General features: G+C 42.1%; 2 protein-coding genes across 3 annotated transcripts; one reads left to right on the top strand and one right to left on the bottom strand.

Moving 5' to 3' along the window:
• The first annotated feature begins 5,536 nt into the window (after positions 1–5,536).
• Positions 5,537–9,570, top strand: LOC306786125 (uncharacterized protein). 2 transcript variants are annotated; one of them, XM_079280782.1, is made up of 4 exons: positions 5,537–5,654; positions 5,757–5,865; positions 7,124–7,274; positions 9,397–9,570. In XM_079280782.1, exons 1-4 carry the CDS (start codon positions 5,538–5,540, stop codon positions 9,443–9,445), a joined length of 426 nt encoding a protein of 141 aa, XP_079136908.1. In that variant the 5' UTR covers position 5,537; the 3' UTR covers positions 9,446–9,570. The 2 variants fall into 2 exon arrangements, with proteins under 2 accessions (XP_079136908.1, XP_079136907.1); XM_079280781.1 differs by having other exon boundaries at positions 8,697–9,570.
• An 8,368-nt stretch (positions 9,571–17,938) lies between these two features.
• rin2a (Ras and Rab interactor 2a) lies at positions 17,939–68,238 on the bottom strand. The gene is made up of 12 exons (XM_079279658.1): positions 68,071–68,238; positions 55,123–55,208; positions 49,890–49,987; positions 46,685–46,880; positions 45,984–46,095; positions 43,929–44,001; positions 41,553–41,644; positions 30,100–31,704; positions 23,981–24,289; positions 23,750–23,881; positions 23,504–23,667; positions 17,939–21,107 (listed from the first exon to the last, which is right to left on the bottom strand). The coding sequence occupies exons 2-12, from the start codon at positions 55,180–55,182 to the stop codon at positions 20,685–20,687; spliced, it is 3,264 nt and encodes a 1,087-aa protein (XP_079135784.1). The 5' UTR covers positions 55,183–55,208; positions 68,071–68,238; the 3' UTR covers positions 17,939–20,684.
• Between the last annotated feature and the right edge of the window lie 3,851 nt (positions 68,239–72,089).

Raw genomic sequence — 72,089 nt, 5'->3', positions numbered from 1 at the left:
AGGAAACTTCAGTTTGTGGATTCCTGGAAGAGGCCTCTTTCCCCCGGTCAGTCCCTCTGGAGCTCTGATAGACAGTCAGCGAATCCTGCCGACAACGCCAAATTGTTGTGGAATATTTCTGTGAATAGTCGGGAGAAGAGTGTTAAAGTGTTAACAAATCAATGTCAAATGAAACAGAGTCTGGATGAACGATCAAAGTTGTAATAGTCAATTTATTTGCTTGCAAGCAAAGAGAACACAGTCTCACAGACACATCACCGTCATCTGTGTGAGATGCTCTGATGACACAGTCAAATGCATAGACATTTATACCCAAACAGCATGCTGGTATAATAAAAGATGTCAAGGCAGATGTTTTTCTTTGAAGCATAGTGTCCTGTCTTTACGATACCCTGAAGGCGCTTTATGGCCGGTTTACGAATCCCTTTGTTATCAGTTTGTCCCACAATATTTATGGAGACATCAGATGCTTCCTTTGATGTCCCCGTGAACGGGTTAAAGAGTTAAGTCACAGTATTGCAGAGACGGAATAAACCGGTGAACCGTCACACATCATAAATACCTGAAGAGGGTCATGCTCTCCCTGATGCTCATCAGGAAGTACCGTAATCTAAACATCTGTGTTGCCGTCTTTGAAGACAAATAATGCACAGGAAAACAGATACCAAGATAACATAACAACAAGACCCCTGGATCCGAAATTTACGAGAATCATTTAGAAAACACAAGTTTTAGTGCCTGCTCTTCTAAACTCACATTCCTTAACCCTAAAACAGTAGACTGACATATTTTCCCATCACAGTACTCTTCCAGAAAAAGGGGGGTGAAAGACAGGTACTGATGTATCATTCATCAAAACTGGACGCTGTGGAAAATGGTCAATCCACGTGCGCACGATATGTTGCAGCAGTGGCAAAAGCAATTGAAAAAACTTCTCATATTGTCATGGGCCATCCACTGGAAGTACACACGCACCATGGCGTGGCAGCGTTTCTGATGAGTAAAGAATTCACGTTCAGTGCCGCAAGGAAAACAAAGATTCAACACACTTGCACCATGCCACACATCACCTTTGTGCCAGCCACAAGAAATATGTCGGCTAACTTTACGGATGGACAACCACATGTGTGCGAGGAAGTTGCAGTACAAGAAAACAAATTGAGACCGGATCTCCAAAACACTCCCCACCTCACAGCTGAGGCCTGGCTCTACACGGATGGTTGCTGCTACAAAGGAGAAGAAGGGAACATTGCATCCTATGCAGTGGTCGAACAGAAGAGTGATGGCTATCACCAAACAGTGGAGTCAGGGATTCTGCCACAACCCGCTTCAGCACAACTAGCGGAAGTGGAAGCACTGATTCAGGCTCTGAAGTGGAGCACGGACAAAATTGTAAATATCTTCACAGATTCGGCTTACGCCCATGGAGCGGCCCACATCGATGGCCCTGTATGGCGAAGACGCAACTTCACCACTTCAAATGACCACCCCATAAAACACGAAGCAGCTATGAGAAGGCTGGTATAAGCAATCCAACTACCAAAGGGGGTGGCCATCATGAAATGCAAAGGACATGACACAATCAGATCACGAATCAGCGCCGGTAATGACGCGGCAGACAGAGCAGCCAAGAAAACTGGAGGCTACACACCTCGCCAAATGGTTATGAAGCCAACATCCGGCCCACCTGAGCTTACCATCGAACACATCAAAGATCATCAAAAGAAAGCAGGACCTTATGAATGGTCCGAATGGACACGGAAAGGAGCCTCAAAAGACAAAGAAGGTCTGTGGAGAGCCCACGACGGCAGAGTGGTTGCCTCAGCAGAACTGTGTGCAGCACTCCTACCAGGGGCCCACGGACCTACACACGAGGGAAAGAAACGGACATTGGACAATTTAAAACAACTATGGTGGCATCCGCAGATGGAAGCGATATCTTTCCTCTTCTGCGATGAATGTCAAATTTGTGGAAAATACAACCCAAGAAAACCATTCAAGACACCGATGGGATCTTATCCCGTGCCCTCTGCCTGTTTCCAAGACATCAGCATAGATTATACAGATATGGGACCAGAGAACAGAGTGCAGGGAAAGAGGTACATCTTGGTAATGGTAGACAGATTTTGAAGATGGGTGGAAGCAATTCCCACCAAGAGAGAAGACGCGCAGACAGTTGTAAAGTGGCTGCAGACAGAACTGATTCCCCGTTACGGAGTGCCGAGATGCATCCGCTCTGATAACGGATCACACTTTAGCAACACCATGCTCGCACAGGTAGAGCAATTTCTGGGAATCACACACCGATTCGGGTCAGTCTATCACCCGCAATCTCAGGGCCTGGTGGAACGAGCGAATCAGACCCTTAAGGCCAAAATTGCCAAAGTTTGCGCGGGCTCCAAATTAACATGGGTTGAGGCCCTGCCCCTGGCCCTTATGGCCATGAGGTCCGGAAAAGGGGGAGAAACACATCTCTCCCCACACGAGATCATGACTGGCCGGCCGATGCCAGGTCCACCCAGAGATGGAGGTCATATGCCACCTCTGGATGTACAGCAGATTGAAATGTCTGACTATATGAGTGCCCTAACTTGTCTTACTGAAGCTCTCTTCAAACAGATCGAGAGGACTCGAGCAGTACCTGAAGCAGCGGCAGCTGGAAAGCAGATACAAGTAGGTGATTGGGTCAGGGTCAAGGTTCACAAGCGCAAGTGGACTGACCCCAGGTGGACTGGGCCGTACGAGGTGAAGGAGGTTACTTCACACTCGGTCCAGGTCAAGGGCAAATCAGGCGCCCCTTGGCACCACCTGACACATTGTGTCCCAGCACCGGTACCAACCAGAACACTAGGAGAAATTCGCACTAATTTGGAAAATGCATCGGGAACTTAGACGCTGTCTAGGGGACCCTCATGCAAACCCCGCCGACCGAGGTCGGCAGCGCTTCACCTGGAAAGGGGTGGGATGTGGGAAGAAAACTATAATGGGGGTGGGTATGGGCATACTAGTTGCCTTACTGATCTGGGGATTAGAAACCAAGTATCAGACACACCAGCACCCATCTAATTCAACTAACTCTTCCCTCTCCATCCCCGAATCAGACACACACCCGAACTAGACATAGCACCCCACCAACTTCTGATCCAGACGATTCAGATGATAGGGACCTAAACCTCGAGTTACAGCCATTGAATGAGTAGTTCCAAAACATAGAAGTTCACACCTAGCAGGTGTGAAAAGGGGGATTTGTAAATAAAATATATTCATTCACTGTTAAATAATATGCACTATACTTGTAAAGCTTATATTGCGGAGTTGTGAGGTCACTGTAAGTAGGTCAAAACGCCGAATGTGGCATTCCGTCACCCGTTCGTACGATAGGAACAGATACAGTGGCCCTGAAAGTAACGCTTGCTTAAACCACCAGATTAGGGCAGAAACTGCCATCTTAGAGTAGGAGAAGAGCTCTTTTTATCTATTCACACAGAGACTTCGAAATAGTTTAGAACTGTACTCCTTTCATTTTCTTCACCTTAAGTGTTAACAATATGCTGTAGATCAACATTTCACACACACTGACGTTCCAGAGAAGGCAGGTTTCGGACGTGAGCCAGTGTGGATGAAGCTGTCCAGAGCTCCATCAGGCCATTTGAATGCTAGAAACAAATCCGCCTCTGCTTTGATTTTGACCAATGGCTCCACAAGGAGAACCAGATGGACACGCCTGCGCACTCTGCTATAAGCGCTCTTTGGTTTCACTTTTGGCACTCTTTGCTTTTGCTAGAGTCTGTACACGTTTAACTGCTGGACATAATACTTCTGTCACAAATAAATCTTATTGCTTGAATTGAGCTAAACGCCTCGATCTCAGTCTGTTAACTCGATCTTCATTCTTAACACAACAAAAGCAGTAATGGTGTCAGTAATAGCAAGCAATGTGACAACTAATAAAGATAGTAGCAGGGTCCAGGGACCAGGGTCCAGATAAAACCACGATCCATGGAAACCTGCAGATGGAGAAAGCACAAAGACTCTGAGGAAGAAGCAAAGTTAGTAACATGGATTAATGGGACATGAATACGCATACATGGAATTTGTCTCCGGTTTCCACTCCGCTCTCAATGTACAAACACACATTTACAATAAACAACAAAATACATGTATAAAGAATAAAAAAGGGCAGTAAAAAAGTAGAACGGATGTAGGTATAGACATTTAACAGCTATATACAATATAAGTATAAATATATATCCGAGAGAAAGTGTATATATATATATATATATATATATATATATATATATATATATATATATATATATATATACATACATGTAAACATAAACCTAGAGACAATGGCATGAGTTGTAATTGGTGGTAGTAGTGTAGTTTAACTTGTTTATTGTTCATCAGAGTGACGGCCAGTGGAAAGAAGCTGTTGAAAGAAAGTGTGTTGCGCGTGTGTTGAGTGATGCTCTTCACAAGCCTGTGCTCGCTTGAGGTGAGAGAGGAGGAGGCTGGTGGGGGAGGGAGAAACCACTGAGCCAGTACTGAGACTGACTTAACGTCAGTAAAAGTACGAATACGTAGATTTAAAAAACACTGTTACAAGTTAAAGTCCCGCTTTCAAAATCTTACCGAAGTAAAACTATGTGAGAAAATGTTCTTGACGTGCATTGGGGTAAAAGTACTCACTATGGGTTTTTCAGTTGTTACATTAATTTATACTACATGATATTATTATGCTTATTTATACAGTAACATGTAAGACACATTTTAAAGTTGTAGCTGGCTGCACTAACATGTTTTTACTGTGTTGGGTGGTTTAAATGACTGTTGAGCAATGCCTTGTTTTACACATACTCATTATATATAATGCAGTGAAGTAAAAAGTATAATATTTGTGGAGTAGAAAGTAGCATCCAAAGCAAAAAACGTACGTTTTTAAAAAAGTGAATGAGTGTAAGAGTTGGACGTCAGTGTCGCTGTGTGCACGTGATGTACAGTTAATATCAGCTGTGTTATAATGAGTTGACTTTTGTTTATTTGTGCCATGTTCACTGTTTATTTCTTTCTTTTCTTTGAAAATAAAACCTCTTTTGTTACATCTACACCAAGTTTCTCGCGTTGTCTCCTTCCAGACATTCTGAGCAGGCGGATTAAATGTCAGTGACATTCTGTGAACAGATAAAACTCACCAAAGAGACGAAACACGCGGCATCTTATGCTGAGGACATCTGCTTCTTACTGCAGGACAGGAGGCTTCAGTTGGTACATGTATCTGCTCTTGTCGCTTGGTATCGGCCTTGATCTTATCATGACCGAGACGAGTCCCCGCTGAAAAAGCTTTGACTCATCTCTGAAGTAATAACCTGAAGTTCCAGTCCTCCGTAGAAGTGTGTGTGCCGTGTCGCAGTAACAAGAGAGGAACAATGTGGGAGTGGCCCGTGCGACCTGATGAACCGGTCGCTCGAGACTCAGTATAAATCAGCGGGAGCCGTGTCTCAAGCTGTAGAGTTACTTTCAGAGAGTCCTGGAGGATGGAGCTGCCACTGTTGGTGCTCGTCCTGGTGTCGACGTGCGGAGGACAGGATTGGACCACTCCGACCTTTTGCAGAGGCCAGTGCCCTCAGTTCACAGTAGTTGAGACGCACCAGGTAGGTTTCAGAGCAGTTCTCACACACACACACACACACACACACACACACTCCGCATTGATATGCACTTTTTCCAGAATTTGATGTTTCTGTTGTCTGTAGGATTTTGAGGAGCGTTTGTACGTTCCTGCTGAATGGATTACCACCAAGATGGGAGGATCTGGGGTTGCTGATTTATTAGCTGCAAGATCAAGACTGGCGAAGGCCGCAAGTATGTCAGGGTGAAAACAAGTCTCACTGACACACAGCTTATTTGATATGCCAGTGTAATTCATGCGCTGCAGTTTAATGGGGTATCCCCGTATTTAAATGTTTCAGAGAACAGCAGCTTTATAAGTTTCATCAAAATATTTCATCTTTTTATTGAACTTCAAAGCAGCAGGTGAGACATTTCACTGCATAGTGATTCCCAAGCTAATGGATGACCATCTGACATCTGACACAGCCTATGCAAACAACAGTGAGAACAAAAGTGCTAGTTTTACTTCCATTCGTCCCTGCAAGGCAAGCGTTGCAAATCAAGAGTGTGATTAAATGGGCCAGGTTATTTATTGAAATGAAAACAAAATGGAGTAAAATGGAATGACTAGACAGTGAAAGTTTTGTTCTGGTGTACATATCGGTGTTTGTTCTCCAGGTGTCACATTTGTTTTAGCTTCTACCTCAGAAATGTAGAAATGTCATACTGGATTTGCCTCCAAGAAGTATTAGAATTTGTGGCTCATTGAATGTTTTTTTTTATGTTTATTGCATTTGGTCAGAGCAAGTGACGTAGTATAAGGCGCAGTGGCGGCTGGTCAATAGAGGGCCATGGGGCATGGCCCCACCATGAGCCACACAAAAAAGGAAAAAACAAAAATTATAATAATCATAAATTATACAAATTGTCAATATTTGTGTTTTTGAACTATGGAATGTACCCAGTAATGTGTGTAAAATATGATATCTGCGCAAAATATATGCTTTTCCTGCTCGTGCTCTCAGCCTGTGTGCTCTCTGCTCGTGCTCTCTGTCTGTGTGCACGACACTCTGAGAACGCGCAGCTTGGGGGGCCTGATCGTTTTGGCCCAAAAGAGGCGGGTCTATGAAGCAGTTTAGCCAATTGCTGATTCAAGATATAAATGACAGACAATTTAGCCAATCAGCGCCCTCAAATAGATTCAGCTATGGGCCAGAACTGGAATAAAAGATGTTTTTTTGACCGATTTTTACAGGTTTACAGTGAAAACGTATTTTTGGTTCAGAAATTATGAAATTCAACATTTTTATGACCAATACCAATTTGCTGAAATGTGGTTGGACATTTTCATTTTTTGGCAGCTGGGTTTTTGTAGTTCGTCCAAGTTTAGGAATAAAGGAGTTTTTGAATTTACCCACGTTTTGCTATAAAGAAATGTTACAAGTGTTTTGAGTGATGACAGTCTGACGAATGATGGGTGCCTGCATCTCACCTTGTTTGTCTCCTCCAGCTGATGCTGACTCCTGGCCGGTGCTGATCACCATCACAAATGGCAGCGATTTGTCGCTTTCGTGGTTTGTTCCACCTGGCACGATGGAGTCTCAAATCACTGATCCATCAGTCACACTGCAGAGCAGACCTGAAGTCACTGTCTATGTCAGGTGAACAGTGCCTACTTTTATCTTTCAACTGACTGTTATATTGTTGTTTCTTTTAACAGTCATTAAACACTTTAATTATGAGCATTTTTCAAGTTCACAAGCTACCAAACAGACGTGAAACAAACCAGATTTGACATTTATTGGGGTTGGAGTCTGGTTGATGCGGCCATGCATTTCTGTGACCATCATACACTTCATACACGAGTTAAACAATATTTCCTGTGTCAACCAATGGTGTAGCCAAGTCATTTTGCCAGGTCTTAAGCCTTGAATGTTTTGAGTGTACCTCCGAATACAATCATAACTGTAAGCCTGTAAAAATCGGCAAACAACTGAATGCATGTGAATACTTTTTTTAAGTCTACATGTGATACACCTGCTTACCAAATTTTATACATCTCGGTGAAACATACTGCGATGGCTGCATCGTCTAAATATAGTAGGGGGCGCTAACGAGCCGACTTGCCACTCTGAAGTATTAAAATCACATCAGACAACTACATTCAGGATTTTAAATGTGTGCCATGTTTGGTTGTGTTTTGAGAATGTTTAGCTCCTCAAAAACACCTTCGTTTTTCATTGCGAAGAATGCATCGCCACGGCAACGGCCTTTCACAAAAACTTTGAGTAACTTTTCATCACAAAAGCACCTTTGTTTTTCACGCCGAAGACTGCGTCGCAACGGCATTCGACAAAACATCAAAAGCTTCATGAACTGGCATTATGAACTTCTTACATTTGTGTGGAACTAATTTGATGTTGATCTGATTTACCTACTAAGAGAAAAAAGCCAAAGTATAGAGACTTTAACTTCCTGTTACCAGTAGGTGGCGCAATGACTGTTATACATAATTGGCCTGTAGATGTCTTCAGGACTGGAGTCTAATCAAACATGTGGAATCTGGTAAAGATCTGATGATGTGGAGTTGAGTTACTTTGTTCACGGCAAAGGATCGGAATTCGCCGAGTTACAACAACTTCCTGTTTCATGGCAAATGGTGTTTTTTTTGCTGCCACGCCACGGAAAAATAGTTCGATAACTTTTTGATCTTTGAATAACTTTTCACTGCCAAGGTCTCACGAGCATACTGACCAAATATGAAGTCGATCGGGTTAAATCTCTAGGAGTTCGTTCAAATACGGCGCCTTGAATGTTTATTAATAATAATAAGCATTAGAATAACAATAGGTCCTCCGCTCCGACTACATCGGTGCTCGGGCCCTAATAAAAATAGGTCCTATGTTCCGACTACGATGGTGCTCGGGCCCTAATGAGTGCAAAACAAAACGGAGATAGAAGAGAGAAGGTAGATGTAGAACAAAAAAGTTTGAAGATGACCACTCACAGTGAATGACGGCTTGGACAAAGTATTTGTTGTACTCTGAAACCCTTTTTCTGTCTTTGTTTCCACTGATATAAAGGATCTATGGTGGCAATCCGAGCATCAAGAGTGGTGAAAAAAACGCAAAGATTCTCTACGACGACTTGAAAAAAGCAGAGAAAACCGGCGCTGATGCCGACACTTACACATGGGCTGGCTACGACAACTATATTTCCTTTACTCACCACAATGAGATCTGGATCGAGGAAACCCAGTAAAATGTTTGCCAGGTTACAGCCCTGAACATATTTACAGTAGAAAGCCAAGTGACTGTAGCAGAATCACATGCATTGTCCACTAACACATTCTGTATACCTCACTGCAGTCCTGCTGAAATGCTCCGACAGTGTAGAGCAGACATGTCAAACTCAAGGCCCGCGGCCCGCCACCTCGTTTTATGTGGCCCGCAAATCCGCCACCAAACAAATTAAAAAATAATTCTTTTTTTTTTATTTTTGAAAAAAAATGAAGTTGGACTTGAAAATAAAAATATCCCCATGGTCAAAATTATGAGATAGAAGGTCGAAATTATGAGATAGCATGTTGTCTGTTTGCCGACATTAAAACTATCACAACAGGTGGACAGGAGAGGCAACAGCCCGAAAAGCGGTTTTCCAACAAGTGATTGAGTTGAAAATGATCGACAAATAATCCCAAAATGTCCACGAAGAGAAAAATTGATGCAGAGGGAAGAAAATGTAATGAAAGATGGGAAAGTGAATACATGTTTGTGCTTCAAGGATGCTGATGTGGCCCAGGGTGAAGATGAGTTTGACACCCCTGGTGTAGAGTATCCGGCAGACCGGCCTGCCCCGAGGCTTCTGTCGCAGGCCGGAAACCGGTTTCAGGAATGTTGCCCAGCAGTCCTTTCCACTTTTTAAATGACATTTTAGTTGTCTGATGATGCATCTTGTTCCACACATATCTGCTGTAAACTAACAATAAACAGTTGAGAGCTTTATCTTTGTTTGTACTTGTGGTCAATGTCACGAGCCGCCCTCTCTGATGGGTTCACTACAGGAAGTCCCTCTTTAAAGAACGAGCTATCTATTTAAACAAAGGCACTTCTCCCATCACACAACTATGTCATGGAGATCTACTTCCTTCCTCCTTCCTAGTTTCACCATTTGTGCCAAAGCTTTATTGTTTGTGGAAGGATGTTATTAATATGATCTCAAATATCATATTAGTAAATATGCCTTTAAACCTGAGGTATTTTTATTGCACTTACCCACTAGATCTTATTTTGAAAGAAAAGGCATTTTTTCCATACTGTTGTTTTTGTCATGAGCACTTAAACACATCATTTTTACATACACAATAAAACCATCCACCAATCACGTTGTGAGAAACGGACAAATGAAACACGTATACTATAGTGTAGAACAACACGGAGGCTGTGTAGTCTGAACCAAGACAGGAAACTCCATTACTCCTTTCAAAGGCAGCACAAACCAGATCCACAGATTTAAAATATGACCAGTAAAAGCATTAAGTATAAAGTATAAAGTAAGTATTAGAAGCAATACACTTGGAAGTATATGGTTCAGGTTTAGGTGATTTAAATGTATTTTGGGTTTAGTAGTGTTCTGAATTAAAGGAGTATCCTGCAGATTTAACGCATGAACACATTTTAAATGTTTTACTGTACAGAAAATAATACTTGAATTATTCATAATGCACATTTGAAGCAATGGGCCTTCTTTTCTTTTTTTTTGAAATACAAAAATTCTGCATTTCCCCCTAACCCCACCTGTAATACCACCGCGCCTAGTGGGGCGCGCCCCACAGTTTGAGAACCACTGCCTTAACTAATCTCACTCCTCATGCCTAAATCTAACCAACTCAACCGAGAAAGGCAACGAGTACTGAGACTGGTGAGTGGTGGATCATGCCGTCACCGGTAGTAAAACAAATCAGGAAGGTCTGATGTTTTTCTGCATAATAATTAGCTATGTTCGCATGTTTGGTCCGATTTCTGCAAAGTGGAACCATTGGGGAGTGTTTTTAGGTTGCTGAAGTAATTTTACTGAAACATACAGCTGTGTGTCGTCCGCGTAACAATGATGTGAAAAGACAACGCGACTAATTGTCTGACCCGAGGGAAGCTTGTACAAAAAGTGAATAGAACAGTGCTGAGGACCAACCCCTGTGGCACCCCATACGACAATGGAACACATGAAGACACAACGTTACCCATTGGGAGTATATTTGACAAATATGATACACAAATCACTGTCGGGCTTTTCTTGCAATATTGAGGCATCGATTTAAAAATATTTATGAGGATAGTATGATCAATGGTGTCAAAGGAAGCACTTATATCAAGTAAGACTAAGACGGAGTGCACTGTACTTTAAATCAACTTCAATTAGTACTTTTCTGAAATAAGGGATTTAGCCAGGCGCCAACCCTTGACCACCAGGGGGCGACTCCTCTATAGAAGTCGATGAGAAAATGACTCTACTTCTCTCTTGATTTATTACCTCAGTAAACATTGTAAACATGAGTTTATGGTCTCAATCTCTAGTTTCAAGTCTTCTTCAATACAGCATGATGTTCATTTAGTACATTATGGTCCATTTAGAGTCAAACAGACCATAAAGCAGGGGATGCTTTAGGGCGGGGCTACTGTGATTGACAGGTTGCTGATTCTACCAGAGATGTATACGTCAGTCCTCCTCATTCCAAATATGGTAACATCTGTTCCTTGGTTGCGAAAAAAACTAGATGGTGATGCCGAACTCCATGCTTCAAAACGTCAGTCCACAAACCAATTGGTGACTTCACGATGACGAACTCACGGGTTTCGCTCGTACTGCTGGTTGGAGTTTACATCCTTGTCAACCTGCTTATCTACCCCAGAGACACAATGTAATTATGTATCTATAGCCACTCGCTTTGTATATCTGGTTAAGCTCTATGGCATCAGTATATCATTTTCAAATATATTGGTGATGTTGTCTAAATTGCCAAGAGGATTAGAAGCCTCCACGCTGCATCTCACATCGTGTGCCAATCAGGCTGGGTTTGGCAGGAAATCCGGGGAATTGTTTCATGTTACACACCTGGAAGAGGGCTGCGGTTCTTGCAGCAAATAAAATGATATATATATCATCTCGGGGGACAATGGAAGTGACTAGGTTCATAGAGAATGTGGTCTGTCTCTTATATCCAGTGTGGTTTTGGCTGGGAAGCACCAAAATTGAACGTGATGTGCTCATATTACAGCATCCAACTGTTGGAAGTCCTTAACGTTGATTTCAACGTATGAAACATGTATGAGATATAATCTGTACTGTAACTTGCTAAAAAGTCTCCTTTGCCTATTTTCTGAATAAGTCCCTTTTCCTCCATCTCTCGCTGTCTCTGACGTACACACACAGGCCTGCTCGAACTAGAGCTGTGTCCCAATCCAGCGGCTGCATCTTTACGTCGGCCGCGTCCTTTGAGGACTGCGAAGGCTGGACCGTGCGGTCTCCAAAATGAGACGGCCTGCGCTACAGAGGACTTCCTGTTTGCGTCACCAGCTTTTCCTTTGCCGCACCCGTCACCTAACAACCAGCTTCATGCTAAAAACCTGGACAAATGGAGCCAGAGATGGTTGTATTGTTCCTCCTCTTCCAAATCATTTTGGAAGACATGATTCACCGCCGCCGACACCGGCACATGATATATTTCAGGCTCAGAGAGTACCATTTTCAGGTCATTTTAAATTTAAATTTAGATAGTTAATCCATGTACTTTTAGCTAAAAGTAATGCTGACTTCAGCTGTATGGCTAATGTCATTTCAACTTCTATCATTTCATATTTAAAATGGCTCTTTACTTTACTGAAATCTAAATGTGACGAAGTGGGCGAGAACACACCATTTGTCCCATATTATCATTATCTGTTACTTACCATACCCACCATGTGTTCCAGAGTCACCCAACCATTTCCTCTATTTATCCCCTGGATGACGTCAGCTGTGATGTATATGTTTATATATATTTGCCATTTTACCATTTCCAGAGGATTGGCCTGTGGAGGACGTGGCAGAGGATGAGGGGGAGAACGGTTTGGAGGCAGTAACTGGTGCTCCTTGATGGGACCAGCTGTCTGCAGAGGTCTCTGCCATGGAGGAGGTGCCCGGTGGCCACGATTATTTTTAGTAAGTAAAACAATTGTAAAGCTATGATGTGATCTACTAAAATGTTTTGTGGAACAGGATTGCATGTTGAAACACTGTGTTAGGACTGATTCTTTCAAAATAAGCGTGTGCATGACATTTTGTATGGAGTCTTTTATACTAAATGAATAAAACAAATCTTAGTGACGGCAGCCGTCTTGAGTCAGCCTGCAAACCCAGTTGGGAGACAATGCGGTGGACAGTGGAGACCAAACACTCTGGAGGCCACCCAGATGTTACACCGGGGTCTTTGTTGTGGCCCCCCATTCAGGCCCATTAGAAACTGAGTGTTCAGTTCAATAATCAATATTGTTTTTTCGAAATGAATCAGTTGATAATTAAATCAGTTAATATGTATATCATAAATAAAATAAACAATGTATTGAACAAAAAACTTGATTTGATTTCATTTACATGTACATTTATTTATCAATGATTTTCACCAGTATGAAAAGAGCCTGTCCATCCAGCCATGTCCTTTCTTTCTTTCTCTGGCTTGGCCCTGGCTGGCTTTCCTCCTCTTCCTCCTCTTCTTCTTCTTCCTCCTGGTCACCTACTGCGTTACTTGGCCCTGGTGTGTCCTCAGGGATGGAGGCAATTAGGACAGGGGGGTTTATAGACGGCCTCTGTCCCAACACCTCATCCATGAGGACAAACCACGGCCAAGTTGCAGCAGTGGGTTTCCCACTCACTCCCTCTCCTGACTCTGGATACTTGCAGTCCATCAATCAAGACAGTTAACAAAAACAACAGCAGCAAAATAAATGTCAGCAGGGGAGTCACCCTCCCCCGCAGGCACGTTTTCTCGAAAATTGTTCAAATCACATTGAGAAAATTATGAAAGGTCATCAATAATGTTCACACAAGGATGCAAACTTAGAAGTTTGACAGATTTTACAGAGCAGAATATACACAAATTCACAGAGAAATAATTTACATTGATGCCTTATTTTCAATTAAAATAAATAAAAGAAAAAGGTGACATCACAACTGTCATCTGTGTGGCAGCAACATCAACACATCGGAAGTGTATTGTCCTCTCTACTGGTTGTCTTATTAGTAAAGACTTTATATTGGAGTAGAGCTAATTTAACTGTAACTTTAAGTACAGGATGGTCAAATGGACTCATGTCTTAAAACCTCTATAGCCCGAGCTGGTACTGTTGAAGAAAATCATCGATATAACTTTGAATGGAACTTGAATTGAACTGAACACATTTGGGCTCGCAAGCAACAGTTATATAACGTGTTATGTAACACATTCTGGTTCATAAACAACATTCTCAGGGGGTGATTAGGGCGCCAGACAAACTGTAATAAATCTCTCCTATTCGTACCAAATTGCCAAACGGTTGAGTTGACCAGAACATAAGAACATGCCCTAATTAAGAGACCAGATGTGCCTTGTTTTTCAATTCAACGGACTGGTTTGATTGGTGGAAAGCAGTTAACTGACTGATTTTGTGGACCCATATTATTTATCATATTTTTTTTGTACTGTTGAAAATGTGCCCATATACTATATGTTCCTCTGGGTCTATGTATAGAAGAAACCATTTTTATTACACATACATACACAAAATTTGACTTCTGCATTTGACCCATCCCTGTATATAGGGAGCAGTGGGCTGCCAATGATGGGCTCTCAGGGAGCCGGGAGTTCAGTGTCACTACGACACGTGACACGTCCCAGCTGAGGATCGAACCATTGACCCTGCAGTTACCAGACAACCCTCTTACCCGAGTGAGCCACGGTCACCCCCGTGTATGAAAATGTTCCCCTTTTAAGCTAGAGTAGCAATTATTAATTGGATGTGTACCAACTGAGCACTGTCTTTGTTTTAATTAGAATTGGTTAAATTACATCGTTTCCTGAGACGTTCTCAAGAGTTTACACTTGCATATTTTCTTTCTAGGAAATTGAAGGGAAGTCAAGCGACCAAAGAAATAAAATGCATCTCTCTCAAATCCCAAAATGCTTCTGACCGTTGGTACTTTGAAAATCAACATGGATCAAAGTTAAGTTTCAAAACATCAACATTTGGTGATTTTGATTACATTCAAGCACATGTATCGTAGCATTCCTGACTCAAACCAGTATCTATCACAAGCCACAGCCTCGCTCCTGCTCCGTGTTGGCTGGTAAGGTACAAACATTTACTTTATATCAAATGCTGGCTGTTGAAGGAAAAACACTGGTTACAAGGCATCAATCATCCTTTCATGTTATGAAGTATTACCAGTATCTTTATAACCCACGGCGGTTTTTCAGTTTGTCATTCATGTATATATATGTCAGAAAATATCTGTATCATGCACTTTACCATATAATAATTGATGCTACAGATGATTTGGTTCACTACATTCTGTGCTGCTATTCACTGCATGGACCTAACACCCGAACAGGGCATCATGGCTTTGAAACGAACCAAACTACCACAAAAGGCTCTCACATTTTGAAAAGAGGCGTCTTGTAGAGGAGATTTCTAAATAATTTGTGATATTCACATGGCTGATATTGCTGATGTACATATGTATATAGATAGGTGTAAATGTATTTATATATTTTTTGTCTGTTGAATATATTTTCATAGATCCTAGGTCTCCCTTGTACCCCCCTTTGATGTGTTTGAGACCTTTTAAGCTATTCTTTGTTTACTCGCATGGAGATATTTCAAGATCATAAATTATTGATGGTAAATCTTTATGTACTTTGGGATGAGAGTCCAATGAGTTTTAGATGGCACTGGATTTAGTTGGAACTGGATATCCTAGATGACTGCATGCTGCTAGAGCTCGGGCTCGGGTTAACCCTAACCCGAGCCCTAGCGTAGGATATAAGAGATGGAGAGTGAGAGGGTTTGCAGACGATACGTTTCTCTACGTATCCAAGCTTTACCTCTTCATACACAAGAAACTTTTCAACAGAATGGTTTACTTTGTGTTTAGATGTTTAAAATGTCATTTTAGAGATAATTTTGCTACCTGAGCATTAATAAAGTCTTTGCTAAAGATAACACAAGCCTTGTCCTGTAGTAAGTTTTTGTTGGACCTACTAACTCACACATCCACGTCGTGTATCGTTCAACAATAAATATGGAACCGGTCAGATGAATGTCTACTTTTAAGGGAGGGTTGAAGAAGTACTATGATCATATCAGCAGTAATACGAGTCGGTCAAATTACAAGTAAACATCCTGCATTCAAAGTGATTGTGTATTTTAAGTAAAAGTACAGAAGTATTACAACAACCTATATCTAAAGTATCAAACATACTCATGATGCAGAATGGCACATTTCAGCTTGTTTAATTGTAATATACATCCTGTTGGTTTGAGCTTTTCCCGGGAACGACAAAATAAAGAAGCAGCGATGAAGCTGCTGTAACATAATAAAACATTGTTGTCACAGCTGTTTGTTGACCTGTTGTGACAATAACAAGACAACATAGGGAACCATATATGGTGACACATTACATCAGACTGATGATATTTGAATGATAAAAGAGAGAACAGTGTTGGGAACGAAAAGGAGCGTGTTTGAGTTATCAGCATATATTATTGACATCAATAGAATTATTAATAAGTCAGTAAGATTATTAATGATAACGGGGCACCATCCTGAGAACAGGGACCAATAACCAAACTGTCAACTAAGTCTCGAAGTAATAATAATAGAAACTAAGTCATTAGTATTCACTCACAATGCCAATAGTCAAAGTACTATTACACATTCAGAGTGAACAGTGAAGGTTTGATATCAGCTATAATCACAACACACGTGCACAAAGTAACCACAGACAGCTGCTCTTTAAAGCAGTGATTTTCATCCGCTGTGCGGCGGCACACCAGTGTGCCGTGAGAGATCGCCAGGTGTGTCGTGGGACAATGTCCAATTTCACTTAATGAGTCCAAAAAAGATATGATTTAGTTGTTGCAAATACTTTGCCATTGTTGAGCGTCTGAGCTGCAACATAGTGTCTGGCTAAGTAATAAATACTCTTCCATGCCAGTGGGGGGCAGTAGGTCGCGCAGTAATGACGTGTTCATGTTGGACAGTAGAATGAAATGACGCGCGAGACGAGCAGCGATGGAGAAATATTTGAAAAGGAAAAATGCAGACTCTGAACTGGGCCCTGGACGACATAACCCAGATGAAAAGCCTCGTAAGGATCAACACATTGAGAGGCTTGTCATTAAATCGTCAGCATCTATCCAGAAAATATCATGTTCATCTCCAGACTGCGCATGCTGCTGATAAACTGGTGCACTCGGCACAGAGTTCACTCGGCAATTTGCCGACTTTGCAGCTCAGAAATGTAACTCTGAACTGCTCAGCAATCCCTTTGCAGTTGAGGTGGAAAGAGCACCTGTGGAGCTGATAGACCTCCAGTGTAATGACACTCAAGGTAAAGTGTGACTCTGAGGGCGCTGCAGTTTCCAAGCTTCACCCTGAAACGATGCCTTAACTCCGCCTCCATGCTGCTCAAACGCTCCGCATGTTTGGAAGCACACACCTGTGTGAGCAGCTGTTCTCTGTGATGAAGATGAACACAAACCCACACAGGAGTCTCACTGATGCACCTTCACTCCATCGTGAGGGTTTCCACAGAACCGAACCCGATATTAATGAACTGGCAGCCAAGAAAAGATGCCAAACATCTGGCTCTGGCACATATGCATGAAGTAATGTAGCCTATTTATTTTTGCACTTTGTCCAATATCCCTTCTCTCCCGTTTATTAAATGGTGACTCTATTTGGCCCTCAGCCAAATAGAGTCACCATTCCCTGAGGTTGACTTTGACATCCCTGCATATCTGCTGTATTATGCTAAACGGTGTCATTCTGTAACGTTTTTGGTTGTTGGTGTGCCGCGGGATCTTTTTAATGTAAAAGATGTGCCGCGGCTCAGAAAAGGTTGAAAAACACTGGTTTAAAGTATAACAGAGTTTATTAAGTTCTAATAATAATGATCTGGTCAACTAATATCTAAACTAACAACAACTATACATTATTCAGTGTGGAATGTGAGGTGTGATCACCATCTAGTGGTGAAGACTGGAACAGCTTAGATCAAATACAAACACGTCAGCATGCAATCTCATTTGTTTTCAACATTTATTAAGTGCAAAAGAATATTTATGATATCATTCAATGACAAATGGTAAACAGGAATTTGTCTCTGGATGCAAATGACATTGACACCATAAAGAATATGATAGAATAGACATGGAGAAGCCGTCTGTGAAAAGTCCCGCACAGACATAAATACACACTTTGCTTGATCGAACACAGATCAGCGATAACACGGCAGAACGAGTCCATTCAGACGTGAAGCTCAGATGTACACGGTGAGCTGTGATGCACTACATTCATGCTACTGGAGAGCATTCACCTCTCATGACACCGTGGACAGGAAGTGTTACAGCTCAACACAAACAGTAAAGAAACTGCATTTACATTTCCCAACAACTGCAACCTTTAATTGACAAGAAAACTTCAAGTTTTTTTGACCAGTACCAAATACTGATGTAGTAACATTGTGTTTCCTCACAGACCTTTGTCTTTACAAATATCTACAGAGCTGTGTGTGAGACCTCAGACCAGCTTTAAAGTCCACACATCCATTTCATGACTCTGTCACCAGGATAAGAAGCATAAGAAGCAGAACTTCTGTCAGCAGCAGAGACTCAGAGACAGAAGAGTGACGTGGTCGATCGGACCTTTAACACCATGCATCAGGTGTGATCAGTGTCTTTCATATCACCAGGATAATCAGCAAATACATAATGAATGTTACATCGTGAAAACTGTTTCTGACATTACACTTAAAAAAATAAAGTACATGCAAGAACAATGTGTTAAAGGTTAATCCTTAAGAATGCCATGTTATAGATATTAGATCTTTTCACTGTTGGGATCACAGGAAACGCTGCACGTCAGAAGCAGAACGGAGAAGCCAGAGGACACAGCATCGCTTTGAGAAGTGAAAACTGTTCAAAGAAACAGGCTAAATGATGCCTCTCTTTTATCCTTGGCACCATAGCGTAGCATTTGCATTGTGGGTAATGTAGGCACTGGCTGTTAATAAGGACGTGTAGAATCAAACACACAATGTCTCTGGTTCTGCGTCCATGTTGATCTGTTTCTTGTTAAGTCTCTTGAGTGAAACAATGAAGTGCAGGTCACTCGTCTAATGGCTGCCGGTTTGTTATTGTGGACTAGTTGTTGCCTCCTAACACTACATAGAAAATATTAGATATAAATATTCTTAAAAACAAACAGCCAGTTACTTGTAAGTAAACAATGATTCATGTTTAAGAAGGTCCAATGTGTAGAAGACATTAGCTTCACATTGTAACCAGGAAGGAGCAGAGGTACAGCCTGCATACCTTCTCACACTTTCTCTGTTGAACTGTATCCAAAGTGGCAGGATGGCGAAAACCACTTGCGCCCTGACATCGTCCTGCCAATGGCCAGCAGACGGCTTCACCAGGAGGTGGAGCATACAGACCTTCAGTTAGCAAACCCTGTGTGTCTGATCCCAGAACCCTCCGAGGAGCCCTCATCATAGCACATTGTAGCACTTTCAAAGAAATATGGATAAAAACATCTGTCAATCAAACTCTTGTCGAAGCCAGTCGGGACATGAGTGAAAACACGTTTGCTCTTCTTTCAATGAAGAAACAATCTGCAGTTCTGAAATTCCTGATGCTATCGTAGCATCAAAGCTAACTTCTTTAGGAGCCACCATTGTTGTTTTGAAATGTGTCTCTCTCTCTCACACTGGATCTTTCTTTGATCCAGAGAATCCACCGTGTTACCACAGTAGTAAAGTGTTTACCACTGAAGACTGTACATTTAGATTGCATGGACCCAGTATGTCATTGGAGCATCTTGCATACGGTACCTTTAACATTCATCAGTGAACCAGTAGCTCCAGCATAGATGTGATAGAACTGGATCATTGTCTAATGGGAGTCAATACAGAAGATGATCGTTACCCTACCTAGATATAGATGATATAGATACAACTATATGAAAACACATACACACACACACATACATATATATACATATATATGTATGTGTGTATATATATACATAGATACAGTATATGTGTTTTCTTTCTTCCCACTTGAGGCCATAAATGTTCTTTTTAAGAAGGCGCTCCTGCAATGTGCACCAGCCACCACAGGGTGTCACCAGAATCCCTCGAAACACTTCAACAATCTGAAGGATGAAGAGTTTCAAAACACAAACAACACAATAACACAGTTTACCAGCAACCGCTATCAGTGAATCATAGGTACACCTGTCAATAAGCCATTTGTTAGATATTTAAAATGATTGATCAAAGATTACTCACATGTATTTCCCTCTATGTACCCTGAAGGTAACAACAAGAACAGCTGACCCTGAATCTGTACCAGAAGCACCAGCATTGTGGCAGGACTATGAACACATGTTCATTAATACCCTTCACCTTATCTGCAGAACCTCTAGCGTGACTACGTGTTCAGCAAAGTGTTGCTCTGTTGCCAAAATAGATCCAGAAAGTCAAAAAAAAGAAACGCCATCTCTCTCATTTCCTTCCCTCCTTTCTCTTTTCCTCTCTCACCCGTATCTGTCTGACAGAACTTTCCAGCGAGAGGATGTTGACCGAGACGGACATGTCATCCAAAAGGAGAAGTCGGGTTTTGTAAAGACTGGCACGGCACAATGTTGAACCCTTTCAACATGCTGGTCTGTTTGGGTCCCATGGAAATATGTTTGTTGGAGATGTTGGGGCGATACGGTCACAGATGGGAGACAAAAAATCCGTTCAGAACCTACAGGCAGCCCCCCCGTTACAGTCATATAGATATGGAGTTGCCGTTGAGGCGGCTGGGCGGCAGGCTGAGGCCCAGACCGGGACTGAGCTGGGGGGAGGGGGCCGACGGGTCCGTGTCGAGCTCATTCAGGTTGGTCACGGTGAGGTCGTTGAGGTTGGCCGTGAGGTCTAGGGGAGCTGACGAGCGGCGGAAGACGAAGTGGAAGGGAGCGGCCTGCGAGCGGCTGTGGAGCTCCGCCTTGATCTTCTGAGGATGGGTGTCCGGCGCCAGCTGCTGGCTGCTGCCCTCCATCAGCAGGAACAGGCCGTAGTTCTCCGGGTCCGCCACTTTGAACTTCTGGGCGCACAGACGACACACCTCCTCCACGGAGGCGTACGGTCGGACCTGCAGGGTCTTGGCCGTGCAGCCGCTGTTCAGCTCCTGCAGCGCCACCCGCAGGTAGTTCTGAGGGACAGTGAGGAAAAAGCAGACATTGTAGCTCTGTGACACACTCAACACGTGGCAGAACCACAGACTGTAGATAAAGATGGTTCTTAACCTTTTTGACCTCGGAGCCCAACTTTTCAAGTCCAAAGTGTCCCGGGGCCCATTCAAATATTAACACTATTAGTTGAACTATTTGATCTGACTCTTGGTTTGATTTGTATTCAATAACTATATTGTTACCTGTTCAACTCCACCCTATTTTGACCACTCTGACTATATGCATCAAAAGTGTCAGAAAACCTGTAGGTCATACAGAAACAGAGCAGTGGGCCTTTGGAGTCAGTAAAAATGGAAGATTTCTATCCGCATAAAATAAAAAAGTATCTTTCAGTATGAATAACTGCCTGTGGCTGTATCTGTACAGGTAAAGGACAGTATAGGGCTGTAACTACACTATCAGTGAACAACTGCCTCAAATTTGAAGAAGATTGGACAAAGTATGACCATTCTACAGAGTTTCTTCATGAAGAGATCCAGGCGGAGCTCGAAAAGGACATTTGGAGACCCAAATGGACACATGATAACCACATGATATTCTGACACACTAAAGGTGTTTCTCCCTTTATATTTTGATATTATATGATTTTCCTTTTATTTTTAGCCTTTGCAAATTGCAAAAACGATGTATATATGGTGAGTAGCGGACTTGCTGTGCGTAATGGCTGCGACCGAGCGCACAATCGAGTATGAGAGTAGCTCAATTACGCAAACGTTGGTTGACAGCTTATATAAGAGGAGGATAAGGTTTGTACTATAAGTACTAGCGTTTTCTGAAGGCAGTAGCTCCATGGTAACATCCGCTAGCACGTTGTCGGGTCTGTAATGTGTCTTTTTCCATCGAAATGCTGCAAGATACGACTTGCAGCGGTTATGGCGACTTTGGACAGTGTGTGTGTGTGGGCTCCTTTTGTGAAAAATCCATGAGCAATGAAAGAAAATCTCTGCAAAGATGAGGATTTTGGGCATGCTGGGATACCAAACACGGACATGTTTTGTGACGTATTTGCGCAAACAAGTTGTAGGAACGGAAGGGGAGGGGATCGAGGACGCCGGTGTCCTCGCGGAGTTGAACAGGCAAAACCCTTGTCACATAAATGAGATGATACAATGTGATGATCACAAAGACATTTATTATCATGTGTATGTAAACCTGCATACACAACAAGAAGCCCAACAGACTTTCCCACGAGCGTTGGATGTTTCGTCGCTTGGTGTCGCTTTATTTTTGAAGGCTCCAGTGCTTCGTTTGATAGCATTAGCTCACATTCCACACACTGAGCACTCGGCTCTGCCTCGTTGCCTCCGTTCACAAAGCCGTACTTAAGAAAGTCAGGGTTGTACTTGCGCACACATTTAGACTTTTGGGGGGTATGGCACCACTGTCGTCTTAATTTTTTCTTTTTAAAAACGTATCCATAACTTTCGCTACAGGCTAGCGGCTAGCTGAGTGTCTTCTTCTGCTTATTGCAGCTTGTTAAACAACTGACTGACGCATTACCGCCACCAGGTGGTGGGAAGCTATATTGTAACTGAGCGTCTCATGGATAACAGTGATATCTCTGGTGTCTTCAATTGATAACCATGCGGCCCCGCGGCCCTCGCGGCCCACAGGTGCAAAACTGAAAGTTTTTTGCGGCCCTCTAGGTGGCGCTCGCGGCCCAATCGTGGGCCCCATGGTTAAGAATCACTGTGTTAAATGAAGCTTTCATTTTCTTGAAAGTTGTAGCTCTTCTTCTGTCTCCTTAGTGGCCTTTCCTCTTTGCAAAGAAGCTCTCCAAAAGTAATTTACTCATTTTCGCTAACTCGTGGGCTTAATTTTTGAGGTAACGTATCACGTGACCGAGACAAGCGTGAGACGAAATTGTGAGAGAATCTGGTAATTTTTCAAAATAAAACATCTTTCAGACTCTGATAATCAATATAACGGAAATAATATAATATTTATTCTTTCTGTGCGGCCCGGTACCAAATGACCCACGGCCCGGTGGTTGGGGGACCGCTGTCCACTAGGCTCTGCTAAATGGTTGGATTAAATTAAAGAAAATGTTTATCGGTAATTTACAAAGCTATTTTTATCTAAATGTGCTCAAGAATTCAGATAAATAAAAGAAGAACATAATAATTTAAAAAAGCATAATTAGTTTGAATCATGTTACATCATAGACTTACAGATAGCTGGCACGTCTTCACTTCCTCCCACTGTACAAACGGTAGGCCCAAATATCCCAGATACAGGAGCATCTTTAGCCCTAAAATGAGTAGTGAGCCGCGGTATCACGGTCCCTATGTCAACAGTACTGGTGTGAAAGAAGACAACTCAGGGCTAAGTCTCAGTAGGACTACGGGGCTTCTACCTGGAAGTCGTCGATAGACGGTGCAGAGCGCTGCGTGGTGCGTCGGCGGTGCCATTGGTGGAGCGTGTCCCTGGTTTCCGAGCTCAGCACTCTGGCCGCCTGCTCCTCCTGGAAGTTTCGAATCAGGGACATGGCTCCGTACGCGCTGGTCAGGTAGTAGCCACCTGGACACGCACACAGAGGCACAGGGTTAACACTGTGTTTTCATAGAAGGGGGAAAGGAAACATTGCTTTCAACAAACTCACCTTCTCCGTGGAGCAGGGAGGGGTCCAGCAGCTCCATCATGTAAAGTATCTCGTTGTCCAGCTGGGGCATGTCGCACTGCGCCAACACATAGGTCAGCATCGGCAGGAAGTCATCAGCACCGTACAGACGACCTGAGAGGCACACGGATCATTTGATACTTTTTACACATCTTGTATTTTCTTAACTCGTTATCATACTGCAGAAAATAGGTGAGACGATCACATGTCTACCTGAGTTGTCCTCCATGATGGTGTAGATGAGCTTGCAGACCCTCAGCAGCATGGATACCTTCTTCTCAGGCGAGTACAGTTTACTCATGGTGTGTAACTTGTGCCTGATCTTCTCTATGGCCACAGGGTCCGGCGGCGGCGTGTTGGTCACGCCCATCTCCTGCGGCTGCCGGGCCTTGGCCAGCGATAGGTTCTCCCTCAGCTCCCTCCACTCCCCGCTGCGCACCTGGAACTCCTGCAGGGCGGCGCTCACCACCGGTTTGAGAGTCTTCAGGACGCACTTGTGCATGGCCTTCTCCAGGACTCGGTCTGGGGAAGAAGAGGGAACAGGTGAGCTTTTTCACAGGGACAGTCCTAGGATCCATTGAAGCCAAATCAAATTCAAACTTCTGATTTTCATCTGAATACAAGAGGACAGACGTATGTCCACTGTGTGCCTCTCATGTATTTCTGCAGCACGGATAATACATTTACAACAGCTCTTTGTGCTCCTGTTTGATATGTGAACAAACTACAGGATGACTCAGATAACAGCCTCTGGGAAGAGTCCACAGATCACTCTGACTTGTGTCTGAAGACAGACACGTAGCACGTAGCACGTAGCCGCTCTGTCTAATGCCGATTTCAACACCACGGTCAAGGTTAACATCACATTCCTTATCGTCTTGTTAGTCAGGACCTACAAGCTGTCACTGTTGTTCCCCATGGCTATAGATCAAAGTCAAAGACAGTTGAGTGTGTTGTTGTGTCGGGATTTCTTTCAATATTTCTGTTCCAATCATAACTAGAACCAGAAGAAAGTGTACGTGACAAAGCTGGCGTTGGTCGTCATACTGTGGAGCGAACCGTCAACTTCACAAACAAATGTGCTAATTAACTTAGCTGGCAAAGGACCGCAGAACCTGAATGAAAAACCAAAAGGGAATCTGTAAAGTCTCAGGAAGCGGAATATCTTTGAGCTGGACGGAGCTGGCACTTCAAACGACTGGCTGATGAACAGCGCCATTCTCAAGATCATTGTGTCTTCATTACTCTGAAAATATAAGGTGACTAAAGATGGAACCCATATTTTCTGTTTCATCAACCAAAGGCTGTCCACACAGCGACAGTGTCAACATCAGCGTTTACGAGCTCAGACTAGCACAAACAGTGCTATCATGCTGCAGACAGGAGGGAGGCCAGACCACAGCAATGCTGAATAAGGACCGAGTGTGTGCCGGCTGTCTCTGTGCATTTTGCTGACTTTCCTCCAGAAAGTGATCAAGTCAGCAGTTTTGTTTTTGTTGGCTGAGCACATCTGCAGACACAGATTTTACTTTCCGCCACAGCACGACGGCATCCAGCTTCTGCCATTCACAGCGATCCGTCTCCGTCAGTCAGTAGGAGTTGTTGAATTCCACCTCCATTGCTGATGTCAATGGAAACTTTGGCCACACCCACATTACTGCTACCTGCTGACTCCTACAGATGGCACATTCTCACTTCCTCATTCGACTGCACACTGGCAGAGCTGCCAGCAAGTAACATGTGTTGTGTTTGTTCAGACACCAATGATGAGACTGATAACTTTCCTGTTCCTAGAGGAGACTCTCTTTAACGGCACCATTTCCACTTATTTCTTATGAAAAAGAAAACGTGTCCAACTGGAAACACCCGTCCTCTTACCATTTGATGTTCAGTTTCACTGAAACTACCTGTGGCTGGACTTCAAAACGTCAGAATGACTCTCAGAGAGAGAATAAAACTGTTAGGAAATGTTGCACAACATGCAAAACATACAAGGAGAAGACTAAAGATGTAACTCTCAAACTCGTCCCTTTTTCTAAAGACGAATGGAAACAATCATTGAGACACAAATTCAAGACAAAAAAGCTTTTTCTTAAACGTCCCTTGTGTCACAATTTTGTATTATAGAGCTGCAACTAATGACTACTCTGACAATTATTTCCTAAAGATAATGAAAAATGTCCACAAGAACCCGTTGAAGTCTTCAAATGTCTGGTTTGGTCCAAATCCCAAAGAAACTTCCTATGAAAGAGAAGTCAGAGAAGCAGCAAATATTCACATGAGACCAGTAGGAACCAGTCACTGGAGGCAACAGCTCCAGCAGCTCCTTTATAAAGCAGAATAATTGACAATAGAAAATAATCTAGGGCCTGAATGAAGAGACTAATAATGTGAAGTCTGAAATGCATAAAAAGCACCTTTTTCTCTTATTCACTTCCTAATTAATACTCGTCCTACCGGACCGCCACAGGTCTGTTCCAGTGATTAACAACAGGAAAGACTGGCAACATTCTTCTTCTGGGCGTTAAGTAAATGGCTCTGTGTTCATGTCATTCTAATACCAACTAGACTGCACAAAGTAAAGTTGTGCATCTCACAGCTTTAAGTGTACTGTCACTGTGGTCATAGGTTCTCCTCAGTGAGGACCGGCCCTCTTGGTCCTGAACCCACCTCATTAAACCGACGGAAGACAACACAGCGGAGCCGGTCTGCTTAAGGTCAGCCCAGAAACAGGCAATCGGACACAGACACACTTTTAACTGGACCTCTTCATGCTTGATAAAAGCATCTGTCCTCTTCTAGCCTTCAACAGCTTCAACACTAAAGAGGGGAATCTCACTTCTGTTTTTGTCATTGGAGTTTTCACTTTATTTCCTTCAATGTTCACTCTCCCAATTATTTAAAAAAAACTATTTTATTTCCTGTGTGCTCGAGGATTTCAACCAAACAGATGTTTTTGAGCAGATAGGATGGCATTGACATGTAGACACAACACTGCGTGTCCTCCTAAAGATGGCCCGGTGTAGTCTGTCTATGGGTCCTGTGCTGATGCATGGCTAGCTCACTTCCTGCATCCATGTCATTCATCTGAAGAACAGCCTCTATGCCTCGGCTCACACAAACAAGCAGCTTGAGGGACCAGTTTTGAAAAACCAAAAGAGTGGTTTATTCTCTCGACTTCTACTGAATGGATGGGAGTGATTGGAGGAATTATGGAGGCCTCGTTTAGATTCAAGCTAATATCTGAGACATTCTAACACAAACACAGCAAAGCACCCGAGCTAGACTTCCTTTCAAAACGAGCTGCTGTCACGTTCCCATGAAAGTGTGGTGCATCATTTGACTCTTCTACTGAACAAACGGCGATGAAGAATGTCAAAAAGGTATTACAGCCAAATGCAAAACTGATCCTGCAAATAAGTAAGGAGAGGAAAGTCAATATGTTTATTTCACCAGTCAATGCATTGTCATTTCTCATGTGACTATTTTATCACAGATAACATTCAGTCAATAACATTCACTTCACTTTGACGCTTGGTAGTGAAAGCCCTCAGCTCTTATCCAGCTGCTGATGTTACCATGAACACATGAACACATGGGCACATGAGCACATGGACACATGAGCACATGAACACATGAACACTTAGTGACGAGGAGAGCCTCGTCACATCCTGGGCCCACACACACACACACACAGTGACCTGATGAGTGAGCTCCAGATGGAGCATCTTGCATATATGAAACTCTGATTGTCTCCCCTTCATTTCTTTGTACCTATGCCACTTACATTTGCTTTACTCTTCATGGAAGTAATATAAAAGACCAAATAGTGTGTGGAAAAAACAGGAGTCCACATTTACATTAAATACTGCATGAAAGAACGGTCATACCAAATACTGCACATTACTTTAAAGCAAGGACAGTGGAAGAGACAGAAAGAGACACAGAGAGACAGACAGAGAGACACAGAGACAGACAGAGAGAGACAGACAGAGACAGACAGAGAGAGACAGAGAGAGACACAGACAGAGAGAGAGACACAGAGAGACAGACAGACAGAGAGAGACAGACACAGAGAGACAGAGAGACACAGAGAGACACAGAGAGACAGACAGAGAGAGAGAGCAAAGATAAAACACATGAGCAAGAACAAATACAAAGAGGGTGTCAGAAGGACAGAGTAAGACAGAAAGTGGAGGGGGCTCGCCTTAGATCCTCTCTCTCTGATTGGAGAGTTGGTTTAAAAAGAAGTGAGTGAGAGTAAGACGGCGATTGTACGACTTGGCAGACAGACAGTCACCAGAATGCATCTGGGCCTTTGGGTTGAACAGAAAACTCTCTCTGAAGCTGCCACAACAACATGTTGTGCAACCAATCCAAGAACTGAAAAAACGCAGCAGTTCCCATTGTGTCCTTCCTGTGAAAGAAAGAGCATTGAGAAAACAGGCCAGAGGAGCAACCACCACTCCACACACAAAGACATCGAGATACTCATTTAGATTCTTTGCCTTTTGCTTCAGAACTGTAGTTGTCAATCAAAGCTAATACTTTAAAACTTTGATCATCTTGGTTTCTTCATTGTCACTTCATGCCATATTAGAGAGAGTACACCTGGCTACTTACATCTCTCCCTTTTGCAAATTTAACTCAAACATGGAGAAAACTAATTCATAACAGTGCTAAAAATGATTTGTGTTGACATTTGTATCGGTAGAAATGTATTTATTTAGATATTGAATTCATTTTCCAAACAATGTTGACATGAAAGAAATGCATCACTTCTTGTGCACCAAAGGACTTTTGTGTGGAAAAGACCTTCAGATGTTCAGAGCTGACCATGTTAAAGCTGTGTGGCCTCAGTTACACACAGCAAGGGCAAATGCTTTGTTACATCTCTTCCATAAAGTTATTGGACATGTCAGACACAGATTACAAAAAGAAAGCATCAGAGATCAATATATCCTGACATCATAGTGATGTCATCAGGATTGTTTTATAGTCTCCCTCCAGAGCCACAGAGGACATTATAGAGTTTCACAGGCTAAGCAGTAATACAATCGTTGAAGTTCTCCTTAAATAAAATGTTGGTCTGTGAAAATGATCAAATAACAGATGCTGACATTGCCACCAATAACATTTTCTAAAAGCATTTAAGATTCATGTCATTATGATGAATTGCTGCCAGTAGAAACAGGTTGCTTCCACAGCCCCCTTCCTACTGAGATAAAACCCTCTTTGTGCTCTCTGTTTACATGTTGCTAGTCCAAGGTCTAATGCAGCCCCTGAATCTTGGCCCAAATGAATCAGAGCGTTCTTCCGGCAGGTGTGAGTGTGCATTGTGTGTCCATGTGGTTGTGTCATGTTGCTGTTGTATAATGCAATAAAGGACGGCTATAATAAAGGGAAATAGCAGTGCTAAGATTGTTTCAACACCATGTTCATCTGTCCTTAATTTCTTTTTCAAATGGATCCTGCACACAATTAACTAAGATTAGCCCGATGGCCACGGCTTCACCCGGAATGTACGCATACGAAGAAACTCACATGCACACGTCCAGTTGCAAGCACGCGAGGACAAGTTTTCCAATGTCTTCACTGCAAAAATATTGAAACGAAACTGCTGCGTCTGCAACACGCTCTTCTGTGACATCATGTTTCCGTAGCATCTAAGATTCCTCCATGAATACATCACATCATTTACACTTCCTAAAAGTAATCACCAAAATATTAGCAACCGCATGCAGAAATGACGCCCATCACCATCCTTGTTGAGTACGAGGTCACAATGCTTAAAAAAAAATGTTTTGCTTTTGATTGTTGCAATCGAGCAGTCCCAGCATTTCAGCAGTTGGCCAAACGATTAAGCACATGACATACTGTGCAAGGCGTACACTATAAAACGCAGATCGGCAGACATCTTTTCCGAGTTCGTGCAAGGCGTACACTATAAAACGCAGATCGGCAGAGATCTTTTCCAGACGTGGTTTGTGTGCGAGTAATTGCAGAATTGCGGCAGTGTATGGTTGATTGCGTGCAGTGTAATGTCTCAGGGAGACATCAATTATTGTTTCAATGTATGTTTTAAATCGCCTTTACTTTTGCCTTTATGCTTTTAATGGTTTCATGTGAAGCACTTTGAATTACCTTGTTGTTGAAATGTGCTATACAAATAAACTTGCCTTGCCTTACTGACAGCCACGATTACTATTGTTAAAGCATTCAGCTGAATTGTTTTCAGTTACATCTGTAGTACACGAGCCACGGCTAGTAAAACTAGTAAAATAACAACAGTATGGGTTAAAGATGGTGAAACTGTTTCATTTGGTACTCACCGATCTGGTCTTCAGGAATGAGGCTCTCGATTGGTGGCTCCAGTTCGGAGCTCTGTCTCAGGTAGCTCTTCATCTGAGTGATAAACTGGCGGAGAGTCTGCATCAGCTCCAGTCCGGAGGCGTAGCCCTGCCAGGGCTGCGTGCCCACACCCTCGCCCATGTAGCTCAGGTAGTCCTGCACCAGGCAGCCGAAGTACGAGCCTTTGTCCCTGGACAGCTCCACCACCCTGCGGATCGCCCTCTTCTCAGGCGTCAGCAGCGAGTTAAACACGCCGCTCATCTTACGCAGCTGCCCTCGCAGTGCCCTCTGCAGGACCAACGCGCCGGCGCTGGGGCGCCGCTTCAGGCCCGGCGGCACCATGGTCAGGTCCTGGTCTTGCTCCTGGTCGCTCTCGAAGCAGACGCCATAGTCGTGGTCCTCTTCGTCATCCTCATCGTCATCGTCGTCCTCTGTGCTGCAGCAGGGCAGATGGGATGGTGGGAGCGAGAGGGGAAGGTGGGTGTTAAAGTCAGCCACCGTCGGGGGACTGGGGTCATGCAGAGCGGGAAGGAAGGAGGCTGAGGACTGGGAGAAATCCAGAGAGTCTGAGGAATCGGTAGAGAGGCTCATGTCACTTAGCCGCTGGCCGCCACCGCTGCATTCCTCGTCTTCTCCTGTCACATCTGCCTGCTTGCTTGTTGTCATCAGCGTGGGGTCTGGAGGACTACTGGATTCCTGGGCCGGGGTACTGGTGGCATTACTCTGAGACAGCTTGGCCCTCATGAGAGCCCTCTCAATAGTCTGTTCCTCCAGTGCCAAATGACACTGGGCATCCTCCTGGCTGGATGATGGTGAGGCCTTGGCCCGACGGGGAGAGGAGAGGGATGACAGAGAGATGGCCAGAGAGGGCCGGGGGATGGATATAGGGGAGCTGATGTTGAGTCTCTTGGGTGGGGAGGATGAGGGGCTGATGCTTAGCGAGGAGCCCAGACGAGAAAGGAGGCTGCTGCTCCTCTCCCTCTCCTCCACCTTCTCCTTGGGGACATTGATCCAGGGGATCTTCTCTGGCATACTGCGCTGTCTGAGAGGAGCGGCTGAGCGTTGCGGCACAATGCGTGGTGGGGGTGGACGTGGTGGTGGAGACCGCCGCACACTGTCTGTAGACCTTATCTTCTGACTGCTGCTGGTTTGGCTGTTATCGTCCTGTAGCTCTGGGTTTCTGTCACATCGCTGAAGTTCGTTTTGACCTGACTGGCTGCTGTCACTTTGATCTGAGATACAAACCTGAGGACTGTCTCCACAAGCGTGTTGAGTTTCCTTGTCGTCGGTTTCCAGGCCGTCGCTAACGGGTTCCTCCCTCAGGCCTTTCTTTGCTGTACCAGAGGGATTTGAGGTGGTGCTGTGGTCGCCATCTGGTTGGTGAACCTTTATGAAGAGGGGGTTGACGAAGCAAAGTGCTCCGTTGGACTGGCAACACTCGAGCTCTGATGGGGTACGAGTTCGAAGCCGAGGACGCCCTGGAGATGTGGCCAAGGAGACAGGGGGAGGTGGTCTCTCGGGAGCAGCTATTCCTGAAAAGGAGACTGAGTCCTTCCTTCTGTGGCACGCCTGAGCATCCCAGAAACCTGAGTGAGACAGAGAGAGAAATCTCAATAATGTGGACAGGGTCTATTACAACATGTTAGTGTCTGGGCCCCGTCTCATTCCTGGGGGTTAATATAGTAGTATGTGGCTTGAAGCAAACATTAGCTCGGCCAAACGTGGACTTCAGATTCTGTAGCCACAGATTCCGTAGCTACAGATTCTGTAGCTTTTTCAGACAAAATAATTAAAAGATTACTCCAATGTTTGACTCACGATGTATCACAATTGATGCAGAAGAACCAGAGATGGCATCTTTGTTCTTCCATGCATTGTTCTTCCTTGTCAATGCCCGGTGCATACATTACCCGCAGTCGACTGCCGACAGTTCGGTTAGCGATTTCGGTGTAGTTTGCTAGTAGCAGCTAATGTAGCATGGCGCCTCTTGACTGCTATAGAGACCTCCAAATTCTTTAATTTTCATACTTGTAGTCTTCAGGCCCAACGACACTGACTCAAGTGATCACCAGAGGACACATGTAAGACTTCACACAGACTATTAGGATGTAGTTGTACTCCTCAATACCTGCAAACAGACTTTAATGTGTAAAATTGAGAGTTCCCCCTTTAGCAAACAAAAATGTCAGGTGTTTTCAGTCGATAATGGGGCTTTTTTTGAAAGCATGAATTTCCGTCACTATTGAGGACCAACAATTGAAGATGTAACAGTACATTCATTGTAAAGTGAGTACACCTAGGGCTGGGCGGTATGACCAAAAATGCATATCACGGTATTTTGTAAGATTCTGGCGGTTTCACGGTATATCACGGTATTTTTTCCCGCGTTAAAGCATGAATTAATTAACGCAGAAAAGAAACAGCTGGCCAGCGAGCGGTGAACAGCTGTTTGTGTGGCGTGTCTTCCGTTCCGTCACTTCCTGTTTCCTTCATCTATATTCCCCTGGGTCCTAAGCCCCTCCATGGAAAGAAACAGGATTAGACCGTCGGATTTAGTTGTTAGTAGGTGTTGTTTAGGTTTATTTCTTTAGTTATTTTTATATATATTATTTTATTATCAAAACAGTGAAGAAAAGGTTACCCTGAAAATGCACACTCCGTTACAGTAGGTGGCGGTATGCATTTATTCATCTGTCAACACCGAGAGGAATGTGCAGTTAAACACTAAGGCTTAGTGTTTGACTGCACATTCAGGCTGGGCGAAAGCAATAGAAGATGTGACAGCCCCTATTTACCCTGCTTGCATTGGTTTGCCGACTGTGTTTACCTATGGTTTAAAAGTCCCAGCGTCCAGTGGGGCTCGCTCTCTTTTGTTTCACATTACTTTACATAACCTTTCACTCCATTATCCACAAACATCCAAATGATCACTGTATTTCACTGACAACGCACTTCTGTTACAGTAAATAACTTATGTCTTTTGTATTTGTCTTTTTGTGTCCGTTCCAGTTTTGTCATGGCCCTCGGGCCGGGTTATGACAAATAACACAATATAACATCTATATGACTATATAAGCATATGCAAACGTGAGACTCCAACAGCAAGGATTGACTCAAACTAAACTATGCTATGCAACAGTGTGTGGCAGCTAAAAACAATATGTACTGAAAGATACATATCCACTCCCAATGACTCAAAGTCCTGCAAATACAACAATCTCAAACCTCTAAATGCTGCCTCGTGCAAACTCACTACAGACTGGGAGGCTCAGCCTGTCAGGGGAAAAAAACTCACAAACGACTGTAACACAAGTATTTGTTGGAACGTTTAGTCCAAGCTGTACCAGACAGAGCAAAACAAGACAGGCGAACAACAGTGGGAACAATACGGCATGAGGAACACCAGTACCAGACACAGAGCAGCTCCTTCACACACCCAACAGAGCAGAAAAGGACTTACTGTGATCCCAAAGCTCAAAGACTCACAGACGAGCAGCTGATCTCAGGCGCTCCAACTTCTCTTCACAGTGCTGATAGCGTTAGCAGAGGACAGAACCGCTGCGTCTGCACAAGTTGAAACTGGACCAAGTACTCTGGCTCACTCATGCTCAATCTGTGTTGTGACTCACTCCTGTTGATGCGAGTGTGGGCGGGCTGTAGGCGCAGTATTCCCGCCTCCCTCCCTCCCTCCTTTTCCATTGAAGTTGCATGGTCCGACACACTTTTCCTGTTCACCTCCTCTACTCTTGTTTACTTGCTCTACTATGAGCATTGTCTCCTTTTTTTATCTGATTGTACTACTTATTACTGTTGACAATATTATGTCATCAGATACGATTTTGATAATTCCATGTGTTACAGATATTTCATAATTCGTTTTTCCTGATACCTCTGATTTGGTGGAATGGTTTGGATGATTCAGTTACACACAGGCTGCTGTCCAGTGTGTAAACACGTATACTTGCACACCAGCGACTGAAAGGAATACGGTTTCCTATTGTTGGTGTAAACTCTGGCAAAGGTCAAGGTGAAGTCAAGAGCGGCTTGTAGCGACATATGTGTGACAGCTGAACTGCAGCCAACAATAGACAGCGCTAACGCACTGTACAGTACTTAGCATATTGTTCAACATGACTATAAAAGAGGCACTTGTCAAGTTTAATATTCTTCACACGTCCACCTGTGTAACTCTATGCTAATAGTTCATATTGAAGTGGTGGATTACCTTTGTAAATGCCTGTGCAAATAGTTCAGAAGATGTTTGACTCCTGACTTCTAGGAGATGAAGCAAACCTGCAGGAGCGTAAAGTAGATCTTATTGATCCCTGCCTTGTTCACAGGAACTTCTACTGTAGCTGCAGAGGATAATACTTGGATCCAAACCTGTTTCTGTAACCTTTTCACAATGCAAAAAAAAGAAATGAAGCTGGAGTGAAACTTCATTCTTGGAAACAGTATTTTGACAAATAATCTCAAACTCCACTGACAGCTTCTTCTGGAGCTTTCAACTGCATCTAGTAACCATCATGGAGACAATATAATTTGAGTTATTTGAAGATTCCCAGTTCACTTTTTATTCTGTTGTTGAGGTTGCAGTCATTTGACACATGTTCTTGCCTCTGTTATGCTACTTAATTAAGGCCACATTGCCGATCTAGCTTGAGAAAGAAAAATAGCAAAGTAGCAAAAATGTACCACCCACCTGTTCAGTAAAAATACAATTACAAAAAACTGTTGGCAGCCTACAGTGACCCAGAATAACAACATTGATAAAGAAATTGTATTTTATGTGGATCAGTCACATCTAGCTGGTACCTGATCCACTTAAATAAGGTCAGTATCAGCCCTGCTACCATTGTACTGCATCACCTCTGTCAAAATCAACTTTATAGCTAATATTTCAGTTTCATTTGGGTTTAATCCAGTGGCGGCTGGCCAATATAGGGCCGTGGGGCCTGGCCCCACCTTGAGCAAAAAAAAAAACGATGATAATAATAAATGATACAAATTGTCAATATTTGTGTTTTTGAACTATGGAATGTACCCAGTAATATGTGCAAAATATATGCTTTTTCTGCTTGTGCTCTCCGCCTGTGTGCACGACACGTCTCAGAACGCGCAGCTAGGGGGGCAAAATCGTTTTTGCCCAAAAGAGGCGGGTCTATGAAGCAGTTTAGCCAATTGCTGATTAAAGATATAAATGAGTGACATACAATTTAGCCAATCTGCGCCCTCAAATAGATTCAGCTCGGGGCCAGAACGATTTGGCCCAAAGCTGCGCGTTCTCGTCAGGAGAAGTCTCTACGCGCGAGCACTCCTCCAAGACCCGTTTGAGAGGAGAACTTTGGCGGCGATTCTGCAGCCAAAGAGCTGATATCAGATCAGCCTGACCTCACAATCAGACAGCAGACTTGCGGGAAAGGGAAGCAGTACATGAAGCTTCTGTACTACCTGAACACCAGACAGGTTTGGCTAGCTGGATGATGTCATGCTAATAATTTATTTAGCTTTTTAAAACAACGGGGACGGATCCAGCACGGACAGTTACAGGAGTGAGGGAAGAGGAGGTAAGGAAACATGAGAACACCAGGACACACATGAGAACTCTGTCAAGCTACATATTAGGCAAAGTGAACATCTTTTCTTCTACATAGTTGTCCTCAGTCCAGCGCCGGAAATACACGAGGGAAAAGAGCAAAACTGCCCCAAGAAATATAATTTTGGCCCAGATATCACTCTGAGAGGGGCAAAAAATGCCCCCATAATTTCCTCTAATAATAATAATGATAATTTAATTTTGACACCATTTAAACTTTAAAATGTTTAGAAAACCCTGATCTATTGCCGCATCATTCAGCTTTTTGATATCTTTTATACTTTTTGAACTGTCCCATTTGAACCTTTATGATTTTTTCAGCCCTTTTCTGACTTTATAATGGGTGTGTATTGCGCAGCTTAGAGTGCGTGATGTCACCGCTAGAGTGAAGAGCAGCTTGAGATTCTTGTGGAAAAAACATTTGTATTTTGCCACTGTGTCCACAATCTTCACTCTTCATGCATAATTTCTGGAGTTAAAAGTAGCTAATCGTGTCCTTGTCGTAGACAAATGACTGTGGAATTCCACAGATTTACACATTTGGCTCAAAGAGCCGCAGAGCGACATGAACTCCAACAACCTGCTCCATTAGACTCCATGTTAAATCTGATCATTTCTCAAAGAAAGCAGACGGTACCAGTTTTGTATATTGCGCTGGAGCTCACATTTTAACACCACAAACATAAAAACACATGTCCGCGTTTGCCAGAGTCTTATCTCTCTCACTCTCTATACTACTACAGCTATTAGTACGACTGCTACTAGTACTACTACTACTGCTACTTGAAAAACTGACTTTACTTTTACTACTACCACTACTACCACTACTCCAGCTATTACTACGACTACTGATACAACTACTTCTACTAGTTAGGCTGGCATGCAGCGGCCGGACTTCGGAAGCAGGGGGACGGACACAGAGAGTACGCGTAAACCAACCAGGTGTTTATTTCACCGACAAAAAACAAACAAATACATGGCATAACTCTTTCAGGGACCACGGGCAGCATGTGGTCCTGGCAGCGACAGCACTAGATGTAATTAGAAGAAGTATGTGACAAGGACCCTCTCCATTGCAGGCATTTGTAGACTGTTTGAGACAATAAGAGACGCACACACTGAGTTGAATGTTTATTGTACGGTTCTGATATGGTCTCAGGAGTAATTACTGAAGGTCGGGCCTGTAGACACAAACATATTAGTGGTTTAGTTATCTTTAACTAAAATGATTGAATATATTAATAGTGCTGTCAAATAACCTGCATGTTCAAAGCACTTACCTCTGCCATGTCTCCTCTCCAGGGTGTTCATCCTAAAAGAGTCCCCAGGGTACAAGAGCACCATCTTAGGTTCCGGGAAGGTACCATGTGGTAATTAATAGAGGGGTGGTAGGGAAATTGAATTCTCTATTCGGGCCGGATATGATCTCTATGGTGATGTCTTACCACCATAGAGATCATATAGATAATTGACCTTAGAATGTCAGGCATCTATTTTAATGTATTTGCTGTAGATTAGGGGATTGTGTTGTAGAGTAAGGGGCAGAGTCACCTATCTTACAGTGATGTGGAGGTCCTCGTTAGTGGCAGACTATATAAGGCTGCCATAATTACTAATACTTCTACGACTACTAATACTTCGACTACAACTTCTAATACTACTGCTACTACAAATATCACTACTGCTACAACTAGTACTTATTCAAATGCTACTAATACTTCTACTGCTAATAATACTTCTACTACAACTACAACTTTTATTACTACTACAACAAATATCACTACCGCTGGAATTCTTTTAAGTTACAGAAACCGTTCGAATATCAAAATGTTCAGCTCTTTCAGGAGAGGGGTGATATGACTTCATATTTGTAATCTTTCAACTTTTTGAATTATTAAGCTTTTTGCAATTTAAAAAAAATTGGATATCTATTTTCAGCAATGTTTTTGCGATTAATTTCAGCTTTCAGCATTCCAACGCATTTTCAGGAGGAAATGCATTTTCTAGTTACACTTCATGTTTACTTCTCCTGATCTTTACCTCCTATAACAAGGTCCATAGGGGCATCTCAATAAATAAACATGTTATATTTTATTATATAGATATATACTGTGTATATATCTACATATGTATGTGTGTTTTATATTATACTGATGATTATATGATATATATTATCCTGTATATATATATTATACTGAATTCCCGTGAGGGTGACAACAATAAGATGTCCTGACGTGTTTATCAAAGTGTTATTTACTGCCTCTTTTCATGTTGTAGTAAATGTTAAATATTTCACTGCAAAGTAGTAATGCGTGTTTGATACTTTAATTTTTTTGCATTAAATCATTCTGGGATGTTTGCTGACATTGATAGGATGGCCCTACCTAGAACATGTTCCACCAGCCGCCACTGGTTTCATCTAATTATGACAAATTAACAATACACCTAGGGCTGGCTATTATCCCAGTGTATCCGTGTGTGGGGGGGGGGGGGGGGCTCTATAGTGGCCAACAGCACTCTGACTGGTTAAACTTCAGCTTCTCATACTTTAAGTTGGTCCTTTGAACTTTATAACAAACAGATGTGCCTTCAAAAAGCCATCACAAAGATAACAAACTGCCTCCTAAGCGCTACTGTGATTGCAGGTGGAGAGCCACACAACAGGTAATATGACACCGTGGGTACGTCAGAGTCAACAGTGCTCTTTTCTCTTTACCAGCCATTGATGTGGCTCGCATGTACGTCAGAACTGCCTTTCACTCGGCCGCTTAAAGCACCTTCATAGACACAAAATCCACCATTGTGTCAGCGCGCTAAACAGGAACCCTTTATGAATGAATGAAAGAGAGACTGAGAAAAAAATAGAAAGAAAGTGTATGTCTGGTGATCATTGGAGGCGAATCATCGTGTGTCATCCTGAAGTCTTGAACAGGCTGTCAGGTCGAGGGACACTGGAAAAGTCAGTCCAGAGTAATGATAGCTCGGAGATGAGTCACAGCACCCGAGCCTCAATGGACACAAAGGTCACTGACTGTGTTCTGAACATCCACCAAAACCTAGACTTTTAAAACTTGACTCAACTAGGGTAAAAAGTACATAGTACAAGTTTGATGAAGCACTTTGTCAAAATAAAGTTTATTTTAAGAAATAAAATGGATAAATAAAATGATTTTGGGATAATAACAACCAGTCTTCTGTGGTAAAAATGACTTCCCCCCCCCCTTTGGTTGAAGATATATGAATGTAAATGTCCAACATTTTTTCTTCCACAGCTGGGAGGAAAGGAAAAAGCTCCAGAGGTACCCAGCTCTCGTCTGAGTCCATGCCCAGCTGAGCAGCAGTGATTTGGGCCTGGAAGAGGCTTTTTTCCCTGGGGGTGAGTCATTCAGCACAGGCAAGCCAGTTAATCCGTCGAGCAAGGGGGGGCAATGTGGTTGAGAGTGGCTTTACGAGTGTCACGCCTCAGGGGATAAAAAAACCCTCCATTTTTACACACAGCAGATGTAGGATGGAGGAACCCTAACCCTAACCCTAAGAGCCTGAGGGAAGTGCACACATCAGTTTAGCTGCAAAGAAACTGATGCAATTTTACCACTGATTGATTCAAACTGACTGGAGAAGTGTCTCTGTTGATGCAATAAGGAAGATTTATAATAAACACATCTGGGTCATTCCCAGCATTTGGTGCCATTTGAGTCCCCACTACATAATACGGTATATTTTGTGTAAAGATGGCCTTATAATTCTTTCTAAAAGCTTGTCTTGCATGGTTAACCCCCCCTCGACCATAAAACAAAATTATATGTATGCAGGAATAATTTAATTGAAAAATAATTACTCCAATTTTAGCACAAGTAGGCTAAACTGCCATGTCCCCAATCATGTTTGGTCAAATGAAGATACAGATATAAGTAATATCAATCAAACAAATTCCAAATTTTTCCTCATTGTTGTATAGCTATATTTATAATATTCCTCACCAAATGTTGTTTTTTGTTATTAATGCGCTTTTAATGCTTAAATCTTTAAGATATGTTTTGTCCCTGAGTTGACTGTCCCCCCTGTTACTACGATGCAAACCTCCCTGCACACGCCCCCTGACATTTCCTCAAGTCATGTGACTAAGGAAGTAGCATACACTTTTTGGGGGAAAATAATCTACAAGTAGCAGAGTAAGTATCACTCTTTAATAAACTTTTTTAATCAATGTGTTAGAATGCTTGAATGATGTTGTAAACCATAACATGTCCACCCTGTTATGCTTATTCATAGTGGAAATCAATCATTTTTGGTAATTTTGAAAATAAGGTTAATAAATGTACTAAAAATCTTCCTCTGTTGTCACTAAGTGCTAGCTTGTTTTTCATCTCATGAGTAGTAATGGCTAACTTTAGCATAAAATGTCCCCCCTGTTACCATCCAGCCTGTTACTGTTTTGCACAGTAACAGGGTGGACACACAGTAACAGGGTGGAAATTACATTGTGCCTTAAAATAGAGAACAACTTTTTTTCAAATTAAAGCTTGTTTGTAAATACTGTTCAAAATATATTTTACGGCTAAAGTAAGGGACATTTTTACTCTTAGAAAATGTAATAATTACAATATCTGTGTATTCAAAACACATACTAATAGAGATCTGAATGTTTGGTAACAGGGTGGACATTTGGTCTTGCTCACATGTAAAGAATTGTTCAACATTATTAGACCATTATATCCTGAGCTTGACCAATACATTTTTCTTATCGTTTTACATGCCCTCTTTCAGATGAAATATAAAAATCATGGAAAATTTAAAACATGTTGATGGAAGTAAACCTGGCTGGAATGGCACCGAATAGTAGGAATGACCCATCTAATGACAACACAGAGTGTGAAGCTATACTGCACAAAACCTTTAGTGACTTCTTTCCAGTGATTAAAATGTTATTGCAAACGTTATAAATGTTATAAGCAGAAGTAACCGCTCTCAGCATGAAGTATCTTGTGTTTTTATTAGTGCTGGGCAAGTTAACGGGTTCATTTCGCGTTAACGCATTCATTAATTAACGCCGACAATTATTTTATCGCGCGTTAATGCATTTTTAAAATTTATTATCATTATAATTTATTTTAATTGAAAGACAAGAGACAATACATATACATAACAACAAGAGGATGACAAGAACAGTGGGATAAAAGCCAGCAAACATCCTACAGTCAGACTGTCTCTTGTTTATCGTTTTGTATTGGAGATATGATGTCCCTTCAGGGTTGCCGTAGAGAAAAGGCGACTTCCGCTGCTCTCCCTGGATACTACTGGACATCGCTGCGGTAAAGTCAGCAGACACTTACATGTTAGTGCACCTATATGCTGACATTCACGGTAAACACATTTAAACGGCACAGATCGGGAGCGAGCGAAGGACTTTGAAAGTTAGCGGAAAGATTAACGTGAGACAACATCCGGTTTCTTCAAAATAAGATGCCAACAAAGTATGAATTATATTCACATTCAGTATGAAACATGCTATCTGCATCTCGTGAACCAAATGTTATTGCCCTTTTGTTCATACAGCAGTACTTTTAAAATAAAAGTGCACAATACACTACTTTATAATCCATAATTGAACTTTGCCATAACAATGAGATTAATCGCAAGAAATCCATGGGATTAATCGCGATTAAATATTTTAATCGTTGCCCAGCACTAGTTTTTATATATATTCTGTTGTTTTCTGCTGCAGATACAATGAAGAAACTTCATCTTCATACAGTATTTCACCTTCAGCCTGCCATTAGCTCTCAGATTCCCCAAAATGCATGCTTGTTCCCGAAACATTCAAATTCCAGAACAAACCTGCTCCATGTTTAGCAACCTCCTCCAGATCGGCAGACGTTGTGGCTGAGGAGATGGCTTCTGGCAGCTTCAGAGTGAAGGGCAACACATCCCTGAGAAAAGGAGAAGAGATTCGAGTGAAAGGGAGAAAGGCTTGGTCAACAGAAAACGGAAAGAGGGCGGGACTGAGCGCCTATTCCAAAATGTGTGTCAGTCACGGCGTTGGGAAAGGGTGTGTGGTGCATCTTCAACCACATAGCCGGAGGTAATACGGGCCAGTTGCTCTCCTCCCCATGGGTCTGTTACAGACTCGGTTCAACAAAAAACGAGCGATCAAAGCTGGAAATTGTACCGACAGATTTGTGAAGGACATCATCTCGCAGTGAAACTTGGACACCGTTAACGTGAGAAATGACACCCTGAGGCCCAAAAAGTGGCATGTACGTGAAATGGAATTTAGGGTACTTAAAAAACAATGCAAAGTATTTTGACCAAATGAATACAGATAATAGAGATGAATAGAAAGAGTCATTAAAGCATGCAACGCTGTGTTTTTGACCTCTGAATTTGTGGGTCTGTGTTTTGTTTTTCTCATGCACCACACCTAGAAATAAATCATCATCATCATCTGGAGCTGAGGTTAACTACAACAAGCTCATAACAGTAAACTCAACTTTGTTTTGCTAACATGGACTGTATATCAGAAGTGGACATAGTCGTCGTGACATCACCCATTGATTTGTGGACTGACATTTTGAAGCCTCGAGGTCAGCATCCTGGCCGTCGCCATTTTGGACTATGGCTGTTTTGCAACCAACCATATTTGGACTGCGTAGAAGTGACGTTGTGACTCTGATAGTGGTAGCAACCCATCAATAGCATTAGCCCCGCCCTTAAAGCATACTCTGCTTCATGGTCTGTTCATTTATTGGTTTATTTGATAAGGGACAGTGCACATTAATAAAAACATTTCTGTAAATGTGCCAGTTTTTCTTCTGTAGTCCCAAGAGGCAGATGTTACAAAGTAAACCGAAGAACAGAATGTAAGATTAAATTTAAAAGGTTGTACAATATTGACGCTTTACGATGCGTGCACAAACAATGAAAAAAGTGAGATTATTAATATACGTAGTATCATCACTCAGGAGACTCTTATACATTGTCAAGTACTAGCAAGACAACACAGAGGCTCTCAAAGTCAACACACACAAAGCAAATAAAATGAGGGATAATTATGTTAAAACAGAAACATGCACTAAAGACAATATTATGATGCAATTGTTACACTAAAAAACATCATGCTGTATTGAAGAAGACTTGAAACTAGAGATTGAGACCATAAACTCATGTTTACAATGTTTACTGAGGTAATAAATCAAGAGAGAAGTAGAGTCATTTTCTCATAGACTTCTATACAACCAGAGGAGTCGCCCCCTGCTGGACACTAGAGAGGATGAAAGAAGTATAAGACTCCCCCATTGGCTTCACTTTTCAGAACCGTAAGTTGCCGCCTGTTTGCTGCATACCATTGGTAGGTAACATGCTACTGATCTGCCACTAATGGCCAACAGAGTGACTGATCTGAAAGAAACTTAAGTGTCTTGAGTTATGATGTTGAAATCCAAATACTGCTTTAAAAAAAGAAGAAAAGGCTTTTTAGATCACACAACAATGAGTATGACGTAAATCGGATTTATTGTTTTGCTCTGGCACCAGTGGTGCTATGGACAATGGAATAGTTCTAGTCATGTTCTTCTATTTTAACTATGTACTAATCTAAAATGCATCTGTGCTTCCTTGTTTAGATAAAGGTTAGTAGGTGGAATATTTTTCTTACATCCTTGACACTTCCTTCTTTGCCTTTGTTATGATTCGTAATTTGTTTTGTGTGTAGTTTTAGGACCAAACTTATTATTTAGATTATTTTCTATGCAGGAAAACAACAGATCTATGATATAATACTGTAAAATGTATATTTGTATATAGTCTTTTGGACTATACGATTATGGTTCCTAAGTCGATTTTATTTCATATAGATACAGTATACTTGCATCATGTGTTTTCAGTATTGTTCTTTATGAATGGATGGAGGAGAGTGTCAGTGCTCCACAGATATAAGAACTAAGTTGATGGGACATTTTGAGCCCTAGTTATTTTACAAAAATATTCATTTGTGTGTTTGCAAATTGGCACCATTAAAGTATGCTGAATTAGAATGTGGTGTAGTCAGCCAGCCTCCAGTTTCATATCTCTGATGTTGATAGAAGACGAGATAATGGTTTAGGTAATATATATATATATATATATATATATATATATATGTGTGTGTGTTCAACATATCAGTGTGGTTTGCATGTCTCCCTGTGATCATGACTGATTGTGAGTGAGGAAACTCACCTACTGATGCAGCAGAAAGCCACCAGACGGAAAAGGTCTGCGAAGCTCAGGCCTGATCCCACCAGAGAGAACGCTGCAGGAGCACAGAACCACCAGATCAACAAGGCAAAATCATGATTGGTTTAAAAACAGCTCCAACATATTCATCTTCATAATACCGAAATACATTTGAACTCCTAAGAATAAAATAATACAGTTGGTGTTATGAGTGTCACATGAATAATTGCAACAAGAATGACTCATCACTTTGGTGAATATTTTGTTGATTTATTTATTTGGTATTTTATTTGGTGTGCCAACGATGTATTTAAAAACAACGATGACACAAATACTTGGCAGGACGTATGCATGCGTCCTGTTAGCGATACACTGTCGTTGCACTGATGGCATAGAAACAGACGGTTTGAGAAAAGTTGATATTATAAAGTGCATTATAATACTGAAAGAAAGGACGTGACGATGCTGTAAAGGTATTTTAGGGATCAGAGTTTTGTCCAGCGTGAACAGGAATGTATGAATGTTTGGTTACAACATTGAGCCAGGTCAAACTGCATCAAGGTGTTTCACTCACAGTGGTGCTGGTCTGAAAACAGCCCTGCTACTCTCTGATCAGGTGAACCCTAACCCACACACAATGGGATCACATGTCCCATGTACTACTCTCAATACGGACTGTGTGGAATCTGGAATGGTTCACTAGGCCACTGATTGCAGCCAATGAAAGATTGCATACTGTGCTCCTGCAGCAGACTTCCAGTGTGACGTAACTTCTCTGTGCACATGCACGCTTATTCAACTTTCAAAACGATAAGTGGGGTTCTTGAGATATCGATCTTCGTTAAACATTCTTAATCCACTGTGCATTTCTCAAAGCAAACTTCTGCAGAATAAAGGAAATGACTACAATCCCCGTCGATGCACTGACGAAGACATCATCTGTTCTCACGAGAACTAACAGGTTGAGCATGAAGCATCTCTCAATGAACTGTGTTTTGTTCCTTGTATCGTCCTCTTCAGGTTACAAGAGCGAAATCAAAGACTACAGCCTACAATGTTTTACCAGTAGTCAGCAAAAGAAAGGCAGAGTAAAGGCTGCAGTGGGCCGTCATTCACCTGCAACACATTCTCTCACTAGGTAAGCACTTGGAAATTCCAGTTTGTGTGTCAGCACACACAGTCCGAGCAGTGAGATGTGTGTTTGAAAGCTTCAGGAAACCCCCATGTTTCAGGTAACTACAGATAGAACAGAACAAAGAAGAAAAGAACATAGGATTTGTTGATCTATTAATTTGGATTGAAGAAGCAGAAAGCCAAACAAGTCACAGACAGAGACATATGGAAGCCTCTGACACATAAGATGACATAACCCTCTAACTCCAGAGCACAGCCTCAATGAGAATACTGTGCAGACAACACTTTCAGGTCATTTTATCCCTGGACTACTTTTCAAGGTCCGAAGAGGACGAGGGCTGCTGGTAGTCACAGGGGAACCGATGCAGGAGGCCCCCCAGAACGCTGCTGACAGCGTTGTTGAGAACGGCTTATCGCTCGTTGACTGCAGGAAGGTGAACAAGAGTCGGGCTGTGACGGCCCCCTGAAGCCCTGCCCCTGCACAGAGCCTGTCTAAAGTAAACTCATTTGACAGCGCTGGTCCTTGGGTCCCCAGCAGTGTGAAGTAGAACGGATTAGCGGTTCTTGAGATATGCGAAGGACAAACACACTTACTTACAAACAGAGATTCCTTGCTTTGTAGTTAGACGTGGGTCACAATAACTGAAACTTGTATGATAATCGCAAACACTAAACGTGACCACTAAGTACTTTGTGCAAAGTCTAAGTCACGTTAATACAGCAGCCCGGTAATTCCAGCTGAGGATCATTTTGATTATTGCCTTAAACCACAGCAAACCAAGGAGAGGTGAACACACACATGTTTTGATAACCTATTCATATCGTTCCACTTTGTAATAGTTTATGTTGCCAGAGGAGGAGGACTAACGAAACCTGTTTGGCAGCTTCATGCACTTCAAAGGAACAATAAAAACAAAGACTTACTGTACTGGCTCTCCTTCACCGGGAAGTCTTTGACGGGAACCAAAGAGTCCTGGTTCATGCGTACGGATATGACTTTCCTCAGCAGGCTGCTCGACTTCCTCACCACAAATGTCTGCAGGCCAGAGGAGGAAAGGCCATAACCAAAACAGATATACTGCAGTATTTACTCAAACAACCATGTCATTCTTCGTGGAGTTCTGCTGACTGTCTTTTGAGAGATAAATGTCACAATGTGTTGTCGTCTGTGCACTTCCTCCTATTCTAAAGAGGCCAGCAACTTTATCGGGTTCTGAGCAATATTTGAATCCCGATGAGATCACAGTTGTGGAGATCAAACCACAAACTCACGATGAAGCAGATTATGTTGCAAAAGAGGTGATGTCATTATGTTAAGAACAATAATTCTCAACACTTGTGACTGTATGTCTGGATTACAAAGAGAAAAAGAAATGCGTATCGACATAAACCTGTTTCCAGGTGATCAAGTGCGTCTCGTACTTTCAGAGTACCTAAAACACTGTTGTTGGACTGTGTTGAAGGTGAATTGATTGGTATCATTTTGTAGGCTGTAGTTTGTGGTGTATTGCATTAGACTGAGGCGGTTTTGAAGCTGTTGTTTCTGCCTGTGTGCGTGGGTTAAGTGAACACTTTAAGTCAACAGTGTGGACTGGAGGAGACCCAATGGCTGCTGGTCCTCTTACCCCGGTGGGTTGGCTCTGCAGCACACGCGTGGCGTCCTGGTGGCTGAGGCCCAGCTGCAGCCACACGCCGTGTGTTAGCACCAGTCTGTCCAGAACACTGAGCCGCCGATGGAGGGAGTCGTAGCCCGAGTCTCTGGCTCCGATCCCAGCACAAGGGGAAGCCTGTAGGAAGAGACCTCCCACCTCTTCGCCCAGTCTGAAAACACAAATAAGACAAATAGGAAAAGTTCAATCCCTGTGATGTAGTTTCTTATATCGCCACCGAATGGTGCGGCAACTGTCAACCAGATGTCACACTAACCGACGTGTGACTGGAATATCTCCATCAATAATTTGCTTATTTTTGGCAATGAGACCCTGTGTCTCAGTGAGATTACTTGTCTCAATAACGTTGAAATAAAACAGAAAATGGAATCTCTGTAAAGCTGATGACAGACTTTACGATTATTTGAACCTACAAACCTTGGACTCACCACATAAAGTATATTTCCACCAAAATACATACGAGTTAAAAATCTTGGCAGCTACAGAAGTAAGCTTAGTGAAGAATAATACAAATATTATTCATAACAATAAATACAGAGAAAACACACTCGGTGAGTCAAGTTGCTAAGTTGGAGCAAGGCAAGGCAAGTTTATTTGTATAGCACATTTCAACAACAAGGTAATTCAAAGTGCTTCACATAAAACCATTAAAAGCATCAAAACGTAAGGCAAAAGAAAAGGAGATTTAAAAAACAGTGTAAGAAATAAAATGCAGTAGTAAAATGCAGAAATGCAGGAAATTGATGAATATATTAATTGAATGTGGTTCAATTAAAGGCAGCAGCAAACAGAAAGGTCTTCAATCTTGATTTAAATGAGCTGAGGGTCTCAGCAGACCTGCAGCTTTCTGGGACTTTGTTCCAGATATGTGGAGCAGAAAAACTGAACGCTGCTTCTCCATGTTTAGTTCTGACTCTGGGAACAGAAAGTAGACCGGTCCCAGACGACCTGAGGGGTCGGGATGGTTCATAAGGTAGCAGCAGATCAGAGATGTATTTTGGCGCTAAACCATTCAGTGCTTTGTAAACCAACAGCAGGATTTTAAAGTCAATTCTTTGTTGGACAGGAAGCCAGTGCAAAGACCTCAGAACTGGAGTGATGTGATCCACCCTCCTGGTCTTAGTGAGGACTCGAGCTGCAGCGTTCTGAATCAGCTGCAGCTTTCTGACGGACTTTTTACAGAGACCTGTAAACACACCGTTACAGTAGTCCAGTCTGCTGAAGATAAATGCGTGGACAAGTTTTTCCAAATCCTGTTGAGACATAAGACCTCTAATCCTTGATATATTCTTCAGGTGATAGTAGGCTGATTTTGTAATTGTCTTGCTATGGCTGTTCAGGTTGAGGTCTGAATCCATAACTACACCTAGATTTCTGGCTTGTTTGTGGTTTTTAACATCAGTGATTGAAGCTGAGCGCTGATTTTCAATTGTTCGTCCTTGGTACCAAGGAGTACTTGAATTGTTTCATGTTCCTGTACCAAAATAGACATTTGTAAAAAATAGTGAGCCCTGCGTTAAAATAGCACAGGAGACAATCAACCGACAAGAACACTTCAGGAGATGTTGGTTGGGAGGGCCGACTGTGGCTCAGTGGCATGACAGGGTGGTCCTTCAATCAGAGTCCGATCCCCGCTGCTAGTCCATGTCGATGTGTGTGACACTTCACCCCAAATTGCTCCCGTAGTTGTTCCTGCGGTGTGTGAATGTTGAATGTGTCTTTAGGATGCTCGGTTAACTTTGAGCTGTCTTTGTCACTCTGTCTTATACGTTAACATTAGGGGTGTAACGATACGCGTATTCGTATTGAACCGTTCGGTACGAGGCTCACGGTTCGGTACGCATGACGAACCGAATACGTTTGAAAAAAAATAAAGATTAAAAAAAAAAAAATTTAAATAAATAAAAACCTTTATTTAACCAGGTAGTCCCATTGAGATTAAAAATCTCTTTTGCAAGATGTAAGTAACAATACTACATAACATTAAGGAGCAGTTTTAGTTTTTTATGCTTATGTGTTGCTAAGAAGACACCCCAGAAGATGGGTCACTCAGGTATAGTTCCATCATTGTTCAAAGTCAAAGAATAACTTCATGATGTTAGTTGTAATGAATAAATATATTTTAAAATCAAGTACATTTCTCTGGCATTTATAGTTTTCTACTGTACCGAACCGTACCGAACCATGGCTCCACTGTATCGTACCCAACCCAACTGTGAGTTTTGTGAACCGTTACACCCCTAGTTAACATGTGTGAAAAAAAAGTGTTCAAATGAAAAGGGGTGTGGTCAGAAAGTTATTGATTTCTGACGGAATGACTCAACGCCCACTGAACACATCGGCCCGACTTGATCCAATGAGCCGTCATGCCCAAACCATATTTGTAAGCAGCTCAATAACAGCAATGCTCCGCCTTCAGTCTCACTTTCAGAACCTTTGGATGAAGTGCAATGCTGCAGGGGTATTATCACTGCAGCATTGGATCATTTTTGTGTTCGAAGGAAATTCTGAAGTTCCTGGTAAATTTTGAAATCCGTCCAAGTCGTAGCTAGATCACACACAAACACACACAGGCGCATTAGTAAAATAAAATAAAAATCTAATATATTACTTTCTTTTGAAAGCCCCAAAACTGTTCCTGTGAGTGTTATACTATTAGATATTATATCACTACTGGTGTAGTAGGGGTGGAGCTAATTCTTTACTGCTTTATACTGTTGGGTGGTTGTGCCAATAACACTACATCATATTTTGGAACCGTATGCATGTTTTTTATGTTACAACTATAGCTGTAAATAAATGTAGTAAAAATAATAATAATCATTTCCCTCTGAAATATAGTCGAAGTAAAATGGAAGTAAATGTACTTGTTCACATTGTTTTATTATTACTACTGGTATAATAATCTGCCTACATCAGAACACACACCCACTACACAGTTTGTCACGCTATCTGCTGATACCCGACATAGCTCGGTGACGGCCGCGTACATATGTTAATTTCACATGTTACAACATTTAAGGGCTTTAAAGAGTGCTCTCTGCTGGTGGTCATGGGGAACAGCACTGCATTAAATCAAACGGTAATGCTGGCTAGGACATAGAAAACTATGTATGTACACACACAGAAAACTGTACTCGGTGCAGACACACTGACTCACCCAAGGAGTGGATCTGTCTTGTGGTCTTCTTCAGGCTCTTTCTTTTCCCCCATTTCCTTCTTCAGTGTGCCGATTTCCCAGGCAAAGGAGTCGATCAACTACAAAGAAGACAAGAGGAACATCACGTTCATTTTGAAGAATGATAACAGCTCAGAGTCGTGTGTCTGTGGAGGTGCTTTCAGGCGATGTGTTCAGGCGGTTCTACTTTTGGACTGGCTCTTATTTCTTCAAACTTTAAGTTTTGTGCGTGCGTGTGTGTGTGTGTGTGTGTGTGTGTGTGTGTGTGTGTGAGAGACACAATCTCCCCTCAGCCTAACCACTTCCCATTGACCAACCAGTTACTAAAGAGGAACACTGGCAAGAAAATAATTCCTAAAAGCCTGTTTGTGAATGAACCTCTATGTATGAAACAGTTTGTCCCAGGAGACATGAATAAGTCAGCTCATTTAGTGATACAGAGAAACTGCTGAACTGCGTTTTGGATGACCTGTAGACGGTTAAGAGCAGATACACTGAGTGATGTGAAAAGTGAGTTACAGTAGTCAATGCGTGAAGAGATAAATGTGTATGATCATCTCTAGTTCAGGTGTTGATACTACAGATCTCAGTTTACTGATATTAGATGGAAGAAACATGATCTGGACAGCTGCTTAACATGAGGGTCAAACGACATGGATCGATCAAAGAAAATCCCAAGATTGCGCAGGTTGCAATGGGCAGCAGAGGAGAGTGGACCAATACTCTGCCTGATCATGGGGACAAACTCCTCTGGAGCAATAACTAGGACCTCCGTCTTAGAGTCATTGAGTTGTAAGCAGTTTTCTGCCGTCCAGTCTCTGATGGCATTGACACAGTCCAGCAGCCTAGTTAATGTGAAGGCCTCGCTGGGTTTGAATGACAGATGGAGTTGGATATCGTCCGCATATAAATGATAGGACACATTGTAACTTTGTAAACCCTTTTCGCTCTGTCAGCACTGCTGCCGTTGTAAGAGCCGTTAGCTGCGACCCGCCAACTCGGCAGTCTGCGCGCTGAGAGCTGTGTGGAGGCACTAGATATGCTCTGAAGCTCAAAATTAGCACCTTTATGGTAAGACCAATGTTCCTCATATTGTTTAATTCACTCAAATGTAGCTTCAAGTTTTATTGGCCGTCATTCATTTCAAACCAAGTCCTTACATTTGGTTTGGCACCGCACACAAAATCTTCAAGTTTAAATAACATAACCCACTGAGGTTTCTATTTCAAATGTTGCAAATGATCTGCTTTTCAGCTGTTCTTTAAGCCGTTTACTGAAAAGTCACTTTTAAATGTCATATCAACAATGTTTTTGAGGTTCTTAGCCTTTTTTTTGTTTTAGCTTAAAGTAAAGTGAGAGTCCCCTTAAAGGAAGAGTTCAAGATGGTTGTGGGGAATGTCTGCATGTTAAATATGAAGCTACAGTCAGAAGCTGTAAATGTTGGCTGAGCATGAAGACTGGAGACGGGAGGAAAACAGCGAGCCTGGTTTTGTTCGAAGGTAACTAAATAAGCCCAGTAATACACTTTCACATTTAATGCATACACAAACCAGACCATGAAAAGAATCAATGAGTAAAAACAACAAACTACGGCAAACGTGCTGACAATATCATTGTGAATGTTATAAATTGCCGCTTTAACAAACCACTTCAACAGTAAACTTGTGAAATAATTATACATTTAAAAAAATGGCAGGTCATCAAGTCAGGTTCTCAGAAATGAAAGAAACCAAAAAGAGAAAATGAGTCACTATTTCTTGACTTCATCTGGTGTCACTGGGAGAATGCCCCGACCTCAGCAAGTCACCAGCTGGTCCCAAAGTTTGGTCTGAAATTGATTGATTTCCACTATAGAGTGTCAAGATCAATACACAAAAGCTGATTAAGCCTGACAAATTAAAAATGGTCCTCAAAGGACGAGAAACTTTGCCTAATGTTTGAAGAAAAGAAAGTGGTCGAGAAGTAGTGGAGGAAGACTACGGAATGGATACGGCTCTGCTAGAAAAAGAATGCGCAGAGGAAACCAAGAAAGAAGCGTGTTGAAAAGAAGGTCAAGTCCAGACTGAGAGGGGAAAGTGCTGACGTCTCTCATGAGACCAGTTTAGAGGATATACTGAAGCTTGAAAAGAGAGCAGATGATTGCTAGCTTAGAGAAGAGGTGAAAGAATGCAAAAAGAAAACATTGACCCGGTGAAACAAAACAAGCAACAATGCAAAGAGAACAGCGAACTTAAAAATAGAGAAAGAGAAAGAAAGATAGAGAATGCGGTCATGTCTCCGGATCAAAGACTTGAGGATGAAAGTATCAGATCTGGTGTCATTCAAATGCTTGTTGACATCATTCATGACTAAAGATGGCGTATGACTGTGATATGTGGTAAAAGGATCCATGGGACATTGGAGCTCTATCTAAAGGTTTCGTTACTGAGTGGGTCCATCAAACAAGTATTACACTTCATATGTTTTTGTGCTAGTGTTCGTGGTAAATATTAAAATATATTTCATTCGGTTTGTTTTTTTTATGTGAAAAAAAAAGATGGAATAGACTTTACTATGTTATGATTTTGATAGTGGCTTTCTACCATATACAACATACAGATTGCTCAGTAGAAAATCTGTGTAAATAAAATCTGATGCATATGCATATGGTTAAAGACAATAAGAAATGCGGGAAAATCTATTGCAACATATATTATGCAAAATAAGAATGAAAAAAAGACAAATAAACACTTAACAGAAGTAAATAGAGGACTGGAGATCAAAGGGATTTGGGCTGTGGCTCATTTTATAGATTACAATGCATATATATATATACTGTATACATAATATTTTAATTATCTACTTATATAGGTCGTATTATTCCTGCGGGTGGTTGGCTTTTTTTACAGGAAATGTATTTGTTGCTGAAGTTAGCGCTGACTGCAACAATTTCCGTAAAATAAAGAAATATTACAGGGTGTAATCTCAGTGAGCTGAACGGGAAAGAACACGTTCTGATAGCTTTTGTTTCATAGGAACACAGTACGCAGTTATTTCCTTGGAATTTAGATTGAATCTCGTTTTTTTTGTTTCATTTCTCAGTTATCCGTCTAGTTGGGCAATGTCTCTGTTGGGTTACATCAGGAAACAATTCCCTCAGCTGCTTCAATGGAAATCACAAACGTTGACTCATTTGATTTGTCAAAGGCTCATTTGAGAATCACAATCTCAAACATTTCAAATGCCAGGAGCATCTTCTGAACTGAGTCTGTGACACGGACTGAGTGTATTGGATTTTAAGGATTCAACCTGCTTTTGATTTCATAGGAACCTTTTTGTAAATTCAAAAGGCTTTGTTGGCATGATTCAGATGTAGGGTAAATTATATTGTATTATCAGTATGCTGGGAGGAATTTGAAATACGAATTGAAAAACTACAAAAAAACACGAGTGTTTGAGATCAATATCTGCAAGCAACAGGTTTGGCTATGAGAAACACGATTGAACACATTTACCACAGCAGATATTTAGAGTATGGACATGGTGGCTCCGCTGAGTCTCTACAGCAGCAGCCCTCTCTACACCTTATCCATAGTCCAGTATAGTCTTCAGCTATACTGTCAAATTAAGGCAAAAAAATAAATGCTACAGCTCTTGCAGGAAATTTACGGTAACCTTTACAAGGAAACTGAGGCCGTATTTGACAAGGAGACTGCTGCTGACACGCGATAGGATACAGTGGCACTGTGCAGAAAATCAAGTGCCCACTGCATTCAAATCAAACCACCGTTAACTAATAACATCATGAGGAAAGTATATGTTTGGAATATCAGAATTAACAGGAAGAAAGAGGCTGGAGAGCTGCCCTCACTGGTAAACTATCTCTGTATCCATAACTGCTATAAAGCATAATATATTACTCGTGCTGGCCAACAATTACAATTTTTAATCGCATGATTGTTTTGCGATTAATCTCATTGTTATGCGCAAAGTTCAATAATGTATTCAAAAGTAGTGAACAAAAGGTCTATGAACAAAAGGTCAATAACATTTGGTGTAAACACTTTAAACACATCAGGTTGTTGTTAGCAGCAGTATTCCCTTTACACAGCAGCAGTTATAACACAGTTATAATGATTCTGATCATAGATATTCAGCCGGTGTTTACTACTTTATCTTCATGTGTGTAAGAGATGCAACACAAGAGGCACACAAACACAGCTGTTCACCACTCGCTGCCCGGTTTTTGTGTTAAAAATGTCCACTTAATAATAATAGAAAGAAAACTGCGTTAACGCGAGACAATATAATTGTCGGCGTAAATGAATTAATGCGTTAACTTGCCCAGCACTATATATTACGTATGTACAATTCTAACAACTTAATTAGTACAGTAAGTATATTATTGTAAAGCCTGTCTTGCACGTTTAAAGCCATCTATCTTCTGTGGGGAGTTTCAGTAGCATCTCATAAGGAGTAAAGCTTCCCTCGTCTTCTATTCATAGTTCTAGTTCTACCCCCCCTTCATGTTCCCTTGCCGTTCTGGCTCGCTGGCTGTGAGGTGTGGTTACACGTCAAGGCCGTGTGTGTTTGAGGCCCGCCTGTAATCACTAGTGACAGTCTTTGAAGTGCTTCTCACAGATAGTTGAGCAGTAGGCAGCTTCCTCTCCGCCAGCAAACTACAGGCCCAATGAGGTGATGTTAAGCTGTGATTAGTTCATACAAAGACCTGGTCTGTTTGTTCAGTGCATGCCATTAATACTATACTATCTCCTGTCATTTGAATTCATGGAATTGATGCATTGCAGTGCTTCATAGTATCCTCAGTAACAAGCGTAATAACGTCTTCTTGTTGTACTGTAGTCATGTCATTTATCTGCTTTGTTTGTATTATTATTGCTTTTATCATTTTCGTTTTTACCCTGTATAGTGCCTTTAAAATGATTAATATTAATATTATTATTACAGTGACTGTATTATACACAGGGTGTCCCAAGACATCCAATGATTAGAAACATTTGTTGTGGTCCGATGTAGACAGTCAGACCCTTTTTGTATTCAGTCATGTCTTGATGAGCCCTATTTCCATTGTGTGAATATGACACTCAACGTTACGTCTTCCTTTAAAATAAACAGAAAACTGTTTAGCAATTTGAGAGAAAGCGAGCTTTACCAGAACAAGCAGAGATGATGAAGCCGTCTCCTGCTCTCTCCTACCTCTTTGAGTGGCACCTACCTTGAAGAAACTGCCTTTCCTCTCCGGCTTGCGAGGTTGACTCATGATATCGGTGGACATGGTGTCTTTAGAGCCTCTGTCTGTCTCTGTCTGTGGAGAAAAGAGGACATTAGAGCTGTACATGGAAAGAAAAACAAAACAGAGTTTTCTGTTTTGTCCACTAAAGATCCACCTCATAGGAGATTCATGAAGACAATAGTGGTTTAAAAGAGATATTACTGCAGCTCTGAGACACGTTGATTCTCTCCTTGTTGCCATTTTGCAAACACTTAAGAAAAGAATGTTTGTTGTGTGATCAGGGAAAAAGTACAAAAAAGCCTAGAGCAATCAAAACAGCACTAGTTCCTGATCTGTTCAGCCAGCCAATTGCTGTTTTTAATTAAAAAAATGAATAAGGATAATTGAAAGGGTCGCTTACGCTTGAGCTTATAAACTGTCAGAGCACAGAGCAGCAGCGACAGAGCACAGAGCAGCAGCGACAGAGCACAGAGGAGGTGGAGTAGCAGCCATCTTTGACTCTAGCCTATTATTAAACCCTAAACCTAAACTAGATTATAACTCATTTGAAAGCTTGGTTCTTAGTCTTTCACACCCAACCTGGAAAACAATACAGCCAGTTATATTTGTTATGGTGTACCGGGCCCCAGGTCCGTATTCGGAATTTTTTCAGTTTTTATCAAGTCTAGTCCTTAAAACAGATAAAGTAATTATTGTAGGTGACTTTAATATTCATGTGGATGTCGAGAACAATAGCCTCAGTACTGCATTCATCTCATTATTAGATTCGATTGGTTTGTCAGAATGTACAGAAACCCACTCACTGTTTTAACCACACTCTCGACCTGGTTCTGACTCATGGCATTAACATAGAAGATTTAATAGTTTTTCCACAGAACCCTCTTCTATCGGACCATCATCTAATAACCTTTGAATTCCTACTAACTGAGTGTACACCGTTAAGCAAGAGTTACTACACTAGATGTCTATCTGATGGTGCCGTAGCTCAATTTAAAGAAGCGATTCCGTCTGTATTTAACTCAATACCATGCTTCAATATAACAGAGGACTCCTGTGCTAACTTTAGTCCTACCCAGATTGATCATCTTGTCGATAGTGCTACAAGCTCACTGAGGACACTAGACTCTATTGCTCCTTTAAAAAAGAAGTTAGTAAAACAAAGGAGGTTCGCTCCATGGTATAACCCTGAAACCCGCAAATTGAAGCAAACATCGCGAAAACTTCAAAGAACATGGCGTTCCACTAACTTGGAAGAATCTCGGTTACTCTGGCGAGACAGTCTTAAAACGTATAAGAAGGCCCTCCGTAATGCCAGAGCAGCTTATTACTCATCGTTAATAGAGAAAAATAAGAACAACCCCAGGTTCGTCTTCAGCACTGTAGCCAGGCTGACAGAGAGTCACAGCTCTGTTGTGCCGAGTATCCCTATAGACCTCAGTAGCAATGACGTCATGAACTTCTTTAATGATAAGATTATAATTATTAGAGAGAACATTAATAATCTCCTGCCCTCGACGATCTTTCCACAAATAGAGTAACCTTAGAAACAGCCGTAAACCCTGATATATGTTTAGATGGCTTTACTCCCATTGACCTTGACAAACTGACTTCAACAATGTCTACGTCTAAACCTTCCACCTGTCTCTTAGACCCTATACCGACTAGGCTGCTGAAAGAAGTGCTACCATTAATTAGCACGACTTTATTAGATATCAACCTGTCTTTACTAACAGGTTTATTAGCTTCTCTGCACTGGCTCCCTGTAAAATCTAGAATTGAATTTTAAATCCTTTTACTTAACTACAAAGCCCGAATTGGTCAGGCTCCATCATATCTTAAAGAGCTTATAGTACCATACTGCCCTACTAGAGAGCTGCGATCCATTAATTCTGGGTTACTTGTGGTTCCTAGAGTCTTAAAAAAGTAGGATGGGAGCCAGAGCCTTCAGTTATCAAGCACCTCTTCTGTGGAACCAGCTTCCCGTTTCAGTCCGGGGGGCAGACACACTCACCACATTTAAGAGTAGGCTTAAGACTTTACTCTTTGATAGTGCTTATAGTTAGGGCTGGCTCTGGCTTGCCTTGGACCGGCTCATGGACAAACTGGTATCGGCAAAAACTACAGGGGGACTTCCTACACTGAGCACCTCTCTCCTCCTCTTCTTCACCTCTGTCTGTATGCATTGATGTCCCATTAATGCTCATTACTAACTTTACTTCTTCCCCGGAGTATTTGTGCTTTCTCGCCTCACAGGTTCCCATGACCGCAGTTTTATCTGGACACTGGTTCTTCGACCATCCATGGCCCTGCTGACACCTACTACTATCCTTATTGTTAACATTATTAATCCTATTACCGATACCATTAATGCACAGTACTGATTTTATCTCTTCCCCGGAGTCCTTGTGCTTCCTCTCCTCACAGGTTTCCATGGAGCATGGTTTCATCTGGACCCTGGTCCTTCCTCCTACCATGGCCCTGCTGACTCCAACTGCTAATATCACTGTTATTATTACTCACATTACTATTTCATACTACAGATACCATTAATGCACATTATTGACCTGCTTCTTCACCAGAGTCTCTGTGCTTTCTCGCCTCACAGGTTCCTGTGTATCCGGGTTATACCTGGACCAGGTCTTGCCTCCTGTCGTGGTTCTGTCATACATTGAATGTGCTGTAATTACATTGAATGTGCTGTAATTACATTGAATGTGTTGTAATTCACTATCCTGTTCTACACATGCCAAGGCCTTCACTTGCACTTCTGTCCATCCTGGGAGAGGGATCCCTCCTCTATTGCTCTCCCACAGGTTTCTTCCTCTTTCCTGGCCGTTAAAGGTTTTTTTTTAGGGGAGTTGTTCCTGTTCCGATGTGAGGGTCCCGGGACAAGAGGATGTCAAATGTGTACATATTGTAAAGCCCTCTGAGGCAAATTTGTAATTTGTGATTTTCGGCTATACAAAAATTAATTGAATGTCTTTCGTGCCTTGTTGGTACGGTGCATGTGGAACTCTAAAAAGCCTCTCAGCAGACTAGCTGGTGAACATGGTGCAGCATTTAGCAGCTAAACACACCACAAACAGAGCTCAAAGAGAGAGAACATGTGACCTCCACTAACACCACTCCAAATCAGTCGTCACAATAAGCATCTGTTTGCCATATCAACTTATAAGATGATGATATGAAAATGTTGTAATGAATCTGTTATAACAGACAGTCTCATTCTGTATCAGATTGTTCACACTATTTTCATTGAGGCTGTATGATATTGACACCATGGGTACATCCCAAGTCTCTTAACTGCATCCCCGTTTCCCTCACTTGGGTCCTTTCCTTGCGTCTTAGTCCCTCCCACCAGGGATGCATGGAGGAAACCATGCAAGGAGAGCGGAACGAGGAAATATGTTTTCAGAGACATGAGACGTCCTTTCCTCTGAAGCGTCATGTGAAGCGACGTCTGTTTCTGATGACGGAGGATCAGCTGATCACAGCTGGATCAGCTGTCAGTCTGCTTTAACAGCTGGAGAGACTTTTGATAAGTTTGTGTCTGTTCACATGATCACTGTACTTAATAACAGTAACTAATAATACTAATAAAGACACACAGTAATCACCACTGTAGAGTGTTTCTCTCTGTAGTCTGTTAACAAACTGTGTCCTGTGTTCTGTTTATAAGCTCAGGATCCATTTCTACCGGCGCAATGCGATCGTCTTATTTATGAATTATTTGCATCTGTACGTTTTGAAATTGTGACTGTGACGTCATTATTAAATAACCCAGAATATGATTATTGTTTCTCTTAAATGATAAAACTCATCACTGAGGAATGATGTAGAAAGTGTTTCGTCTCTCAGCACTCTCTGACTTTAATTATATTCATAATAAGGTTATTGAGGGAAACATCAGATCATGAAAACACAAATCTTTCTAATAAATGAAGAAAGTTGTTTGTAGTCCTTTGTTGTTCAGACTGCAATGAACATTTATTTAAACCAGATGTTGAATCAGAAACCGAATCAAATATAAAGCTTGAGTTTATTCTGTGATCAGTCTTCACTCGGTGTTAAACTCAGTCAGTCAGTCCGATCGGCTGCAGCATCCAATCACATGACTGATGAACAATGAGGGGGCGTGTCGGCCGTTAAAAGACTTCCTGGAAGTCTGTTCTCGTGGCTCCTCCGAGGTCCCTCCATCCTCGATCCTCGCACCTCGCTCCTCCGAGCTACATTAGAGCTTTGGGACGGCCGTCAATATGGCAGCGCAGAACAACATCCGGTTCAAGCGAGGATCGAGGAGCGAGGAAACGACAATTAAGAGACTTGAGAAGTACCCTGAGTTAAATATTTAAGCCCAATACTTCCTTGGTCGCACTATTCCATCAAAATGTCAATGACATTTATTTTTTTTATGGATTCAGCATTTGGCTGTCCAACACAAGTTTGTAATGGCTCACCAACAGAGGGTCAGTGGGGTGGAAAGGGTTTTAAAGGTCAGTCATGTGTTGTTTTAATGCAACCAGCCTCGTTGTTAGCTGGAGTCAAACATGTGATGTTTTACCTGCAACCACAGCCAACAGGGAAGTGAGGGGAACTGAACACACACCTCCTCCATGGCTGCAGTCAGCTAAGAACACAACTACTGAAGTCAGAAGGAAACAAACAAGCTGACAAGCATCTCATCTTCATCTTAAATGGAGCTCTGACAGCAACTTGTCTCAAAACCACAATTACCAAAGTCGACTAACCCCCGTGAGCCTGATGTGAGCCAGTTGTGTCCATGCAAACACCTCCAAGACCTCCCTTCTAAGAAAGACACATGGAAGAGGGAAACACCATCTGGGTCATTTACTGATCCACTGACACTTCAACAACAGTGCTTGGACAGGAGATCGCTGTGAAATCCTGCGGTACTGTGGGGCGGACTGGCGTGTTCACACAACAGTTCTAATGACATCCTACCAAAATGTGCATTTTCCTCCCAAAGCCTGCAACACATGTCAGTTTGACATGTCTGAAAGCTCTCTGTTGGTTGGACCCATTCCCCTCCACTCCCTGTGTATGATTTGGCTTTAGTCTTAATAATTCTGCATTCAAGATTACGTGGATAACATTTTGTGGGATATCTACCAAATATTTTCCATAGGTATTGCTATGAATGCAGGGTGAGACCAGCCTTGAACAAATTCAGTAATTTTCACTTCATGCAGTTATTGGTCAGTTGTGCAGAGGCAATAAAAGTAAGCAAGGTTTTGGACTGATCACTGATATAATGCAGGCTCCTCAGCGATACAATCTATGGAGGAATTGTTCATTTAAAAGGCCATCGAACATAGAGTCATGAGACCCAGTGGAAAAGGACATTGTTTTAACACCGAATACTGACAGAATAATAAAAGCAAACTGGTCCTGGCTATGAGGGAAACAGTGGTCCCAACCGATCACACATGTACAGTGAGTAGCTAGAAGGCCTGCAGCTTTTGGGCTATGGAAAATAATAAAAGTTTTCCGTGTTTTTTACTGACGTGCGTACATATACAACAACAGTGCTATTTCCTGGAAAGCAACAGAAGCCACAGAGTGACAGAAGGCATGCAAGCTTGCTGGTTTTATTGGAGTTTGTTTGTCTCCCGTCTCTCTCACTCCACCTTTCCTCCTCACTTCTCTAGTGGGGTCTCAGTTAAAACCAAGCAGAAGAGAGAGTGTGTGTGTGTGTGAGACTGTGTTTACGGTCCCTGCCTGGTCAACAGGAAGGCTCTTGTGGTTGTTAGTCTAGGAGAAACAAACAGTGGACAGCTAGTGATACACTAAATGGTCCCTGACCTACAGACAAACACCATTAAAAGGGCCCCTTCACCCAGAATTACAAAACATATCCATAGGTGTCTGGAGCCATGCAGATGATTTTAGATTTGCTCATCAAAGCTTTCTTTCTTTCTTTCACTTGTCATCCATTTGTACATACACAGGGATTAAAATGCATGTGACAATTAGTCACTTCAGTTTGCACGGCCGTCACGACGATACAACTCAACAAAGCTGCTGGATCTCTACAGTTGAAATACTAACGAAGAAGACGGAATGGGGAAGTGGGAAAATGAATCACGCCTGTGTGTGTTAACAGCAGCCACATATACAGTGTCCCATGAATGTCCCAGACTCAACTGTGAAGAGAAGCTCGCTGCTCAATACGGCTACAGGTCAAACGCGGAGTAATTCTGACTTCAAGCAGTTGAGAGTTTGAGTTCCGTTGTCTGTAAAAAACCTAAGACATAAGGTGAGCCTCTTCAACCGGTGCTTTCACACACAGCAAGGCAATGTCGGATTCTACAATCAGGACCTGGCAGGAGGATCTGAGACGAGTTATATCCTCTAACCTACGAGCCAAATTCCCTTTACAACGTATAGTAGAAACTATGCATCTGTCAAATGTGTTGTGGTCCAGGTCCTGGTATTAGCTGATGCTGGACAATCCTTGTATTAGACTGTGATAAAGCAGATACACATGCATGTTAGTCCACTATGTTACAAAATAAATAACTTCAAAGTCTTTTACTTTGAAAATGTGCATTTCACATCTTATCACTATTTGTGTACTGAAATTGTAGTACTTACATTTCAACGGATTACAAATGGCCACGCAAAGGAAAGTTTCATCATTTATGGCAGTGCTACGTTGTAACTGAACTAATTGAAGCCCAGGATTCCATTTTCTATCAAGGCGCTTGTCCTGTGTGCATGGGCCAGCTAGTGCTGGGTGGTATGACCAAAAATGTGTATCACGGTATTTTGTAAGATTCTGCCGGTTTCCCGGTATATCACGGTATTTTAATTTTTTTCCCACGTTAACGCATTAATTAATTAACGCCGAAAACGAACACAAGAACCGGCCTGCCAACCGCCCTGCCAACCGGCCAGCGAGCGGTGAACAGCTGTTTGTGTGGCGTATCTTCCGTCACTTCCTTTTTCCTTCACCTACATTCCCCTGGGTCCTAAATCCCTCCATGTACACTGACACTGATGAAGTGCACCGTAAGACATACCTTGGATCCAGTGTTTTAATCATTGCTCTGAACCCCTCTTTAGCGACTGTCTGTAGCGGGACCATGTCCTTGCAGAGCTGGATCGTTATTGCGTCCGTAATGTCACGGCACTGCTTGCTTTTTTTTGTCATAAGCAGTGCCTCGACCAACTGCCTCTTGAACCGATGTGTGACCCTTTGGCTTCACTGTTTCAATCGCACTGACATTACTGGTTGACGGCCTCGAATCCGAGGACCGTAATCGCATACACTCTTCGTATTCCAACACATGTTTTCGGCTGAGGTGATGGAGTAAATTGCTAGTGTTGCCACCAGAGGCAACAACAGCGACTCGACAAACTTTACAATATATCGTCTTTTGATCTACGTCGGATTTTTTAAAAGCTAAAAACCTCCAAACAGCAGACACAGCTCCTCTCTTGGGCACAAATTGTATTGGTGCATCTCCGGTCTTTCTTTGTTCCTCCTGCATCGCTCTTCTCTGTTCTTTAATGTAGCGACGGAGCTTCTTCTAGCTGTTAGCAGACTGTTGTGCTGTACCCAGCATGCAGTTGTTTATAAATGTACAATTATTCGTGTCACAAACTGTTGTATCGTGGTGTTTTGCCCTGTTAAAGAGCGTTAGTTGTGGGTTATTAATTGTTATAACCATGACTAGGGTTCCCTCTCAATACAGTTAAGACAACTAGCTCCGAACATAACGCCCTCAGTGGCGAACAATATGTTTTGCTGCCTGTTGAACAGCGGCAGAAGTTGTTTGGGCTATGCACCGGTATGGCGGTATATGAAAAATGTTTATGATACGGGAAATTAAAACCGGTATACTGCCCAGCACTAGGGCCAGCACACACTCACCTCAGACAGCTGATTCACAACTCATAGTTAAGTGTGTATGAACCGCCTGCTTAGTGTGTGTGTGCGTGTGGCAGGGATACTACTTTTCTGTCGTGTGTTAATCCGTCTGAATGGTGAATGCTTATTAATCTTCGACCTGTCATACCCATAAACACTCTTACGGTCTTCTAATTTCCTGTTTCCAGATTATTTTTGACAGCTGGTGTACCTGGAATCAGATGGTTTGACGCGTCGTCTGACTACGTCTGAAAGAATAACTGTTTCTTGAAGGCGGGGTGAAATAATGGTGAATATCTCGCAGCTCAGTGCAGCCTGAGGCCCCTGCCTGTCCAAGCCTGTCTGTTTAGATGCAGCTGAAGCTACTGGAGCTTTGAGTTGACACACATTACCTCAACCACAAGCATCTGTGGAACACCTCACTCTGTAGCGAATCCTTTTAGCACGCTAGCTTTTGTTGGTGTGATTGGACCTCGATTATTCACCTTTACATCTAAATTCAAATTTCACTATGACAATTGTTCTTTAGCTTTTTTAATAAATAACGTGTGTATGATCCCCCCCCATCACCTCCTGGTGCTTAAATTCCTGTCCACGCGTACAGACCACAAACCGGTTTCAGCATCGTTTTCGAATTGATCTCCGTCCATACTAAAACGCCTGAAAATTAATATCACGTCACTCTTCACATACACTGGGCATGCGCGTGAGCGTCGATGTAAACAGGAAGTAGATTGGTTGCTAAGTTTAAAAAAATACGACAGAGTAATAAAGTAGTCTTTAATAATGAAAAGTCATGTTTGATACTTAAGATCTTCTCTAAGATCTTCCTCGATGAACTCAAACAGACAGTTCGTGGAAAGTTTTAGAAGTTTTATTTTTCAGACTTAGTTACAGCGCTGCAGGTCTTGCTCTATATCTCTCTCATATCAAATTCACTTTAAAATCAACATTTACACAAAGGTTTACTAGATTATGGGTCCATAAATGTGGTCAACGTGGACCAATGTGGAAACTCACTCGTTTCCTCTCGGTTTCGTTGTTACCTCTTCTCACTCGTAGCTCTGCAGGTGTCTGAAGTCTCTGTCATACTGAATAGCATTTACTGATTTTGTTCCTTTACATTTTATCTGCGGACTTCACAATAGATGTGTAGAACAAAATTAGCATTAATAAGAAAAGGAAAGTCCTCCGTTTTGTGTCCATCACCATCTCTAAAGCCGCTAACCGTGACTTCAGACATCCGCTCCGTAGGGCTGATAACACCGCTGGACACGCCGCTTGCTAATTGCTCCAAGAACAGCTGCTTCCTCCGTGGAAATGCAGAATTTAACTGAACAGCTGCTAGTAAAGACAACAAGGTCAGCAACACCTGTAATCAGTTGTCCATGTTAAATTAACCTGGTAATCAATGTTGTTGTTTGTGAGCTTCTGGGTAAGGGTCACGTGATATTAGTGTGACGAATCAGGGAAGGACACGTCATGACTGCTAAGAACCAATCAAGTAGCGAACGCGGTTGTGGGCGTCATCTAGTGCTGGGCGGTATATCAGTACCGGTTTTAATTTCCCCTATGATATAAATTTTTCACACACCGTCATACCGGTGCACAGCCGAAACACCTGCTGTCACTCTTCAACAGGCAGCAGAATATATTGTTCGCCGATATGAGCACTACAGTCGGAGCTAGTTGTCTTGAGGGACCCCTAATCATGGTTGTAACTTTATAACAGAACAATTAATAACCCACAACTAACGCTCTTTTAACAGGGCAAAACACCACGACAACAGTTTGTGACACATAAACAATTTGTAACACTAATAATTGTAGATTTATAAAATTACACCGCCGAACGGCATGCTGGGTACAGCTCGCTAGCTAGCCCGGTAGCACAACAGTCTGCTAACAGACGGGAGAGGCTCAGTCGCTACAGTAACGTTACATTAAAGAACAGAAAAGAGCGATGCAGGATGAACAAAGACAGACCGGAGATGCACCGATAAAGTCTGTGCCCAAGAGAGGAGCTGTGCCATCGGATTCAAAGCCGCCAACCGGTAATGTTAACGCGAGTGAACCAGTGAAGCCAAAGGGTCACACATCACTTGAAGAGGCATTTGCTCGAGGCAGGATAAGAGAAGAAAAGCAAGCGGTGGAGCGACATTACGAACGCAATAACGACCCATCTATGCAAGGACCTGGTCCCGCTACAGACAGTCGAGAAAGACGGGTTCAGAGCAATGATTAAAACACTGGATTCAAGGTACGTCGGGCCGAAAATACTTCAGCCAACCTGCTATCCCAACATTATACGAACAAACGAGCACATCCTCTAGTAAGCAAAGCCTTTATACATGGCATGACAAACATTGACATGACATTTTTAGCATTTTGCTTTGTGTAGATTCTTTTTTTACCGAACTTTGTTTTTTTAACACTCAAAGGCTGAAGGAGGAGAAACGGATTTCTATTGGACATTTCAGGAAAAGCTGGACAGGGTCGGTCAACCCCACAGCTAGCAGCCTAAACCAGCATGGAAAAGGATTTGAACGAACGGTATTTCAGCATCGGAGAAGCGTTGCACATTTTATGGCTGGAAATGAGTTTTATTTGCAACTCAGCGTCTTGGTGTTTGGAGCTACGCTACGCTAACCAAGGCAGCAAAATGACACCATAGCACCACAGGACACTCACAAGCTACGGTGCTTTTGAAAACTTTTGGAGAGACCCGAGTGGATCTACAACTCAACGGACACGTTCGCAGGAGGACCTCTGACTGGAACTGAACCGCACCGATGTTCTGTACAACCGCGTCATTAAACCCTTTGTAATCAAAGAAAGGAGGATGGACAAAACAGCAGCTTTGGTAACTGAAGTGCTTTAGTTTTTACAGCTGCAGCAGCGTTACTACTGTGTTCATTTGTCTATGGTGTCGTTTTTATGATATGGTTAATATTGTTCCCTCTGATGTTGTCACGATTAGGCTTTGCCCCGTGTGTTCTGTGTCTTTGTGTTTCTTTCTGTAGCTCCTCGCTCACCTAATCAGTTTCATTCAGTGCACCTGCCAGTCACACTCACCTCATCAGTTCATTACTCTCACCTGCTCACTCGGCCTCCTTCACTATTTAAACCCCTGCCTCACACACACCCGCTGCCAGATCATTGTGTTTTTTCACTACCTGCCCATTTTGCTCGTCCTGTTCCCGGTTTCCCTGTTTCGCCTTGTCCTGCCGGATTTCCCCCCCTCGTCTCTTGTTTGGTCCTTGGATTCCCCGTTTGTTTTTTGGTTTGTTCATTAAACCTTTTTCACTTCACCTGACTGTCTGCACTTGGGTCCTCCATTATGTCCCGTGACAGATGTGAATAATATTTGAATGGCTCGTGCTCTTCAGTGTGCGGTGGAATACGTGTTTTAGCGCTGCAGTGTTGCTGGATTGCTTTGTTGTCATATAAATATGTGACTGGTTCTTGTGAGTTTGTCCTTGTGTTAATTACATTGATTCTGACTATATGCATCATTGTCCATTAATGACGAAGCATCCCGTCATTGTGGGGTTAGGGTCGGACATTTGGTTCTCTGTTTGGGGTTTTGTTTTCTTTTACAAAGCAGGAATGATGGTCTGGAGAAATGGTGATTGTGTGGTAACTGCTTTAGGCCTGATTGAATCAGTAGAGAACAGCTAAATGCTGCGGGGAGAGTGTAGCGTGTTTGCTGCTATTCTTTTCCGCTAAGCTAGTTTAGAGTCACGTGTAGACTGTTTTTCTTCCGGGTCGGAGTGTCAGACCGCTGTCTGTTACGTCATGTGGGTTGCCAGTTTGAGCGAAGTCCACCGAAAACATATTTTCCACAATTTAAGCTTCTGCATTTTCCAAACGCACTAGTATTATTCAAACGTATTGTTCGGTTCGTAAGCCTTCTACTGAACGGTTTAATAAATGTGTAGTTACACCCCTATAAACATAACCGTAGCTGTAGCTGTGTCATGAGATTATTAGGAGATGGAACTGTAGTCGGACAGCACTGAAGGCCCAGGTATAAAATGCACGGCCCACCACTGATATAATGCAAACGTATATTCCAGTGATACTATGTTGATGTGAACAAATCCAAGAGGACTTCTTGAAAACCCGATAAAGAAAGCGAAGGAAAAAAAATGACAAGTGTGACACCGCCTGAGCAAAGAGAGGGAGTCACACATGGAACCAGGCTGAGACCAAGGCTCTCTTCAGGAAGTCCTGGTTCAAGGTAGACAACTCATCTCTGAGCACATCAGCAGACCTTTGAGGACATTAAAAAACAGTCTTTGCTTGGACTAGGAAATAAAAAAGGAAGGGAGATGACATGGTCCAGAGATAATTATTAATAAATAACAAGTTAATTATCCCTGATAACTAACACTTTACAATCCGAGAACCCAGCAAAGGCCCGGCAACAACTTTTGAACAACAATCCAATTACCATGCAAACACTAGACAAAAGACACAGCGACCTGTAGCTGGAGACTGCCAGGGGGACTTGGGTCAGCAGCTACAAAACAAATATATGTATATATCTAACAGGCAAGTGGATTACCATGCTGAAGTGAAATATCACACTGCTCACATATCAACAGATGCTCCAGGCTATGAAACGTGTTTTAGTGTCAGTTAAATCACATCTCTTGTTGAACACTCTACATGTATAAAACGTTGTGTAACTTCTAAATTTACACAATATGTGTTGTGTGTGTGTGGTAAAATATATGAATCACCAAGTACACATAAACATATGTACAGCAGACACCAAACTCAACAATTAAATCTGTCTATTTAACACACTAAACCTTCCTCAATGACATATTTGTAAATGTTACGTCGTTTATATTTCATTATTTACATGCACTGACGTCGCGCGACAGGTGGTGAGAACTTGTCCCGCAGGATTCCTCGCGCACAATGCTGCAACAATGAAATAGTGAGCAGAAGACGGAGAGACACGGAGCGGACTGGAGTTTGAACGTTGTTAGCAGAAAGTTAGCACAAAGGAAGCTGACCTTAACTTGCCTGTTAAGTTGAGTGTTTTCTTAGTCTGGATAAAGAAAGCTCCGCTGCTCCGGCGAGTGGTGTGACGTGTACATGACATCATAGCTCCACGTCTTGTTGTATGTTGTGATGATGAAGTATTTATTATACTTTCATGCGAGGAACAACAAGTACACGGCTTGTGCCTCCATGGTCCCTAAAGTCTTCTGAGTTGTCCGTAGTGTAACACAAGCCACAAAATGAAACTACTTCCGTTTGCACTTTTCAAATTAAAATACAGCACCGTAAAGCAGCATACTCCGTGTTTTTATAAAATGTCTACTTTATTATGGATCCGCAATGTGTCCCCAAAAAATCACCCCATCTAAACTATACTATCCCATAGACAAAATTACTTAACCCTTGTATTTTCAGAATAACTGAGGCGCTATTCTTTCTCTTCTCCATATTATCCAGTTCGCTATGGAGGACAGAAAATGTCTTAAGTATAAATAAATGAATGCATTCATAAATGTATGAATAAATAAATAAATGCATAAATAAATGTATAAATACAGAAATTAATAAATAAAAGAATAAATAAATGTTGAAATAAATACAGAAATATTTAAATGCGGAAATAAATGCTGAAATTAATAAATAAAAGTATAAATAAATGCTGAAATAAATATGGAAATAAATAAATGTATGTATAGATAAGTAAATAAAAGTTGATAATAAAACAGGACATAAGGAAATGCATATCATATATTTATTTCTACATTTCTCTTCACCTACATTCATTCATTTATTTATTTATGTGTCTGTATGCTAATGAGGTGGGAGGTCCTAACCTCTGTCAAAAGCAGGATTGGTCACAGGAGTGTGATCGCTTCTGGTCTACTACTTCTGTCTTGCACAGTAACTTTGAAAGTGTTTATCGTTGCCATGGCCAACAGGTATCAACTGAAGTTAGCCCGCAATTAGCTTGTTGACAAAAACGAGTGGCCATACCATGATAATTCGGCCTTTTTTTAATAAACGAATGACAACTACCAACAGTCATGCCTTCAATGACCTTAATGTTTGGTCACATAATGTCAAATAATGACAAATAAAGGCTAAACTACCGCGGAATCCGCTCCGAAATGCTGGCAGCTGCCACAAGATGCTAGTGGCAGCTGCCACATACAGTGGCAATCACTTCCTGTTGCAAGCTCAGCTGCCACGGAAAGTCGTGGCAGCTGAGCTTGCAACAGGAAGTGCCTGTACTAGCTGCCGCTGCCACGATTTGAGCTTGTCCTTTCTCCCGCTGGGGGCATAGCGCAGGTGTTCGGAGTGTGCGAGAGAACGATTGGTCGGAGGATGGTACAGTACGGAATAAGGTAACGTGTAGTTTTACTCCACATCATGTCAAGTGTGTTTATCTGGTTTAACTCATTATCTTTTAACAGTGGCAGTATATCTGTGTGCAGATTTACGTAATGTTTATTGATGGTAACGTTGACATTACATGGTTGCCATGAATTAAACTCTGCCATGAATTAAACGGAGTCAGATTTGACACCTTTTAAGCACAATTGCATCAGTTTGACCCTTATGATAGTTCTGCCTTCATAAACTCACCATGTGAAATATTTTGTAAAAAGTGATATGACCTCTGTCCTTCGGCAGCAGGTGGTTTAGATTAAAGCACACCAGGTGATTTTGTTCCAGATGACAGGCTTAAAATAATCTCAACCTTAACCTGCAGTTTACGACACATCAAAGTACATCTTGTGATCAACGTGTTCTTTGTACTGTGAGTTAGGTGACATTTATTTTGTTGTCTCTTTTGACTTTGTCTTGTTATCTTTGATGATCAGAGTCCACGATCTATTAACTCCATTAGAGGACAACGATTTGGATGAAACTGTGACCCAAATTCTGCAGCAACATCCCAACACTGGATACAAAATGATGGTTGGGCATTTGAATGCACAAGGCATACGTATATAAAGTAAGGGACAGTAGTCATTATCATGTGTTCGTGGTTATTTACCTATCTGCTGGGATTGGTCTACTTGATTTCCTCACAATGTGGTAAAAGACAGTTTTACTTGGTGCCAGTCTGGATTTTGTGCTACTTTAGAATTTACTGCCAGATTGGGGGATGTTTTTACTTCTTTCTTTTTTTTTCAGTGCACCATATCTCTGCATTGTTTTGCACATTATAGGACCGCGTGTCCAGGAATCGGCGTGTGGATCCTGGTGGGGTTTTGATGCGCACCCTTCAGCTGAACCCAAGAAGGCGCAGGAAGTACTCTGTACCAGCACCAAACCTCAATCATAAACTAATAAGGTATCAAAAAAACATAAACCATCTCAAGCATTGCTCAAACATTCACTTCACTGTAGATTGTACTACTTGAAGATACTTACTACCCAGTATACTGTATATCCAGAACAGTTACAAAGATAGGCCCATCTTCAGACCAAACTTGCGTGAGAGACTGTTTGCTTGTGCATACATCATACGACATTGCCTGGAAATGTCGTTATCATCAGACATGTGTTCTGTTAAAAAATGACCAAGATATTTTACTTCACTACAGACACCAAGATTATTGTCAGACAATTTGAAGTCAGGAAGTTTAGACATTTGTCCTCTTTAGTTCGACAGATCAGGATAGCACTCTTACTGGCGTTGTATTTGATGTCATGTCCAGTTCGTACACAGTACATATAGTGAGGAGCTGCTGAAGACCAGCGCTAGAAGGACTAAAGATCACCAGATCATCTGCATACATGATGTGATTAACCAGAGTATTTCCAATCATGCACCCAGTAGTACAGGCTTTCAGTTGCTTGGACAGATCATCAATATACAGATTAAACAGAATTGGGGACAAAATTCCCCCTTGTCTGACACCATTGCTAACCCCAAATGGGGCTGACACACTTTTACCCCATTTTACTTGCATACTCTGGTGCGCATACCAGTAAGCCAGAATTCTCACAATGTATGTGGGGACGCCTCTTTGGCTCAGTTTAAAAAATAATTTACTATGATTAACACGATCAAAAGCTTTGGAGGCATCAATAAAACACATAAGAAGTGATGAGTTTTGACCTCTGTATTTGTTTACAATTTCCTTTAAGGCATATATACACAAGTCAGTGCCATGTTTGGCTTTGAAGCCGAACTGGTTATCTGTGGAGGTGATGAAGTCCTGTATTCTGTCCAGCAGAATTCTTTCTAGGACTTTTGACAGGACGCTGGCCAAAACAATGGGCCTGTAATTCTCTAGGCTACATACTTTACCAGCTTTGTTTTTAATGACTGGCACTAAGAGAACAGACAGCATTGAGTCTGGTAACAAGCCGTGAATCATGAAGCCAGTAAAACAAATAGCGAGGAGAGGAGCTAACCTCGGACTAGCATATTTAAGGTGTTCAGCAGTAATATGGTCGAAGCCACTTGCTTTGCCTTCAGACAGTTTATTGATAGCTTGGTGCACCTCATATGATGTAATTACCATTGACTCATTACTCTCAGAACTGTCCACGCTGTACAAATCACTTTTTATGCAGTTAAATAAGGTGCTATAATGCTGTCGCCATAACTCAGCAATGTTGTCTGTTCCTGAAATTCCATCTATAGTGCATGGTAAAGATGTTTTACAGTTAAGAGCTCTCACTTCTTTCCAAAAATCAACTACGTTGTTGCTTAGCAGCTTCTTGGCCATGGAGTCAGCCCTCATGGCTTGATCATTCAATAAACAGCATTGAGCAAACACGCAAAGCATTGAAGATATGGAAGCACCAATGTTATATTTACCCATCAGCTGTGCCAATCTCTTTTTATCACCAAACATGGGACTTGAACCCATAATTGATTTCACATCATTACCTTTGATCACTTCTTTAATCCCTTCAGAGTGTTTAGAGTTCTGCTTGAATCGAACACTTTGTCCGTTTGAATGCAGTGGAAGAGAAGTTAAAACACAGTTAACAGAGGATGGTTTCGATCCATCGACCCCTGGGTTATGGGCCCAGAACGCTTCCGCTGCGCCAC

Source organism: Melanostigma gelatinosum (assembly GCF_949748355.1).
Source record: "Melanostigma gelatinosum genome assembly, chromosome: 12".
NCBI classification, from domain to species: domain Eukaryota; kingdom Metazoa; phylum Chordata; class Actinopteri; order Perciformes; family Zoarcidae; genus Melanostigma; species Melanostigma gelatinosum.
The sequence above is the reverse complement of the archived record's forward strand: the minus strand, read 5'-3'. Positions and strand labels throughout refer to the sequence as shown.

What these genes read in the sequence shown, in the direction of transcription:
- LOC306786125 (XM_079280781.1), top strand. Translation starts at nt 5,538, where the DNA reads ATGGAGCTGCCACTGTTGGTGCTCGTCCTGGTGTCGACGTGCGGAGGA. An exon ending in AAGACTGGCGAAGGCCGCAA is followed by an intron (nt 5,866 to 7,123) that starts GTATGTCAGGGT and finishes TGTCTCCTCCAG; the next exon opens with CTGATGCTGACTCCTGGCCG. An exon ending in GAAGTCACTGTCTATGTCAG is followed by an intron (nt 7,275 to 8,696) that starts GTGAACAGTGCC and finishes ACTGATATAAAG; the next exon opens with GATCTATGGTGGCAATCCGA.
- rin2a (XM_079279658.1), bottom strand. Translation starts at nt 55,182, where the DNA reads ATGTCCACCGATATCATGAGTCAACCTCGCAAGCCGGAGAGGAAAGGC. An exon ending in CATTCCTGAAGACCAGATCG is followed by an intron (nt 24,290 to 30,099) that starts GTGAGTACCAAA and finishes CTTCTTCCCCAG; the next exon opens with ACCGAGTCCTGGAGAAGGCC. An exon ending in CGTCTATCGACGACTTCCAG is followed by an intron (nt 21,108 to 23,503) that starts GTAGAAGCCCCG and finishes ACTGTCCCTCAG; the next exon opens with AACTACCTGCGGGTGGCGCT.